The 71,703-nt window shown below is 49.3% G+C and overlaps 1 pseudogene; it reads right to left on the bottom strand.

The window, feature by feature from the left end:
* Nucleotides 1-21,291: 21,291 nt before the first annotated feature.
* On the bottom strand, nt 21,292-67,870 carry LOC112448542 (ras-related C3 botulinum toxin substrate 1-like; annotated as a pseudogene).
* Between the last annotated feature and the right edge of the window lie 3,833 nt (nt 67,871-71,703).

Below are 71,703 nucleotides of genomic sequence, written 5' to 3'. Positions count from 1 at the left end.
TGGCATATCCTTAGGATCGATGGTGCAGACCCGCTGTAAAGCGTCAAAAGACGCAGAAGGATATGCCACGCAAACCAAGTTCCTTTCTTCCCCAGGTCCTCTCATCAACTCCCCTCCGCACAGGCCTCCACCTCAACTAGTTTCTCTAAAGCCTTCCGGATACTATTATGTGTGCATTTGCCAACACAGTTGTGCACACTACCTACGCGTGTGCACGTGTGTGTGCGCATGCGCATATCCTTCTCCTCTCTTTTCACCCACACGGTAGCGAATCTTGGAGCCTTTGGTTATCAGAACACAGAAGCCACACCCTTTTTTAGCAGTTTCAAAGAACAGTAGTTCTTTTGTGTCCTTCTGTGTGTCGGTCGCGTATGGTTGGGAGGGTGCCTGTTTCATGTGGTATGGCTCAGGGTCCCCTGTGCTGGTTGGGTGTAGAATTCTGTTGTGTGGACACCACCGTTTTTTTAATACCCCCCCTCCATTGATCATTTGGGCTTCCCAGATGGTACTAGGAGTAAAGAATCACCTGCCAATGCAAGAGACATAAGAGATGTGGGTTTGATCCCCAGGTCAAGAAGATCCCCTGGAGAAGAAAATGGCAACTCACACCAGTATTATTCCTTTTTACTTTTTTGGCCACACCACTTAGCATGTGGGATCTTAGTTTCCCAACCAGGGATTGAACCCAAGCCCCCTGCAATGGAAGCAGAGAGCCACTGGACCACCAGGGCAGTCCCATTCAGCTGACTGTCAACGTTTTCCTTTTATAAATAATGCCAGGATGAATGCAGAGTCCACACTTCACGCATTTATCTGAGGGATGCTGGCTTGGAGCTGGGTTTGCTGGGTCAAGGGGAGGAGCATGTGCAGCTGTGATGGGTTGCCACCTGCCCTCCCCCAAGGCGGCCCTGCCTCCTTTCCTGCCCACACATCCCCCCACTGCCTCCCCCACACCCTCCCTTTCCATCCGCGCGCAGAGCTGCCGCACTTTGATCTTTCCCATCTGACGGTTGAAAGAGGGTCTCTCCTTGAAGTTTTCATTTGCATTTCTCTTATGAGGAAGACGAACTTTTCATGTGTTTAAGAGCCATCTACATATTTTTTCAAAAACTGTCTTCCTATCCTGGGCCCGTTTCTAGAACTGGGGCATTAGTGTTTTCTCCTTGCTGGGTGGGAACTCCTGGCCCTTTAAAGACATTAGTCATATCTTTGCAATAGGAGCTGCAGTTTTGTTTCTCCATTGATTGCTTGTCTTTATGCCTGGGGTCACCCCGTGCTTATCCTCTGTGGCCTCCTTTAAAGTTGAAAGGTCTTTGGGAGGAGGAATGAGCTTAGTTCCTAATCCCCAGTGTGGCTGTGGGCCGGGGGCTTCCCTGGGATCATGTTCTCATCTATAAAATGGGTGGGAGCATCAGTGGTCTCTGAAATCCCTCCCAGTCCCACTGGTCTGAGATCGAGGTCTAAGCTCTGAACGAGCAGACCCGCGGCGAAGGGGCTCTGAGCACCAAGAGGGTGGTGGGAATGGGCTGGAGCAGGACAGGGCTGGAAAGAGGAAGCGGGTGGACAAGATGGGTAGCCGACCTCAGTGCTGCCTCGGGCGGGCTCGTGACACCCCCTCCCCCCAGTGCATAGGGAGCAAGGGGCCTGGAGTGCCAGCCAAAGTCCAAAGGGGCCTGGAAACTCAGGGCTGTAACCATGGAGGCCTCTGCCAGCCCTGGGCTTGAGAGTCCTGCTAGGAGGGCACAGGTGAGCTGCTGGCCCTGGAAGGTGGCCTGGGAAACCCTACTCCGGCCTGGCTGGGATCCAGAGATCCAGGCCCCAGCATCATCCTGTGAAAAGAAGGCTGAGGCCCAGCCACTCGAGGGAGAAGCTGGGGGCCCCCTCCCGTGGGCAGCCACAGCATGTGAACCCGGGGTCCCCGTTGCATCGTCCTGTTCCACACCTGGGTCGAGGCCTTGAAGCGATAGGATGCGTTCCTACCCACAGAGCCCTTGCTCGTGTCCAGCTCCATGTGTACACTTGACCCTCACCCGTCGCAACCCCAGCTCACTCTCCCGCAGGTCCCTGGGGGCTCCGCTGTGCTGCCTCCAGACACATGAAGAAGCCAGGGCCCGTCTACACAGACACACCCAGGGAAGCGGGGCGAGAGGGGCAGCAGCCACTGCTCAACAGAGAATGCCCGTCTGAGCTCTGTTCCCCCGCCCCCCGACTACCACCACCACCATGGAGGCTGAGCACAGGGGCCGGGCCTTCCTTCCCAGGCTGGTCCCCGACCTGTCCTTGAATAAATCCTGAGAACAGCACTGTCTTCCACAACACTGCACCCAGCCCAGGACCTGGCCCCGGCTACTGCTCTGTTACCTTTGTCACGTGAACCAGAAAAGTTTCCGGGCCCAGGAATCATAGAGAGGGGGCACAGCACAGCACGCAGGGGCAGGACTCTGTCTGGGGCCTGGAGGAGGCCCCTTGGATAATCTCCTCCTCCGGCCTGGGCTGCCTAAGAAAGGATCCCACTCTGAAATTACTCACTGTGATTCAGTGCCTTTTTTTTTTAACGAATTAGTTTATTTATTTGGCTGCGCCAGTTTCAGTTGCAGTATGTGGGATTTATATATATATATATATAAATGTATGTATGGACTTCCCTAATAGCTCACTTGGTAAAGAATCCACCTGCAATGCAGGAGACCCCAGTTCAATTCCTGGGTCGAGAGGATCCGCTGGAAAAGGGATAGGCTACCCACTCCAGTGGTCTCGGGCTTCCCTCGTGGGTCAGCTGGTAAAGAAACCGCCTGAAATGCGCGAGACCTGGGTTTGATCCCTGGGTTGGAAAGATCCCCTGGAGAAGGGAAAGGCCACCCACTCCCATATATAATTTATTTACTTATTTATGGCTGCCCTGAGTCTTTGTTGCTGTGCTTGGGCTTTCTCTAGCTGGCCGCGAGTGGGGGCCATTCTTTGTTACAGTTCCAGGGCATCTCGTTGTGGTGCCTTCTCTTATTTCAGAACACAGGCTCAATGGCACGCAGGCTTCAGTAATTGTGGTGCACAGGCTTAACTGTTCCACAGTTCGTGGGAACATCCCAGACCAGGTAGCAAACCTATGTCCCTGCCTTGGCACCAGGGAAGTCCATGTGGGATCTTTAAGTTGTAGCGTATGACATCTAGTCCCCTAGCCAGGGATCGAACCGTGGTCGCCTGCATTAGGAGCACAGAATCTTAGTCACTGGACCGCCAGGGAAGTCCCTGACGCATGCCTTTTTGGTAACAGGTAATGGGGGTGTATAGGTTGTTCCCTCTGTGAGGGGATCAGAGGGACTAGAGAGGGAAGGACTGCTCAGCAAGGAAGTTGAACTTGACTGCTTTGCCATAGGACCGCTTTGCCATAGGACACATCTGAAGGGCCAGTAGGGAATGAGATCATGTTAGCCAGAGCCCTTCCCCAGAGCAAAAGCCTCCCTGCTTCAAGCTCACCTCGAATTCCTCCCTGAGCAGGAGCATTTACATTTCATGCCCCAGAGAGGAGGCCAGGCTTGGTAGAGGGCAAGGAGTGGATGGGAGTAGGTGGAAGCAGGCAGAGGGACAGTCTTAGCAGCTGAAGAGCTCCCAGGGCATCTCCCTCCCCAGCCCCCTAGCCTCTGGGCCTGAGCAGGTGCTCCATTTATGCAAAGCCAGCAGCTCATTGCCTCTGTCTGCCAGATTCCTCCGCAGGGCCAAAGCCCTCATCTGCTTTAGTGCTCTGCAGATTGCTCATGGACGGGAAGAGGCTAGGGGGTCAGAGCTGGCCTTGTCGCAGCAGGGGACAGGGGATGAGGGAGAAGGCAAGGGACCATTCCCACATCTGGTCCTGGCTTCTCAGAGTCCACCACGGCTGGCAGGCCATTCTGGTAGCTTTCCTTCATTTCGTGGCTGCTGGGGAAGGAAGACTAGAAGCAGATAACGGTCACGGGCGAAGCAGCAGCCAGAGGCAGACAGCAGAAGGCACTGGCCTGGAAATCCGGCCTGTGGAGCCAAACAGCACTGTGGGGAGTCCCAGCTCCACTCTTTCCAGGCCGAACAGCCTTGGGCACATGACTTACCCTATGTGGCTTAGTCTCTTCATGTGAAATGGAGATAACATAACAGTTTCCATTCCATAGATGAGCGAATACCTGTGAAACTCTCAACATGAGCTATTTGTATGAGTCTTGGCCTTCTCTGATACCTTCTGCCATCCCATGGATCTAGTGCCCACCTATGGCAGGGCCTAGGCAAGGCATTTCCCCTCCCTGCCTCACAGAATCCTCCTCCCCACTGCATGAGATAGGATTATTATGTTTCCCAGATCAGAATGACTGGCTGAATCATTTGTTCAAAGTCACACAGCACAGAAAAGGCAGAGGTGAGCAGACCCATCTGGAAGGATTAGGCCTTCTCCATGAAGCTGTTGTTCTCCTGCCCCTAAACTCCCCGTGTGACTGTGGACGAGTCACTGGGTCTCAATTTGTTGATCTGTGAAATGGCCTCGCTGCCATCTCACGCTTCAGTCTGGTTGGTGTGGGCACTCACTTCCGGCTGCCTCGTCTGTGTCCCCCGGGGTGCATGGACATGTCCCTCCAGGGGAGGAGAAGGAAGGAGAGTAGGTTTAGACCCTGGTTCTCCCCCATTTGGTTGTGGGTCCATGAGTAAATCCATTCCTCAATAATTCAAAAAATATCTGAGTAATGTTGACTTAGAGCAGAGTGGAGTGGGGGCCAGGAAAACGAATAGGAAACAGTTCTGCTCTCATGGTTTAGCAGATCCCTTAGCTTCCCTGGGCCTCAGTTGTCAATCTGCACAATGGGCCCACTGCCTCTGGTCTTCCAGGTGGGTGTTCTGGCCTCAGGGTCCTAGGTTTGATGGCTGCAGATCAAGTGGGAGCGGGAGGGGGTCTTCGGTCTGGACAGTCCAATTTTGAGGGGGAGCAGTCTCACAGGGTGGCCCTGCAGGCTGCTTCCCTCATCCATCCCATAGAAGTGTGTCCCATGTTCCCATTTCTCAGAATAGCCTTTTTTGTGTGAAAACTGACCCATTTTCCTTCCTTGGAAATGTGAGCAGTAGACGAGTTTGTTGAGAAAGAGGCAGATGGTGGGCTAGGCTGCATCATCTCTTGCAACTCATGAATATCCAACTCGAGTGGATGTCTGACCTCTTCTCAGGAAGCTGGTTCTGTGAAAGGCTGGCCCTGGTCCCCTCTCTTCCCAGAAGAGGAGACCCCTCTGTCCCACGGACCCAGTGTGTTACCCACAGACCAGCGGGCTTCTCTGAGATCACTTTGGCCCCAAGCCCTTCAGGTCTTCATCTCTCCCATCTTCTCCAGCCCAGGTAGCCTCTCGTAAATTTCTTGGACTAATTTGAACTGACAGAGGAGTTGAGTTGATTCGTCTTGAATCTAATTGAAGTGAATTGACTTTGATGCCAGATTACAGGCTTCATCAAAACCCGTAGAAATTTGGTTTTTCTAAATGCTGGTCCAGGGGCTTCCCTGGTGGAGCAGTGGCTAGGACTCTGTGCTCCCAATGCAGGGGGCCAGGGTTTGATCCCTGGTCATGGAACTAGATCCACATACTAGAGCTAAGAGTTTGCATGCTCCAGCTAAAGATCCCGCATGCCACGACTAAGACCCAGTGCACCCACATAAATAAATAAATTTAAAAAAAATAAATAAATCCATAGATACAAAAGGCTCCAGTTTTGGCCCCTTCTTTCCATCTCCTTCTTGAGAGGAAGTGAAGGGGCAGCAGGGAGGTGGGGGACAGGAGTGGGGTTCAGTGCTGGCTTTCTTTGGGAAATACAACCTTCCAGCAATACCCTCCCACATACTCTCAATTTGAGCTGAAAGATGCCTGAAAGGCTCATGCTCAGAAGCTAAATAGAAGCCATGTGCAGGTCCTTCCTTTGTTCTGATTGTAGGTGGCACCCATGAGTACTGGCAGCACCCAATGGCTAAGCTCTGGCTCAGGAAAAATTGGGACCTGTAGAAGGACATTTGGGTGTGATGGGCAAGGAGATTTCCGGCATGCTGTGAGTGAATGACGAGTGTGTGGGCTGAGAGGCTGCCGTGACACCAGGTGAAAATTTTTGATGTCCACTTCCTTGACTTCGCAGAACCCAGCAGCGGTGACCACTTCCTCTTGGTAAACCACTGAGTGCTGGGGTCTGTGTTTCCTTCTCGTTGTCCTTTGCAGGCCAGGCCTCCTCCTGAGTGGTAAATGCCCACCCCTACTTCACCTGAGTGCATTCCATCCACTTCAGCCTTGTGGAGGAGGGACAGGCTCCTCATCAACTGCTTCTGAGACAATAGCTCAGTGACCACCCAGACCAGACAACTCAGAGGGGGCTCTTGGCAGATTTCACAGTCACACCAAGACTGGAACCCAGAGAGCCACTCCTCTGGGTACCTCGCAGCCCCCCTCAAGGTTAAAATTTCCTCTAGTGAATCCCCTGGGTAACTTCTTCTCCAGCCCTCCCCATCAACAACATCTTGCTGTTGTAACCAGCAACAGCATCCACCAAGACACCCAAGCCACAGAAAGCCAGACATCTCCTTCTTTGTGCTCCAGAGCCAAACCACCTCCAAACCAGTCATTTTACCATATAGAAATCTCTTGGATCCCCCTACTCATCTCCACCTTGGCAACCTGAGACATCCCTTGTTTGGAAAAATACATGCATGGGTGCATGTCTGTGTGCCCAGTCATGTTCAACTTTTTGTAACCCCATGCACTGTAGCCCACCAGGCTCCTCTGTCCATGGAATTCTCCAGGAAAGAACACTGGAATGCATTGCTGTTTCCTTCTCTGGGGGATCTTCTTGACCCAGGGATTGAACACACAACTCCTACTTTGGCAGGTGAATTCTTTACCACTGTGCCACCTGGCACATACCCATCTTCCTAGTACCTGGTTAAATTCACCCGAGTCTTGGTTCATGTTACATTCCAAGAAACAATCATGAGACCATCACCAGGAGGATGGCTGGCAGGGGATATTGTGCATTGAAACATTTTTCTACCCCATATTGAAAATTGACTCAATTCCCCACAGCCTTGTGGTCCCTGCTAGACAAGAAGCTGAGTGATAAAAGCATATGCTCTGGTCATATTTCCAGAGGCAGAAACTTTCCCACTCACAGTGGGGGTGAGGTCTAAGAAATCTCCAAATGCTGTCAGCCCTGCTGAGAATCACATCTCGCTTCACCAGAAAGCTCCCAGGAAATGAACCGGAAAACTTGCTGAGCACGAACCGGGAGGCTGGGCTTCGGCTCGGGGCAGGGGAGGCTATACATTGTGATCCGAGTTAAGTAAGGCCTTGGAGGTTCCCTGGAGGAGCAGGGGAGGCGTGGACACACCACCACCTTAATGATGCCAACATCTCATGTACAGAAGGGACTTTCAGAGGCTGAGCTTATGACGGGAAGTCAGGCTGGGACTGGCTTAGAAGTCAGACACCTTTGAGGCCTCTGAGAGCTTAGGCAAGGTTTGGGGCCCAGGTGTGACACCAAAGATGAGAATTGGGACAGTCCCTGCCATGAGGGTAGAGAAAACATCAAGCCCCACATCCTGGCCATCAGTTTATGAGTGCTGAGGAACATTCCAGAGCATCAGCAAAATCTTCAAACAGCAGTGCCAGTAAGGAGCTTAGAATTCATCTAGTCCAATCCTCCATTTGATAAGCAGAGAAACTGAGTCTAGAAACGGCAATGGACTTGCTCGAGACAACTAAAAACTTAGTGTTGTAATTAGAGGCAGAAACCCAGTCTCCTAGATTTTTCTGCCACATCAGACTACTTTCAAATTTGGATGGCTCAGAACTGTCACCCTGCCTGCCTGTCATTTCTGCACACTGACGGCTACCTGGGAAGGCCAAGGAGAAGCTGGTAGAGAGTTGGAACTGGCCTCTCCTGAGCTGGACACGCATTGAATGAATGCAGGAAGAGGGCACACCCTGAACTAACATTTACTGAGCACACATCACATGCCAGATACTGTGCTGTCTGTGCAGGACCTCATTGTGCTGGATTAAAAATAGCTACACTTTTTTGCTTATTCTTCCATCAAAAGGTGAAATGTAATCCTTACATCTAGGCTGGTCTTAGTGACTTACTTGACCAAATAACAGATCTCTAGAATGCAGTGGAAGTGACATGTCAGGACTTCTGCATCTAAGCCATGAGATGCCTTGCAGCTTCTGCAGGGGTTTCTTGGTTTCAGGGTACACCCTCTCAGCACCCCATTTTGTGAGAAGCCCAAGCACTTGGAGGGGGGAGCTACATGTGACCATTTGGGAGGACAGCTCCAGCCAAGCTCTCAGCCAAGAACCACATCAAATGGCAGCCGTGGGAGTGAACTCAGTCTTCCTTAAGAGGCACAACCCCAGGGTAGCAAGAGTGAAGGAAACATGGAAATGAGGCAGGGAAGGGGGAAAAGCAATACAAGGTGGGGTGGCCCAGTGTGCCCAGCCACATGGTGTATCTTCGGCACGTGGAATTGCTGAGCCTGGGAACAAGCCATTGCAGGGGAGATGGATGGGAGGGATCTATCTTCTGGCTCCTGTCTCTCGAAGTCTACGGAGTCGCTTTAGTCATGTCCAACTCTTTGCGACCCTGTGGACTAGTAACCTGCCAGACTCCTATGTCCACATGATTCTCCAGGCAAGAATACTGGAGTGGGTTGCCATGCCCTCCTCCAGGGGATCTTTCTGACCCAGAGATCGAATCCACATCTCATGTCTCTCGCATTGGAAAACAGGTTCTTTACCACTAGCGCCACCTGGGAAGCCCCAGGAAATTAATACTCCCCTGAAAATTTGGGCTGCATTGGAACTTTCCAAACAGTTTCTGGGAAAGCCAGGTTCCTGCACCCCATGGCTCAGCACTGCATCTGAGCACAGAGTGATGGGAAGACCCCTGTGGGTCCACTCAGTGGGCACCAGAGCCACCGTAGCTCCGACCGCAGTGAACATGATGGAGTCCATGCCAAAGCCAGGCCCTCCCCATAGAGGAGGCTGAGGCAGCAGGTGGGCTGAAGAGTGAGAGGCTGGGATTTTCCACTGAGCAAGTGCCAAGGCCGGGAGGAACAGCAAGACTAAGCGGCTCTGAGAAGAACAGAAAGTAATGTATATGCTTGTGCATGCTCAGTTGCTCAGTCGTGTCCAACATTTTGTGACCCCGTGAACTGTAGCCCACGTCTCTTTCATCTCCTGTATTGACAGGCTGATTCTTTACCACTATGCCACCTGGGAAGCAGAGCTGATGTGAAAACAGGTCACCCCTCAATACCTGGGGAGGCATCATCGCTGGAGAACGAAAAGGCTGCAGGAGTTAAGACCCTACAGAAACACTAGGGCTGGGGCCAGCAGCCTCCCACATCGGGTGCAGCTCATGACTGTCTCCCTCCCTCAGGTCCTGTGCATCCTGTCTCTCTCAGTTCACGTTCTCCAGAAGCAGCCCCTGAGAAGAGGATTCATGGGAAGGTAATTGATTAGGTAATTGATTTCTCCCTCACAGGAGAAATCAGTCAAGGATTGGGGGAAGCCGGACGGGGTGGAGAGCAAGCCAAGCTTGGAGTGGGACGTGACTTTGGCAGAGCCCCACAGAGGGTAACCTTAGCCTGATCCTGCAGGGAACTCTGCCGTGTGAGTCGCTCCTGAAAGTCATTTCAATTCAGACAAGAGAGCTCAGCTTCCATACGTCCCTACCATCCATTATCAGTCAAGAGCCACCAGTGGGGGGCTTAAATTCCCAGGCACTTCTGGCTCTCTGCTAACCTCTGAAAAAAGAGCTGCTGGCAGATGAAAGCAAAGGCTTGCCAGAGGTGGAAAAAGGAATGAGAGGGATCCCAGTGAAGCCTCAGCAGCCTGCTGTTCTATAGCATGTCCACAGCACCCTGCAATGAGGAAAAGGAAGCTTTGGCCTGTTTTCATAGACTGCAAGCTCTGCTCCTGAAAGCTGAGTTCTCAGAACTGCAGGGTTGTTTCTGAAGTGCAGTGTGGGGCTGTATGTGACACACTTCTGTCTAGGATATTGAAAACCCACCTGGCATTGGCAGGCAATAAAAATATGTAATGGGACCAAACCCTGCAGATTTGATGACATGATGATGGTGGTGGTGAGACGTGCTGGTGTCTCATTTGCTCTAAGTCCCAAGCTCCTTAGATGCTTTCCTGACTTTGGATCTCCAGAATCAGCAGCTTGGGCTGTAATGGAGGAATTGGATCTGTGAGTAGAAAGTCAGGCTTCCCCTGGGCTCCGTAGAACACTGAACCATGCCACAGCTATTCAGGACTATATAAGTGGTGATGTTTTCCTCTTCCTTGCCTTGAAAGCTTTGTCTAATCAATCAGTAAATATTGATGGTAATTACATCAGTCATGGTAACAGCAGACACCGACATGGAACTTACTATGTGTCATCTTAGGTCATTTTCCTACATTATTAACTCACTTAATCCTCACAGCTACCCCAGGAGGTAGAGATTGCCGTGGTCCTCATTTTACAGAGAAGGAAACTGAGGCACACTACAGTACATGAACTTGCCCAGTTACACAGCCAGGCAGTGGAAGGCCCAGGGTGGGATGCCAGGCAGCCTGGTCCTAGAGTCTAGGCTTATAAAACATCCTTTCCCACCTCTCTTGGCCTCAGAGCCCTTCACAAGGTTGGTGTGGCAGACTATGCTTTTCCAAGATCAGTTCAGTTCAGTCACTCAGTTGTGTCCGACTCTTTGCGACCCCATGAATTGCAGCACGCCAGGCCTCCCTGTCCATCACCAACTCCCGGAGTTCACTCAAACTCACGTCCATCAAGTTGGTGATGCCATCCAGCTATGTCATCCTCTGTTGTCCCCTTCTCCTCCTGCCCTCAATCCCTCCCAGCATCAGAGTCTTTTCTAGTGAATCAACTCTTTGCATGAGGTGGCCAAAGTATTGGAGTTTCAGTGTTAGCATCAGTCCTTCCAAAGAACACCCAGGACTGATGTCCTTTAGAATGGACTGGTTGGATCTCCAAAGCCAAATCTCCTGACCTACATGTTCTGCTTATAATAGGACTTGGATATTCCTTCCAGAAAGCAGTGGAGTCTATGTTCCCTCTCCTTTGAAACTGGGCAGGCTTTTGTGATTTGTTCGACTCATAGAATAACAGCAGAAGTGACTTTGTAACTTCTGAAAGTCTAGTTAAGACTCTATACTCCAATGCAGGGGACATGGGTTCAATCTTTGTTTGGGGAACTAAGATCCTATATGCTGCATGACAAGGCCAAAAAAACAAACCAAAAACAAAAAATCTGGATCTGCCCAACTCTTAAGCTCATGATGGCTAAGACTCCATGCTCTCAATTTCAGGGCTCCAGGTTTGGACAGAGGAACTTGGCAGGCTACAGTCTGTGGAGTTGCAAAGAGTCAGACATGACTGAGTGACTAAGCACAGCATAGCACGGCAAGGAACTAGAGCCCACATGCCACAGCTAAAAATCCCACATGCTGCAACGGGGACCCCAGGCAGCCAAAAAAAATAAATATTTAAAAAATTAAAAGAACATACTCTCCTAGAAGATATTCTCCCCGGTGGATGTCACAATCAGAGCCAAGTATCTGAAAGATTACTCTGGCACCATAAGCAAGATGGATTGGGGATGGCAGAGTGGGAAGAGAAGGCCAATTAGGAGATGGTAGCAATTGTCTTGATGACAAGTCATGAGGATCTTTCTTCACTAGGGTGAGATCACAGTCTTGAGAAGCCCAGGGACAAGAGATAAAAATTCTCTGTATGCATCTCTAAAAGAAGAAAAAAGTTGCAGGGGTAACATTCTTCAAGCCTTGGAATCTGAATCTAGGTCTCATGATGGGGCTTGTCCTTCTTCCTCAGGGTTTCCTTCCAGAAGGAAGAGCCAGAAAATATAATCTCAGATCCTCCTTGACCTTTTAAAATTGCAGCATGAAAAAAGAGGAACACACATGTAGACACCCCCAAGTCACCATCTACTGGGTTTTCCGAAGAACAAATTCAGTAGAAGAAATGACCCTGAGACTGGTTTTGACATATGGTACTTGACTCTAAAAGTCTGAGGTTCTCATACCCACTCACCAACTTCGTGGCCTTGGATGAGCCACTTCCCCGTCTTGAAAATCACACCCAGTGCTGTCGTTCTGTGCCTGTCTCAGTCCATCTCAAACTCACTGAGGGAGATTGTGGTCCTGAGGATTGTGAAGATTTGATTGTATGTGCGTGCATGCCAAGTCCCTCCAGTCATGTCCGACTCTTTGCAACTCTATGGACTGTACCCACCAGGCTCCTCTGTCCATGGGATTCTCCAGGCAAGAATACTGGAGTGGGTTGCCATGCCCTCCTCCAGTGGATCTTCCCGACCCAGGGATCGAACCCATGTCTCTTATCTCTCCTGCATTGGCAGGTGGGTTCTTTACCACTAGCACCACCTGGGAAGCCCCAGATTTGATTGTATAATTGGACACAATCCTGCACTCTTTCCTGCATCCACTTTCTTTATAATGTGACTGTGTATCTCCTCCCTTCAAGAAGGGGATACAGCCTCAACCCCTACCTTGAATTTGAGCTGGCCTTGTGACTATCTTTGGCCAATAGGATGTGATGGAAGTGACAATGTGTCAGTTTCAAGTACAACCTTCAGTAGGCTTATGCGCTCCTGTGCTTTCTCTTAGAACCAGGCACCTGCCACGTGAACTAGCCCGAGCTAGGTTGCTGGAGGGTGAGAGAGCTGAGGCATACCACCCTAGACCAGCTTATAACCAAGTGGCCCCACACATGCGAGGGTGTCCAGCCGGTATCAGCAGAGCTACCCAGCTGACCACAGGTGAGATGAGATGAGTGCCTGTGAACCTGGATAGTTGTGGATGATAATGAATGATTGCTTTAAGCCATCAGGTTTTGTTTGGAGTGCTTGGTTAGATAGCAGTGGTTAATTGATGGCAATGCCAAAAGGACTTTGGCAGCTCAAAATGGTCATTACCAGAGAGCCTCTCAAAAGCTCCATGGATTCAGATTTGGCATCTCCACTTCATGTGGCAGGACACTAAGAGGGGATGTGGTTTCTCTTATGCCCATAACCATTAAGCCATAAATTTGGAATTTGGAGCCAGCCTACAGAATATATAGCCTATGTTCTTTCTACCACACTTCACTGAATGCTGAGGATTCTTAGGCAAATGTCTGGCTTCTAGCCCTTGGCTGACTCCATGCACCATCCTGCCCCGTTATCATGTCAGTGAGTAGAAGGGAGACATCAAGGCCATGCCCATTGGCCAAGCCTCCTGAACCACAGACAATGAGGAGAAGCTCACCCGCAGTGCCCAGTTCTTCTTCCTTGCCCTCCGCCTCACCGTGGGTGGAAGGCATGCTTGGAAATGCCATCTCAGGAAACTGTGTGGTCCTCAGGACACTGGGGACGGTGACCTATTCTACAAACAAATCTGAGAAGCCACAGTAACCCTGAGGAGCAGAGATGATGACCAGAGATGATCAGTGTAGGGGAAGTTCTCCCACCCAAGACCCGTACCCAAGGGACGGGCTCTGTTCTGAGAGTCCTGACACCTGACCCTGGGCTCACCCTACCACCAGCTGGCTGAGTCTCTGACCAAGGCCATCTTCTTCTCTGAGCCTGTTTCTTCATCTGTATGGGAGTCCCCACCACCTTTAGGATTCTGCATAGCATGATCTTTGGGGCCCAAGCCACTGCCAGGTTTTGAGGCTCCCTGTATATAAAGAAATGTCAAAAATGCCAAAACAGAGTTACAAAAATCAGGGTGCGCTTTAATTCTTACAATGAACAAACTAATCCTTTGAACCTCTCACCCCACCCAACCCACTACATTTCTACTAATCATCCATGACAACAGTAAGACTCTTAAGTGGAGGTCATTTGTAAGTGGATCCTGAACTTGAAGGTGAGAGTCACCTTCTGCTGTGGCTCAGTGAGTATCAGGAGCAGGAGGAAAGAGGCTTGACTCTCAGGCCTCAGTGATGCGAACCTCTGTTTGGCCACCTTTTAAGACAGGGGCCCAGCTGGGCCCAAGGCCAAGGCTTCTGTGGTCTTGGATCACTGAGATGGAGCAGTGGCCAGCTCCTGTAGACACAGTGAAATGCCTACTTTGCATCTGAACTGGAAGAGAGTATCACTGCAGAACAGATACAATAAAACAGATCATGGAAAATTTAATGGCCCGTGGTCGGCAATCACTGAATTATTTATGCCATCTCTGCCTCTTCCGAATCCTCAATTGCTCTGCCCCCAGCAATGCATCCCTGGCCGTTTGCAGACTGCAGGGTAACGGGGCCTGGAAAGAAAATGGGGCCCAGTAGCCAAGAGGCTGGAGGTTTCTGGGTAACCTTGGGCCAAAATTGCTTCCCATCTCTTGGCTTCATTTTCTCATCTGCCAAATTAGGGGGTTCTTTTCCATGAGCTAATAACAACTTAAATTTATGCCACTCTTTTTGTTCATAGATGACTTTCATGTCCCTTCATCCTGTCCCACCCCCTGGGAGGCAGGCAGGACGGATATTACTATCATTCCCTTTTTCCAAAAAATAATCTGAAGTTCAAAATTATGAAAAGCCTTGGCCAAAGTCAAAAGGACAAAAAGTGGTGGAGAGATTTCCCAATTCAACCCGTGTGTAGACAGTGCATAGACTTTAAATTCTCTCCTTACCAAAGTCCAACTGGAAAAAAAGTCAGAAAAGATACTCAGAGAAAGAGTAAATTCATATTAGACAATAAGAAAGGATGCTATTAGTGAACCAAAATATGGAAGAATTTCTGAAAGGTTGCAGGAATCAGTTCAGTTCAGTTTAGTCGCTCAGTCATGTCCAACTCTTTGTGATCCCATGCACTACAGCATGCCAGGCTTCCCTGTGCATCACCAACTCCCAGAGCTTGCTCAAACTCGTCCATCGAGTCAGTAATGCCATCCAACCATCTCATCCTCTGTCATCCCCTTTCCTCCTGCCTTCAATCTCTCCCAGCATCAGGGACTTTTCTTCACATCATGTGGCCAAAGTACTGGAGTTTCAGCTTCAGCATCAGTCCTTCCAATGAATATTCAGGACTGATTTCCTTTAGGATTGACTGGTTGGAGCTCCTTGCAGTTCAAGGGACTCTCAAGAGTCTTCTCCAACACCACAGTTCAAAAGGAATATGGGATCCAATAGATTGAGAACCAGAGCAAGGAACATGTCACTCCTTGCAGGCCTAAGAGGGACTTGTCACTGAAGCTGGAGCCTCAGAGAAACAGCTACAAAAACAAGGATGCTTTGGGGCAAATGAAACTGCTGGATTCCTAGCTGGGCCAATCATTCTAGGCCCTTCTTAAAAGCACAGAACCACTGGTCTTGGCATTCAACCCCAGGAAAAAGTCAAGAACACTGTCAAAATGGGGGGTTCTGCAGGGATTTCTGTAGTCTTGCCCTTCCTGACCTCCTCCACAGACTCAGGGGGTAAAATCGAAGGAGAGAGAGTCCAGGGTGGGGGAAAAACCGTGGTCTGTTCTAACAGTGTGTCTCTATATCTGTATTAGCATATCCATGACTGATACATGGGATCATGATGTCGGTACCGTGTCGGGGTTGCATTGGTTTAGACAGCGCTTTTCCCCGCATACTGTGATATGTGCCACTAAGTGATGGCAGCTGAATGCAACGCAAGCTGAACCCCGGAGCGCAGAGCACAGGGCGTGCAACCACACTCCTGCTCATGGTCACAGCATTGTCTTGGGAGGGTTTATTACATGGTGCTCTGTGTTCTCTGTGTATTTTGCTCTCATTTTCATAACTCAGAAACCTACAACCAGACTTTGCTGGTTGTCCAGTGGTTAAGATTCTGTGCTTCCAAGTCAGAGGCTGTGGGTTTGATCCCTGGTTAGGGTAAGATCCCAAATGCCATAAGGGCCAGCCAAAACCAAAAAGAAAGCCTGCAATCTACCTTATATCTCCTTCTATCATGATACTCTTGCTTTAAAAAAAAAAAAGTTAAGCCTTATATTTACTGTAATTTTTTTTTGTTAGCAATTTATCATGTACTTTTTTTAAACCCCAGCATTTCAACAACTTGGGTTGCTATTACTTTTGTGAATGGTCTGATGATAATGTGGCTTGACTTTTGAGTAACTTATCCCTACCCCTGTTTTTCCCATTAGTCCTCTTCTTTTTGATGTGCAATTTGAAGAATTTAAGGATTTTTGGCATCTCATAAATCAAAATCTCTGTAACTGAGGCGTTCCACATTCAGAGGAAAGTCATCTTACTTCAGCAATGGTGGCAGGTCAGGAGCCTGCGTTTCTGCTCCCTGTCAGCAAACCTCACCCAGACAGTTCCAGGACCCCAGACCCATGTAGGACAGAGACCTACCCCAGAAGATCTACATAAACATAGACCCACACAGAGGAAAGTCCCATCTGAGCCAGTAATTATCACTGTAGCTTGTCATTCACACACACCGATGGATGCCTGAGAATGACTAAGTTCTGAGGAAAACAACCACAGAAAAGAGAAGGATCAATGAGAACAGAGCAACTGAGAAGGAAAAACAGAGATGACACAGCCAACAGAAAACAAATGCTAATTCATTGACGGTTACATGCATAAAACAAAAGCAACTTGCCATGGTGGGGGTGGCGTAGGGGGAAACAGGAGCAAACAAAATTTAAAAGTTCTTAGAATTAGAAACACACTGGCTGAAATGAAGAACTTAATATGAGGGCTGAAGAGTAGAAAGACCAAATCAAACAATAAAGTCTAGGAACTGTATCAGAATATAGATTAAAATGTCAAAGTGGTTTTTAAGATGAGGAAAGACAAAAGGAGATGGAGGCTAGATCCCAGAGAGCCAATACTCAATAGGAATTTTAGACGAGAACTGAAGTCATAAAAGGGAGGAAATGTGAGTCATTCAGTCATGTCCAACTCTGTGACTATAGCCTGCCAGGCTCCTCTGTCCAAGGAATTGTCCAGGCAAGAATACTGGAGTGGGTTACCATTCCCTTCCCCAGGGGATCTTCTCAACCCAGGAACTGAACCTGGGTCTCCTGCATTGCAGAAAGATTCTTGATCAGCTGTTCAGTTCAGTTCAGTTCAGTCACTCAGTTGTGTCCGACTCTTTGCGACCCCATGAATCGCAGCACGCCAGGCCTCCCTGTCCATCACCAACTCCCGGAGTTCACTCAAACTCCTGTCCATCGAGTCAGTGATGCCATCCAGCCATGTCATCCTCTGTTGTCCCCTTCTCCTCTTGCCCCCAATCCATCCCAGCATCAGAGTCTTTTCCAATGAGTCAACTCTTCGCATGAGGTGGCCAAAGTACTGGAGTTTCAGCTTTAGCATCATTCCTTCCAAAGAACACCCAGGACTGATGTCCTTTAGAATGGACTGGTTGGATCTCCTTGCAGTCCAAGAGCCAAGGATTAATCAAGTAATAAAAGGAAATTCTCCTTGGCTGTTGAAAGACAAAATTTTTTTTTTGGTTAAAAGTTGTCATTCCATTATCAAGATTCTTTTGTTTATCTTGAGGGAAACCAAATCAAATCTTGTAAAGACAAAATGAATGTATTGTCTGATATGACTCCTGTCACCCCTGCCTCCAGAGTTTCATGATTTGACATTCATTCATTCTCTTTCTCCCTTTCTCTCTTTCACTCTCATCTTCCCCTCTGACTCCCTGGGTTGGGTTCATGCCCAGGCAGGATCTTTAGTTGTTGTGGCCAAGAAGTCCTCCAGAAGCTCAAGTCTTACTTCTTCCTTCCACCAAACCCAGGTAAAAAAAGCATAATCCTCTTTCTCAGCATCTAAATCATCTCTAAAAAGTACTCTGATTGCCCTGACCTGGATCACATGTCCATACCTCAACCAATCTCCTGGCTGGAGAAAAAGAACCCTCAGACTGGATCCTCTTCATTAACAGAAGTCAGGTGAAGAGAGTGAGACAGTGGTAGTTCCCAAGGGAAAGGGAAGCAGGCCAACTGGAGAAGCAGGAGCCTTCTACTATTCTCACCAAGTACAGAGCCGGTGCAGGGAAAAAAGATACACAGTTTGCAACAAATTGGGAAAGTTTCTGAAGCCCAATGATCAAGAAGAAATCGTAAACCTTCTTAAGGGAAAAAACCGAAAATATCTAAAAATAAATAGCAATCAAACTGCATTAGATTTTTTCTTACACAAAATAACTTTCTAGAAGGCAACTGAACAGTAACTACAGAAATCAGAAAGGAAACTGAGTTGGAATCTCTTATTTAAGTGCAAGGTCACAGTGAAGACATTTCAAAATATTCAAGGACTCAAATTTACTAGCTTTGTAACTCCACCTATGTTATACACATTTTCTTTTTTTAACATGAAAATCAGTTCAGTTCAGTCGCTCAGTCGTGTCCGAGTCTTTGCGACCCCATGAATCACAGCACGCCAGGCCTCCCTGTCCATCACCAACTCCCAGAGTTCACTCAGACTCACGTCCATCGAGTCAGTGATGCCATCCAGCCATCTCATCCTCTGTCATCCCCTTCTCCTCTTGCTCCCAATTCCTCCCAGCATCAGAGTCTTTTCCAATGAGTCAACTCTTCGCATCAGGTGGCCAAAGTACTGGAGTTTCAGCTTTAGCATCATTCCTTCCAAAGAAATCCCAGGACTGATCTTTAGAATGGACTGGTTGGATCTCCTTGCAGTCCAAGGGACTCTCAAGAGTCTTCTCCAACACCACAGTTCAAAAGCATCCATTCTTTGGTGCTCAGCTTTCTTCACCGTCCAACTCTCACATCCACACATGACCACAGGAAAAACCATAGCCTTGACTAGACGGACCTTTGTTGGCAAAGTAATGTCTCTGCTTTTGAATATGCTATCTAGGTTGGTCATAACTTTCCTTCCAAGGAGTAAGCATCTTTTAATTTCATGGCTGCAGTCACCATCTGCAGTGATTTTGGAGCCCAGAAAAACAAAGTCTGACACTGTTTCCACTGTTTCCCCATCTATTTCCCATGAAGTGATGGCACCAGATGCCATGATCTTAGTTTTCTGAATGTTGAGCTTTAAGCCAACTTTTTCACTCTCCACTTTCACCTTCATCAAGAGGCTTTTTAGTTCCTCTTCACTTTCTGCCACAAGGGTGGTGTCATCTGCCTATCTGAGGTTATTGATATTTCTCCTGGCAATCTTGATTCCAGCTTATGCTTCTTCTAGCCCAGCGTTTCTCATGATGTACTCTGCATATAAGTTAAATAAGCAGGGTGACAATATACAGCCTTGACGTACTCCTTTTCCTATTTGGAACCAGTCTGTTGTTCCATGTCCAGTTCTAACTGTTGCTTCCTGACCTGCATACAGATTTCTCAAGAGGCAGGTCAGGTGGTCTGGTATTCCCATCTCTTGAAGAATTTTCCACAGTTTATTGTGATCCACACAGTCAAAGGCTTTGGCATAGTCAATAAAGCAGAAATATATGTTTTTCTGGAACTCTCTTGCTTTTTCGATGACCCAGCGGATGTTGGCAATTTGATCTCTGGTTCTTCTGCCTTTTCTAAAACCAGCTTGAACATCTGGAAGTTCACAGTTCACGTATTGCTGAAGCCTGGCTTGGAGAATTTTGAGCATGTGAGATGAGTGCAATTGTGCAGTAGTTTGAGCATTCTTGGAATACACTTTTACTAATCTGCAAAAAATTTTTTTCTAAGGCATATCCATAAAGATTTTATAATATAAGGAAGCATATTGCTCATTAAGAAGGGGTTCTACAAGAAAAGCACTTATTAAGTTAGCAACTCTGAGAAGGACCAGGTCAGAGATGAATTAAATGCCCAACTTCAGAAGGGATGGGAAAGTTTAAAAAAAGAAAAGCTTAAGAAAACACTTACTGTTAATATGGACATTTCTTCATCATCTAGTGTATTTGACAGAAATTAACCTTTTCAAAGTTTTACCCATGATACTTTCAATAATTTAATTAGTATAAATTTATCTCCATATTTTGTCAAAATAGTGTTTTCACCTTTTAATAATAACAAGTGTTCCACACACTCCACTCCAGTGCCCTCAACCAGAGGATACTTTGCCAGAGGGGACATGTAAAAATTCTTTTCAAAATCTCATCAAAGCTAATACACTGATTTTTTTCCAAGCAAGGCTTTATTGGGGCCCCTGCTGCAGCGAGTGGAGAAGGCGATGGCACCCCACTCCAGTACTCTTGCCTGGAGAATCCCATGGACGAAGGAGCCTGGTAGGCTGCAGTCCATGGGGTCGCTAGGAGTTGGACACAACTGAGCGACTTCACTTTAACTTTTCACTTTCATGCATTGGAGAAGGAAATGGCAACCCACTTGGGTGTTCTTGCCTGGAGAATCCCAGGGACGGGGGACCCTGGTGGGCTGCCATCTCTGGGGTCTCACAGAGTCAGACACGACTGAAGCAACTTAGCAGCAGCAGCAAGAAAGAGCTAGAATAAGTAACAGTTTCCTTTGCTGGCACACCTCTTCGAGGAGAGACAAACTTGTTCCTTACATAGGGTGAGGGTTGTCCAGGGGTCAGTTTGGAGGCGTGCCTTAGGTGGTTTGCCCACACTTTCGGTGGTATTGTGGTGTGGATAGTGGGGGAGCAGGGGGAGGGGGTGGCGCCTGCCCTTTTCCCTGCTTTTGCTCCCAGCTCTTCGAAAGTGGCCGTTAGGTTTTTGGTATCTTTGTATCTTTTGTCCAGAATTGGCCCCAAAAGTACATGCATACAGTTATTTTTAGCCCCTATAGTTTCTTTGTATTTTGTTGCGGAAGGAAAGGTGTGTCGAGGTGCAGTCATTGCAGCACTGCAGTGAAAGGTCCCAGGTCCCAGCCTGTCTCACTCCCTGCTGAGAGAATCTACACTTACGCTTAAGAAGTAAGGAGCTGAAAGTCTCTCCTACAACTTCTTCCTACTGGACAGGAGTCATTTGACCCTAGCCTACCCTAGAGGTGTAGAAGTCCCTCCTTGACTGTTCCAAGGACCTGTAGGAACCTGGGCCACTTTCTGCAGGAATGGACAAAATCTCACTATGAAATCAGAAAGCTTGATCCAAAGAGCTGAGATGTTACACTCGTGCATTATGACATGCAGTGCAATATTAGGTCATGAACATGAGTTAATACATTTATGATGCATTAAATGGCAATGTTTCATGAAGGAGGCTGAACTGCTCTTCATATCTTAAACTAAGTTAGCAAGTGTCTGCCTTTCCTAACCTTGGAAGCTGCAGTCCTCTTAAGGACAAAGGTTCAGTGCTCAGTGTTCTTAGCCCCAAAATGCAACTTAGTCCACAAGATATTTTGGCAACTTTTAATCTGAGCAAGAATAAGCGCTTTTGAAAAATAAGGCTTTAAGATAGTTTGCCATTTTAGGGCTGAACTTTAATAGAATGTGAAAGCTTGAACCCTTACACTTTAAACAAGCAAAACCTAAAAGTTACTGATTGGTTCAAGATGGTTTTATGGAAAAACTAATCTGTAACAAAAATTTGACATTCAATGTGAAGGCTCCATGGTTTGAGCGAAGTTTATAAAGGTTCCCAGGGGCTGGGACAGAGCAGGAGAGGGTCTGGACATTTACAGCAGGCATTTTCTCTTCCTCTTCTTAATAGGAGGTGGGCAGAGGATGTCTCAGATAACTTCATCAAACAATGTCTTGTTGTTGTTCAGTAGCCAAGCCGTGTCTGACTTTTTGTGACCCCATGGACTTTAGCACGCCAGGCTTCCCTGACCATACAGATGGCTAATAAACACATGAAAAGATGCTCAATATCACTATTAGAAAAATGCAAATCAAAACTACAACGTGGTATCGCCTCACACCTGTCAGAATGGCCAGCATCAGAAAATCTATAAACAATAAATGCCAGAAAAGGAAACCCTCTTGTTCTGTTGGTGGGAATGCAAATTGATACAGCTACTATGGAGAGCAGTATGCTGCTGCTGCTGCTAAGTCGCTTCAGTCATGTCCAACTCTGTGCGACCCCATAGATGGCAGCCCACCAGGCTCCCTGTCCCTGGGATTCTCCAGACAAGAACACTGGAGTGGGTTGCTATTTCCTTCTCCAATGCATGAAAGTGAAAAGTCAAAGTGAAGTCGCTCAGTCGTGTCTGACTCTTAGCGACTCCACAGACTGCAGCCTACCTCTGTCAGATGGCAGCCCACCAGGCTCCTCCATCCATGGGATTTTCCAAGCAAGAGTACTGGAGTGGGGTGCCATTGCCTTCTCTGGGAGAACAGTATAGAGATTCCTTAAAAAATTAGGACTAAAACTACCATATGACCCAGGAATCCCATTATTGGGCATATACTCTGAGAAAAACCATAACTGAAAAGACACATGTCCCCCACTGTTCATCACAGCACTATTTACAATAGCTAGGGCATGGAAGCAACCCAGATGTCTGTTGACAGATGAATGGATAAATAAGTTGTGGTACATATACACCATGGAATATTACTCAGCCATAAAAAAGGAATGCATTTGATTCAATTCTAATGAGGTGGAAGAACCTAGAGCCTATTATGCAAAATGAAGTAAGTCAGAAAGAGAAACACAAATGGCATATATTAACACATACGTATGGAATACAGAAAGATGTTGAGGACTGATGAACCTATCTGCAGGGCAGCAGTGGAGATGCAGACAGAGAGAACCGACTTGTGGACACAGGGCAGGGGGAGGAGAGAGTGGGACAAATTGAGAGAGCAGTGTTGAAATATAAACATTACCATATGTAAAACAGATAGCCAGTGAAATTTGCTGTATGATGCAGGGAGCTCAAATTCGGTGCTCTGTGACAACCTAGAGGGGTAAGATGGGATGGGAAGTGGGAGGGAGGTTCAAGAGGGAGGGAACATATGTATACCTTGGCTGAGTCATGTTGATGTATGGCAGAAATCAAAACAATATTGTAAAGCAATCATCCTCCAATTAAAATAAGTTAATTAAATTTTAAACACTATTATAAAGTAACAAGCAAAAACATTGTCTCGAGTGCTGAGCACTCCAGGTATTACACAGCCTGGATCTCTTTTGTGGTAGCTAAACCCTTCAGGTAGGTGACAGTAATCAGCTTGTTCTCCTCTGTTTCTCAGTCATTGGCTTTATCATTCCTAAGATCAAGTTTAGCCCCCATCAGGATGATAGCAGTGTAGGGACAATGATATCACACTTCAAGGTAACACTTCACACGAACATTTTCCAGTGATGCGGATGTCACAAGAAAAAAGCAAATGGAGAGAATACCTGTTTGTAGATAGGACAGAGGATATAATCTGTCAAAATCTTCTTGACCAACTATATCCCATATGCCAAGATTCACTGATTTTCCATCTATCGTGACATTAGCAGAATGACAGTGGGGATATGGTCTTCAAGAAATTCATTGTTTGAATAACTGATCAGTAGGCAGGTTTTCCCTGTAGCTAGCTCTCCCACCACCATGCCTTTGATGGCCTGCCCCTGGCCTGCTCACTGAGCCCAGCGGCAGACACACTGAGGCAAGAAGCAGCGAGCTCACCGTGAGGCTGAGGGTGGTGGAGGACAGGGTGCCTGGGGCCACGGTCCACACCTCCTTGTCTTCCCTTCACCAACTGCAAGCTGGAGCCCAACAACGGCCACCACCCGAAGCTGGGGAAAACTGCAGAGAAACAGGAAGTGGCCTCTCCACTCACATCTATCTTCCCCACCCCCATACGGTGCTGCTGCTCCCAGGCTCTGGAGTGGGACTCCACATTTTCTGAAAAAGTTCCTTGAGGATGTACCCCAGAAAAATGAAAACAGAATCCAAGAAAGAAGACAACAGACTCCAAAAGTCATAGAACTAATCCAGGAGAACAACGAACAGAAATACCAGTAGGACAGCTGCGAAGCTCACCTAATGAGCAATTAGCTCCAATCAGAACGAGACATCAGAAGAGTCTGTGAAGAACAACCTCAAAGAAAACAGTGCTAGTCAATCCTATGTGGAATACGCTAGCATGCTAAGCACCATCATGGAATTAAGGCATGCAGCACTTCTGAGCAACAAGGATAAGAAAGGTAATTAGTGACTCTGGGAAAGGCAATGAGCTGACATGAAAGTCACACCCCAGATAAAATGTGATCTAAACTGTGGCATGATTCTGAGCCATTAAAGACGTGTAGGAAATGCTGCTTTCTCATTCCACAGAGCCAGGCTGCCATTGGTCAGGTGGTGTGGGAAGAAGCTGGTAACTGTTGAGTGCTTGGGGCTCACACATCATCTGTGCGGTTTTGTATCAGGAGTAAGTGATAATTATTTCCTCCTGATGTGTTTGTTCTTTTTGAAAGTGATTGAATATGTCAATAATTTATCTTGACAAGTTATCCTAACAGTAGGCCTACTTTTTTTAAAAATTATTTTTAATTTAAAAATATATGCATAGGTAGATGAGTTTAGTCTGTTTGTTTAGAAATCAGTTGTACCTTTTGATTTTTACCAGAGAAATGTTTATTTTCTTCCTAAACTAGCAGTCATTAAGAAACTAGAAATCATATCATTAAAATAAAACATTACAGCTTAAACTTCTCGATTTAACTTAAAGTTAAGAAATGTGTAAGGATTAGTGTCTCTTATTTTGAAGAAAAATCTACTTGAAGTTCCATAGTGCTTTTGAACTTTAGTTTCTTCTTCTAATATTGTCCAGTGAAAGTAAATTTTGTGTTTTCCTCAATGTTAATCATTATCTTTGGGTAATGAGATTTTAGGATACTGGCAGATTTGGGTTTTCTTTCTTTTTTTTTTTTTTTCTGAATTTCCACATCTTCTACCATAAACTTGTAAGATTTTTATAGGAAAAAGGAAAAATGGGAAGTTGAGCTATATACATTTTGATGTAAAAATATGTCTAGTACATTTTTATAAACCCAAAAAACCAATTGATGAGCATGACATAGTGTGTGTGTGTGTGTGTGAAATCTGGAAAGATAATTGTCACTAGGGTGTAAAGACATTAGCAGGATGAGGGGCAGGGAGTCTATCATATTTATTTGTTTCTGTTCTGAGCTATATATCTTTTTTACAGTGCGCCCATAGTCATTTAACAATTAAAGACATTTCTAAAAAGCAGTGGTGGAGGGAGGTCAACCCCTGAGCTTCCAAGTATACAAGCATGCTTACTCCCCTCCAGCTCTGGTGAGCAGCCACACAGGGAAGAACAATCTCTCTTTCTTCCTCCATGCAAAAGAACCCTCCCGAAGGAGAGGCCGTCCCACAGCAAGCAGAGAAACACATCCAGACTTGACCCGCATAACTGCTGCCCAGCAGGCTCTGGGGGAAGGGGCCGATGGGAGGAAGACCTGATGCAGGTAGACGGCGCACCCAGTGCTTGCCGGAGAGTGGAGCGAGCCTAGGAATGTGGTCCATGTGTGGAGTGGAGTCCAGAGGGAGATGCCCACTGCTCAGGCAGGCAGTCAGCGTTGAGGTATCTGTCAGAAGACAGCGGGCTCTCTCCTTCTCAGTCCACACACCCCCTGGCCCTTCCCATCTACTCCGAGGGGTGGTGGTCATACTTACATCTCTTTTCTCACCATGGGGCATATGGAACTGACCAAGGATCAAACCCCTGCCAGCTGCCTGGGAAGCAGGGAGTCTTAGCCACTGTCCCACCAGGGAAGTCCCTTACCTACATCTCTACTCTCAGTGCCTGTCTCTGTCTGGGGCTTCAGGCCTAGATATCAAATTATCTTCTGAACAGCCCGACTTGAAAGCCCCAGGGGCTTCTCAGACTCAACCTGCCCCAAACTAAGCACCAAACCTCCAGCCTCATGCCCTGTGCTTAATCACTCAGTCGTGTCTGATTCTTTATGACCCCATGGACTGTAGCCTGCCAGGCTCCCCTGTCCATGGGATTCTCCAGGCAAGAATACTGGAGTGGGTGGCCATTCTCTTCTCCAGGGGATCTTCCTGACCCAGCAAACAAACCCAGGTCTCCTGCATTACCTACCTGCTTTCCCTCTGGGACTTGGTCAGTTCCACTTCAGCCCACCCCACCACACAGTCCGGAAACAGGCCATCACCCTTCACTTTTCTCTCTACCTGCCTCCCATGCCCAATCAATCACCAAATCCCACCCACTTCTAATTCTCTCTCCTCTTGGCACAAAACCCCACTTCTCTCCTTCCCCCTGCAACAGCAGCAGCCCCTGTCTCCATCAGCATCAAGCGGCACTGCCACCCTGGCAAATGGTACCCCCTCCCCAACCACAGTCCCACTGCTGGCTTCCTCCCTCCCATTCCTTCTTCTCAGAGTGACCTTCTAAAACATACAAACCTGCTCCTGATATTCCTCTACTGCTTCCCTGCTAGCTCAGGTGGTAAAGAAGCTGCCTGCCATGCAGGAGACCCAGGTTCCATTCCTGGGTTGGGAAGATCCCCTGGAGAAGGAAATGGCAACCCACTCCAGTATTCTTGCTTGGAGAATCCCATGGACAGAGGAGCCTGGCAGGCTACAGTCCATGGGTCTCAAGAGTTGGACAAGACTGAGCAACTAAACCACCACCACCACAGCCTCTTTGGAGGCACCCACTGCTCTTCACTCCCAATCCTCTCCTTTACTCAAAAGCAATGTCCTGCACAACTGGCCCCAGCCAGCTACTCTAGCCTCATCTCTTACCTCCTTCCCTCACAGAAGATCAGCCAGGTGAATGTGCTTCATTCCTTAGAACCTTCCGCACGCTCACGCACCTCTGGCCATTGGATTGTATCATACCTGCTCTTCTCTCTGTCTGGGACAATCTACCTATTCCTCTCTTCTCTTCACTATTTACCTGCCAGATCCCAGTTCAGGTGCCTTGGGAAGTTTGACTAGATCAGATATCCCTCCTATGAGCCCCTAGTAGCCTGTACATTCTCCCATGGAGCACAGATCCCAAGGTATGGCGATTGGCTTCTGAATAAATCCATGTCCCCTGCTAGAATGTTACTGGGGGCTGTGAATGGATAGGTGAATACATGGATGGATGAGAGAGTGGATGGATGAATGGACAGATGGGATGACAGAAGGATGGATAGATGGTAGATGAATGGGTGGGGTTAGTCGAATGGAAGAGGTTAGATGGGTAGGTGACTGCAAGAGTAAATAAATGACTAAATGAATACATGCATGCACAGGACTCCTGCAGAGTTTGGTGAGCCTGAGGTAAAAGGCAGGTAATTAGAGAAGCCCAGGAACAAAGGCATGGATCTAATTATTGGATTTACCCAAACATTGTCCAGTTCAGAACCTAGGACGGCGGCTGCTGAACCATCAACCTGCCCTAATCACATACAGATCCTAGGGACAAGGGACTAGGGTATAGGGGCACGTGCCACGTTTACACGTGGAGGCCAAATTGGATCAGAAAACATGGAGTCAAACCCTGATCCCCCATTTCTTACTGAGTTCCCTGAGTTGGGTTACAATCCCCTCTGAACTGCAGTTTCTTTTCTGGAAAAAGAGTGGTAATTAATCCTCCCTGTCTGAGGCCGACTCCCCGGAAGCATAGTGGGAACTAAGGAATAATGTGCAAGTGATTTATCAAGAAACAACTCCAGGGAAGACCCCAGGGAGTAGGGGATCAGGATGTGGAGGCAGGGAGGCAGGCAGGGTGGAGAGTTCCTGCAAAGTTCCATAGAGGATATGCAAGCTGAGGGGACTGGGCCACAATCCAACACCTGGTCCCCAGGGTTTAGGAGCTCTCTGGACTGGGCCAAGATGACTTCAGTGGCTCACAAGTAGGCGCCCAAAGATAGTCACAGGTGCTGCTGACAAGGGACCTGAAGTTCATCAACAATATCCATTGCATCACTTTACCTTGCTCCCAAAGGGAAAAATGAGATTTTGTAAAGCTTTATCACTGTACCTGGTACATAGCAAGCAACAAAGTATAGTTATTATTATACCAAAACTCCTAAATTTGCCAAGTGTTTAGTAAGTGGCATGTCCTTGACGGGGCTTCCCAGGTGGCGCTAGTGGTAAAGAACCTGCCTGCCCCTGCAGAGACATAAGAGATGCAGGTTTGATTCCGCAGATCCCCTGGAGGAAAGCATGCAATCCACTCCAGTACTCTTGCCTGGAGAACTCTCATGGATAGAGGAGCCTGGCAGGCCACAGCCCTTAGGGTCGCACAGAGTCGGACGTGACTGAAGCGACTTAACACACACACACACACACACACACACACACACACACAAACACGTCCTTGACTAGTACTGGGCTGGGTTGAGGAAGAGGGACCAGTGTCTAGAAGTCCTCAGAGCAGCCCTGCTAGGAAAAACAATCTCTTTTTACTTGATGCAGCAAAAGGCCCAGAATTGTCAGAAGCCACTGCCAGCCAAAAAAAAAAAAAAAACACTGTATATGCAATTAATTAGGCCTCTGCTTCAGTGCTCTGCTCTCTCTGTTTGCCTTCACCAGCTTAGCATCCAATTTTTTAGCTGAGAAGGCGGGGCAGCAGGTTTCTGAGATATTTTTTGCTAATGGGCTGAAATATTACACCCATAATTATAGCCTGGCTGCATATTTTTTTCCTTTGCTCATTTTGTTCAGCGTCGCAAACATTGTATCTGATTACAGCCATTCATGTCTTCTTTATGAAATAGGGTCTATCATGCTCCGCAGAAGGGATCAGTGGCTCTGGGGAAATTATCTAGGCTAACAACCCTTTCTGAGTTCCTGTGGGCTGATGCTGTTGGATGCTACCTCCTCAGATGGGGCAAGGTGGGAGGTAGAGACGTGGGGACCAGAAGGAAAGAGATAGCCCATGCCTGAAACCCTCCATAGCCAGGGTTCCAACCTGCTCCCTCCACCCCCACACAGGTTCGTTGTCCCTGCTCTTGCTGGCACAAACCATGCCCACTCCCACTTCTGGAGCTCTGCCCATCCTTCCACCTTCCCTCACCCCTTTAAGGGTGTCCTCTTCTATCTTGTCTACTTAAACCAGTAATGCACCAAGTATAAGCCATAGATCAAGCCGCACAAGTCTTCCCCAGTAGCTTGATCGAAATGCAGATTCTCAGCACCACCACCTGAAGGCACTGGGCCTCTGTGGGAGGGGACCGAGAGATCGGAGGGATTTGGATGTTTTCTCCAAAGCGTGAGACCCACCGAGCTAGAGCAACCTTACAGCAAGGGTGTGGAGTTTTATCAGTGGGTTCCTGTTTCTCTCTCTCTCTGTCATTGGACAGGTTATTTAATCTCTCTAGGCTCCAATTTTTCATCTACAAAATGAGGATAATATAACTGATACATAGAAGACATGAAAATAATCCTCTTAGATTGAGCCATCGAAATTTCACGTTTTGTGGGCCAACAGGTCTTGCATAGCAGCAGTTTCATATGGCTCAACCCCATAGTTGCTTATTTTTTTAATTGTACAGAGCTCAGCTCACATCACACCTTCCCCTGGAACCCTCTGAGATTAGCCACATCACAAAGTGTGCTCCTTCCCTGGAAGGAGGCCAGCTTTTCCTTCTGTGCTTGTCAATTCCTTACGGGATATCTCTGACCCTTCTCTAGGGTTCCACATCCATATGCCAGTCTCTCCATGCAAATGGTACCTCCTTGGGAGCAGAGGGTCTCCTGGCCTCACATCCTTCACAGCAGAGGTCAGTATAGACCTTTGGCTTTGAAAAGAATTCCTTACTTTGTGACTAAGACTGGAATTATTTTTTTTTAAGGAGGAGAGGATACCAGGGGAAAATGAGATGGTTAAGACCCCAGGCAAGGCCATGGAAGATGTCAGGAGAAGACAAATTCAAAGTTAACAGAAGACAAGGAATGGGCAGGACCTAGAGAGCTGCATCTTGGGCCTGGAAGGAAGGATCGGCAGAACCTCAGGCGTGAGAGAAGCTGTGGGTCCTTTAGAGCAGCGCTGCTCACACTGGTCCCTGGAAGAGCCACACAGGGCACCATCTGGACTGGCACACCTCTCCAGGCTACTAAGTCAGAATCTCAGGGTGGGCCCCTCCGGGTGATTCTGATGATCACTAAAACTTTGAATCATTCGTCTTCCATCACCACCAGCCAGGGCTCGAGTCCCTTCTACAGGGTAGAGTAGTCGTAGGGGAGTGGTGGGGACCACCCTGAACACTTTGAACAGCAGGGAGCCTTGGCCTTCTCTTCGAAAAGAGAGGATGTCAGGGTGGAAAGTGATTTGTCAGGATGAAGGGCACTTTCCCTGGCTAGAGGCTTTGTGGTCAGGTTAGCCCTGATCAGAAGAAGGCTAATATTCTACCCAAAGAATTAGGTATTTAAAAATATCTCTGAGTACAAACTAAATAAATGATTGAACTCCTTCATTACCAGTGGAATCAATTAGCTTGGGGAAAGCCTCAGTATTGCCTGTGGGTGGAACATGGAGGTAAGGGATATCTGTCAACACTAGGGCCGGGACTAAACACTGTCTGCTTAGCTCTTATTTGCCTCATGTTCCCAGTCCCTAAAATTGACCTACATATTTATAACTATGATTCTGGGCCCAGCACTGTCCTAGGTATTGGCTGTAAAATGTTGAACAGAAAAGAAACATTTTCGGCCCTCATAGAGCTTACTTTCTAGGGGAGAAGGCAGACCGCAAGCAGTAAACAAGATTCTGATATAATTTAATGTCATGATACACGCAGTGATTAAACAGAAAATAACAGTCACTGGAAAGGACCTTTTGAACAAAGCTTGCGCTAACAGCCCTCTAAAACCATACGTGCTCCAGCACCATTGAGCTGCTGTGTTATGTCCCATAGCACTTGTCATTTTCTAGAGTAGACCCAATTGACTTCATTACATTCATTGTCTGTCTCCTCCCATGAAGGCCAGGGGATTGGGGCAGAGAGATGCTGATGATGGGATCTGTTTTAGTCACTGATGTGTCCCAAGCTTCCTGAAGAGTGTGGTTCCCAACCAGGGCTGATCTCCAGAGTACACTTGACGATGTCGGCAGGCATTTATTTTTATTTCTCTTATACCCCTGCCCTGTAGCTTATTTATTTTATTTCATTTACATATTTATTTTTTGGGCCATGCCACGCAGCATATAAGATCTTAGTTCCCTGCATGTGTATGTGCTAAATCACTCAGTCATGTCCAACTCTTTGTGACCCTAAGGACTGTAGCCCACCGGCTCCTCTGACCATGGGATTCTCCATGCAAGGACACTGGAGTTCATTGCCATGCCCTCCAGGGGATCTTTCCAACCCACAGATCGAACCCATATCTTTTATGTCTCCTGCATTGGCAGGCAGGTTCTTTACTGCTAGCGCCACTTGGGAAACCCTAGTTCCCTGACCAGTGATCAAACCTGTGCACCCTAAAGTGGAAGCACAGAGTCTTAACCCCTGGCCCACTGGGGAAGTCCTCTGTAGTCATTTTTAGTTGTCACGGTTGGGAAGGGGTGCTTCTGGCAGCCAGTGAATATAGGCCTGGGATGCTGCTCAGCATCTCACAATGCACAGGACAGCCCCTCCCACTCCACAGCACAGAACAACCCAGTCCAAAGCACAAGGAGTACTGAAGTTGAGAAACCCTGTAGCAGACAGTCAATGCATGTTTGCGGAGTGGGAGGATCAGCAGGAAGAGGAGGCCTGATGCGGCGGGGGCGGGGGCGGTGTTTCACAGAGGGTGCTCATGGGAAGCCTCTCTGAGCTGGGAACACTTGGTTGGAGAACTGAATGATGTTCTGGGGCCAGCCATGTGAGGCTCCAGGGAAAGCACTTTGCAGGCAGAGGAGCCAGCCAGAGTGAAGGCCTCGCATCAGAAACAAGGTCAGGATTTTCAAGATGCTGCGAGAAGAACGATGTGTCTGGGAACAGGGAGGTGAGGTAATGATGCATGAGGTGAGAGAGGAGAGGGCAGCCAGGGAGAGTGTCCACTGCAGACCACAGAAGCAGCTGCATGTTACTGTAAGTGAAGGACGAAGCCATGTGGTGGAGTAAGGGACTAATGGAAACGGATTTTAAAAGAACATTCTGGGACTTCCCTGGTGGTCCAGTGGTTAAGAATCCACCTGCCAATGCAGAGGACACAAATTCCATTCCTGGTCTGGGAAGATCCCACACGCCGCAGAGCAGCTAAGCCCAGAAGCCACCACTGCTGAGCTTGTGCTCTGCATCAAGAGAAGTCACTGCAAGAAGCACTCACACTGCAGCTAGAGAGTAGCCCCCGCTTGCTGGAACTAGAGAAAGCCCACATGCAGCAACAAAGACCCAGTGTGGCCAAAAAATAAACTAAGTAAATAAATACGAATTTTTAAAAAGAGCATTCTCTGGCCCCCACACAGGGGTAGAGTAGAAGCAGAAAGACCAATTAACAAATATCCGTAGTGGTTCAAGCCAGAGATGTGGGGTTTGAAGTAGGCAACGGCAGAAAAGGAGTGAGGATAGGGTGGTCTGAGAGTATATTTGGAAGATTGAGCCCCAGAACCCTTTAGTTTGGAGATGGAGGAAAGAAGGGGAGAGGGGAAAATGGATGATCCAAGGTGCACAGTTAGGGTCAATTCAGACTAAATTCCAGATGTCTTGGTTTGCAGTCTGATGTTCTTTACACTTCATCACGTGATTTTTGTGGACCAGCCAACATTCTCCTTTAATCCTCCAGACATATATATTGAGAACATTTGGTGTAAAACCTGTAAGGGGTATGGAAAAAAACGTGGTCCCACCTCCAGGAACTTACATGCTAGGAAGGAGACAGACACACACATACCAGAACAAAAGATGGGCTATAAATGTTGTAACTGAATTAAAACAATAGTCAGTAGAAGCACAAGGAAGTAAGAGATGGAATACTGCTGGGGAACTGGGAGGTAACTTGGCTGGGAAGGATGGGTGGAATTTAAGGATATCTAATGGTCTAAAACTGCTGAGCCAGGAATCACCTCACGCTGGAGATGTAGAAGTCTCAGATTCCCGATGACCCTGGCAGCATCTGCCTGGGTTATGTGACAGCGAGACAAATATTTATGCCTTCCACATCTCTCACAGGATGGCAGAAGAGTTCCAGGGGACAAAAGACCAAATACAGTTCAACTCATAAGTAGGAACTCAGTAGATGGTGGCAAATTACAATAGTAAATAGATTGACATCTGTGATGTCCACTGAATTGAAGATGTGTACTTTTTATTTTAGTTGTATTAGGATAATAATGGTGAACTAGGAATGATGATATTGGTAATGATGCTGCTGAAGATGTTGGTCATATTGTTGGCAGTATCAGTAATCCTTTGTAAGGTTAGTGATGGCTCAGACGATTCTGCTTTTATGATATTGATGTGGACTGGGTTGATGCCAGGGACCATAACATTGCTGGTGACCATAGTGATGTTAACAGTGACATCTGTATTAGAAACAACTCCAAAAACAATGTTGGTGATACGGATACATGTCATTTATGACATCAGTATGGACTACATTGACGATAGTGACAACAACCATATTGCTAATAATTAATGGTAGCATTTATTTTAAAACAAAATTAGCAATAACGAGATGGGCGAGATTGATTCTGATACTGGTGATGTTAACATTAGCAACAATGTTGATTCTGGTGATGATACTGGGAACAATTCAAAAGATGATGCTGGGTGATTCAGTGATGCTGATGTAGAGGATAATGGTTGTGCTGACACTGATGAGAATACTTGTGATGACAATGCTGATGATACGTAGCGTGGGGGCTGAAAGCTTATTTTGCAGCCAAAGAGACCCTAGTTCAAATCCAAAGTCTGGCATTTACTACCGTGTGCCGCTTGGAGCCTCAGTTGCCTCCTCTATTCAATAAGAATAATTTTAAGGGTGCCTATTTTCTAGGATTGCTGTCAGGATGAAATCACATCCTGCATGTGACGCCTAGCATAGAGAAAACAGGCAGTGAAATGAGTGTGATGATGATGGTGATGGGGTGAGATGTTCCTGGAGATAATGGCATTGATGATTCTCATGATGGTGCAATTAAAGAGTATTTATTGGTGATATTATTTCAGTGATTGTGATAAGGCTATTGATGGCGAAGAGACTGATCATTTTTGATGACAATTATGATCGATGGGAACGGCATGGTGGAGTGCTCAAAGCACCCACTTAAACAGCAAAGGTTCAGTTTCCCACTCTGCCTATGACAGTCTGTGTAACCTTGGCTGCATTTCATCAGGTTAAGGCTGGAAGGCCACTCGGAGCCCACCTAATCCACCTCCTTGTCTGACAAATGAGGCAATTCAGGCCCAGAGAGATGAGATGCCCTCCGCTCTCCCGTTTGAAGAGTGTGGCAAAGCCAGAGTGGGAAGCCAAGGCTCCTGGCATCCAGTTCAGTCTTTTTCCCTCTACAGTATACTCAATCTCTTTGGAAGGGACCTTTGATTCCTTAACTGTGTGTGTGTGCATGCACACACGTGTGTGTTCATTCACATGCATGTGTTTTCCTGGTTCATTTTCCCAAAAGCACAAAACAGCAGGGCAACCAGCCCCATTTTCAAAGAGTTATTTTGTGAGAATCAGGCTCCAGGTGTCCCTCTGTAATCTTTTTCCTCTCCTCCAATAAGCAGAGGATTGGCTGTGGCTGGACAAGGAGCTGAAATGGGTAATATTTGCCTAGTTTTTAATGTCTGGTGTCTATAGCTTGTGCTTCCATCATCCCATTATATTGATGACAGGCAGGCCCAAGCCACAGAGAAGAAACAAATTACCTAATAAATCAAGGCCCCAGGATCTAAAGTGGACAGTGTTATTAGCGGAGGGAAGAGAAAGATGCTAAATGATAGGTATGGGTGCCTGTGAAAACGGTCCAAGCAGAGAATCATCTGTCTATTTCTCCATCAATAATTACACACAACTGATATGCATCTCAGACAGAACATGATATGTTATTATTAACTAAACAGTGGGAGGGAGATGGTAGCAAGAAGGGAAAGGGGGCAGCATGCTGAATGAAGAAGCCAAGGCAGCTTTCATGATATTGGACTTTGGCAAAGGCAGGAGGGGATAGGATGACCTCAGAAACTGTGATCCAATGAGGCTGAGACCCTAATTCCAGACAGAGGTGGGAAGCCAAACAATTTGGCAAAGAGGATGAGGGGAGGAGTGAACTAGTGGATATTGAGTCTCTATTGCACCCCAGCCCCTGTGGCTTAGTTCTGCTCATCCATTACTCCTTAATCTTAGCAATGGCTGGTTAAGAACACAGCCATGTCGTATGTGTTCAAAAGCCCAGTATTGTGAGGTCCTGGGTAGTTACTTAACCCCTCCAGATCTCTGCATCCCTCTCTGTAGAGTGGTATGGTCATAGGAGAACCCATCTCACAAAGCTGTTGTGAGCATTAAATGAGTTAGTGCTCACAAAACACTTAGGACAGGGCCTGATGCTGAGCAAACCCAGTATTGTAAGCGTGTGTTAAATGGATGCTCATCCCTCTTTGTCAAAGGGAAAGCCTGAGGTTCAGAGGGGAAGTAACATGTCCAAAATTAGATGGAACAAAAGTAAAAGTAGCACTCCAATCCATATCCAGTCAACTCTGAAATCCATACTCTTTCCCCTGCCTATGAGTGGACAAACTTTGTAAAGGCCCAGATAGAAAATATTTTATGGTTTTGTGGGCCAGTCTTTCCTCAACTACCCAAATCTGCTGTTGTAGCCCCAGGTAATCTAGAAAGGAATGGGTGCGATGGTGTCCAATAAAACTTTATTTATAAAAACAGGCAACAGGTGGGTTTGCTGACCCCTGCCCGATCCTGTTCTAACAACTTACCTAAATGGTCTCCCTCTCCAAGGAGACAACTGTAAATACTCCAACTCTGTACTATAAAGGGGTAGGCGTTTTTCTCACCCTACTCATCCCACAAGCCTCTGCAGGTGCAGATCACAAAAAGCTGTGCCACCCCACACTGCCCCACCCTCTATGGTTGGCTCCTATGAATGTCCTGTGGGTTGAGGGGGTGCCCCCAGCCAGCGAGGCGGAGCTCTTCTGCCTGAAGATTGTGCTTTCAAAGAGCAGTGCCTGGAGCCAGGAAGCAGCCCTTTTCCAAGCCTCTGTGGGCTTCGCCTAGAAGCCCCATGATAATCCTTTGTGGGCTGTTAATAAGCAAGTTGAACCCCATAATCACCCACCGCTTAGCTTCCTGGCTTTAATTTCCATAGAGGCTGGAGAAACAGTGGCTGAGGGTTTTGCTTCCAGACAAAAGCAGCAGACGTTTACCCTGCAGACATCTCGAAGCGGGGCTGGCACTGCCCCACGTGGTCCGCCCTACGGCTGCTGCGCACACAGGCCTAAGGGGCCTGGCTGAGTGAAGGCTGCACGCACTGCCCTGGAAACCCATCAGCATGCTCAGAGCCCCCGGAAACAAAAGCAGTTCTGCAGGTGCTTCCAGAGCCTTCTCAGGCAGGCATCATCTCAGCAAAAGGCTGGGGGCTGCCCCAGCTCCTCTCCTCCCAGAGCCACTCCTGACCTTTCTGACATTCCTGTTTGGGGACAACATACAGACCCCTGTGACCTCATTCTTTTCCCCGCCCTGTGGACCCCCCCAGTCCAAGGAGTGTGGGGCTTCATTATTTGAGGCAATGCTCACTAGGCAGATAATTTCTATTTCAGCAGGACCAACCTGCCTTTAGCTCAGTTAGGAAGTCTCCTTCGGGCAATCGCCCCTGCCATATGGAACGCCTCTCTAAGGGATGATACTTGCCTATTCTTTTCAGCCCTTTTACAAAAACAAAACAAACAAACAAACCAAAAAAGCCAGTAGCTTGCTAGTTCTGAGTTGCAGCCAGGTCCCTGAGCCTGTCTGAACCTCTATCCCTTGTCTGGAGTGCGGTTGGACCCAGCTCTGCCACAACCTGCGTGGCCTCCTGTGAGTCACCCTGCTCTCTGAGCATCAGTCTTCTCCTTAAAGTGGGCTGACAATCCCTGCCCTACCTACCTTTATACCTATGGTTCTGGAAGGATGAAAGAGAGATTGCAGGTAAGACAGCACTCTAAAAATGTTTCACCGTGTTCATGAAATCGTGGCTTCATAGTATGAGTGTAGACTGTGGGATCAGCTAGGAATAGGTTCAAATCCCAGGGCTCCCTCACCCCAGCTGGAAACTTTAGACTAGGCACGTGGCCTACCTGAGCCTCAGGTACCTCTCCTTGAACTTAGGGTGGGCGCACCGGCCAATCAGTTTCAATCAGTTCCTTCAAGGCAGGATGCCCCTCACAGGTGACAGTCCTGTTGCTACATACATCATGGCCAAGTGCAGGCTCTGAGATACTGAGAGGGTGCTGAGCCTGGCAAAAGACATTGTGTTCCTCTGCAATGACTCAGCAGCAGGGTCCATCTGACCCTGCAGAGGGGAATTCAGTCATGGCACAGACATCGGTAGCAAGCAAATGGCCTGTCAGAACCCAGAGCAAGGAGCTCTGGTCAGGATCAGTAAACTGCATTACTGAGCCGTCACTCTCTGGTCTTCAATACTCATTTAGTCCTTCATCCAACAACATGATCTGAGCATCCATTGATGGGGGCAGGCCTTTGACTGAAATCAAGGGCATCAGCCCATTCTCTACCTTTGGGGAAGCAGTTAGGTGAGTATAACAAATATCTAAGTAATATCATAAAAAAGTATGCTCTGGGGCAGAGGGGGATTGGGAGCAGAAGGGATAGAGGGAGGGATTAGGTACTGGGGGTGGGGAGAGGGCACTGGACCAATGACCCTTGATCTCAGTGGCCCTGGCCAGTATCACTCCCACTCCCTGGGCACCCATCAGTAAAGCACCATTGCTTGTGGAAGCCCCGCCTCCTCCCCTAGGGAGTTGCGATCATCTACTGAAATAGAACAGAGGTAGTTAACATGGCAGCCTGATGTAAAGGGAGGCATTACAAGTGAGAGAAGCACCAAGCAAATCTGAGAAGCAGACCTCTGTCTGGCCATCTGGTCATCCACAGCCCTTGTGCCAACCTTAGCCTCTCAATGACCCAGCACCACCGAGCAGGTCCCAAGCTCTGAACCTGTCTTTCTCCACCCACCACAGTGTTCGGATACCACCAACAGAGAATTTCAGCAAACAAATTTCAAACAAATTCAAGAATTGCCTAAAGGAGAGTTAGTTGTCCCAGTCTAAATGCTTGGGGAAAGTGGGGTCCCCTGAGAGTGAAGGATTTGTCTGAGCTCATTCATCTAGTCAGCATGGGAGAGGAGATTAGAAATGGGGTTTCCTCTTCCCAGCACACGCTACTTTCAGGGTCCCCTTCTGCCCAAGTCACCGTCTCCTGCCTCTGCCTGCAATGAATTGAATTGTATGTAATTGATAAATTATGCAAAAGGGCGCCTGGCAGTTTTCTGAAACGTTGGGTAGCTTCAAGGCAGCCCCTGGGGACACAGCCTAATTTTATGGAAACCTCACACTCTGTCTGGCCTGTTTTGTGTAAGTCAGATTGATATAACAAGACTCGAGGGAGTTGACTTGATTTCTAATTTTATTCTCTAGGTGAGCTGAATGAGATAGAACTGTAATGAGTGTGTTGTCTGGGGCGGGCAGTGTAACGGGAGTGAAGAAAAATGTCTTTTCATCTGCCTAATGGATGGTTACTGCAGCTGGACTTCGCTACTTCAGAATCCAGGATTCTCCCGCTTTGGGCAGAGGGGCCGTGTAGGGGTCATGTAGGGGGAGCAGGCAATGGAAAGGGAGACTCTACATCCCTTCAGCAGATAAACCCAGAGCTTTGCAGGAAGGAGGGAATCTGGACCAATGATACTATCTTCTTGCTGAGGACACCCTGTGAGAGGCTATGGCAACTTTTTAATGAGATTTTTTTTTTTACTTGTTTATTTTTGGTTGCTCTGGGTCTTTGTTGCTCGCACAGACTTCCTCTAGTTGCTGTGAGCTGGGGCTACTCTTCGTTACGGTGGGCAGGCCTCTCACCGCAGTGGCTTCTCTCGTTGCAGAGCACAGGCTCCAGGCCTGGGGCTTCAGTAGTTGCGGCGCACGGGCTTCAGTTGTTCCACATGTGGCATCTTCCCAGACCAGGGATCAAACCCATGTCCCTCGCGCTGGCTTGTCCACTGCACCACCAGGGAAGTCCAGTTTTTATTTTTGAGGTCCAAATCGAAACGCATCTATATCCTCTCCCTCAATTCTCCTTGGCTAAGCTGATAGACCGGAACGTTCACGGGGACTTTCCTGAGGGTTAAAGCCCAACGGAGGGGTGAATGCTTGCCATAAACTGCCTGCCTCCCACCACACAGGGCCAGGATCCCGTTCTTTCCCCAGAACCAGCGGGGTTCACTTCAGCCCATGAGGGAACACTGAAGCAGAAGTAAGAGAGTTATTGTGTTGAGAAACTACTGTGTGCTGGATACTTTAATATTCACAACAGCTCCGAGAGAGAGATGTGATTAACCCTACTTTACAGGTGAGGAAACCGAGGCCCCACAGGCTGCAGTCACTTCCGCAAGGTCACAGAGCTACTCAGTGACAGAATCTAGGATTCTAACCCAGGTCCCTCTGACACCAAAGCCCATGCAGGCAGGGGGGCTACTGCCTGCACAGATCAATACACAGCCTCCTCCTGGTGCCTAGACAGCTCTGACATTAGCCATGCCCCTTCTGAGCCAGGTGTGGCTTCTTCTTAATATGATACTAATTGCAGATTCAAAGAACTGCTCCCTCCTTCCTGTCTCCCTTCTCCTCCCAGCACAGGCACACACACACACACCATGCTGACATATCCACCCAGTGAGAACCAGACAAGTGCAGGGTGTCCTACCCCAGGAGTCAGGAGACCCGAGCTGGCACCCGGGGCCACCACTAATCCTTCACATGCCCTCCAAGCACTATTGCACCCTCTCTGAGCCTGTTTCTTCACCTGCTAAATGGGGCAACCCCATCCCAGCTACACTCTGGGGTTTGTCTGACAGCCATGAGATAGTGGGCATGGGGTCTTAAAAAAAAATAAAGGGACTTCCCTTGTGGTCCAGCGGCTAAGACTCTGCACTCCCAATGCAGAGAGCTCAGGTTCGATTCCTGGTCAGAGAACTCAATCCCACATGATGCAACTAAGATTTCCCATGCTCCATAAAGATCCTGCACGCCACATGAATATTAAAGATTCCACATGCCTCAACTAAGACCCAGCACAGCCAAATAAATTAAATAAATAAAAGCCATGGGGTCAAAACAACCTAACCTACCTCCTAAAAGAACAAACAAAATTTAAAGGCAGCAGAAGGAAGGAAATAATGAAGTTAAAAGTCACGGAGTCTAATTGCAAAGCAAGAACAGTAATGATGACTCGCACGTCTCTATTGTGCGCCTGGCCCGGCTGCACCGCATGCCTCTCAAGTATGACTTGTCACTGTTGCCTGTGTCCAGGGTCACTCAGCACTTTTAAGGCCTGGTGCTTTTTTCTGTATCCATACCACTCAGTGTTCATTTGGAGAGTTAAGGAGGCCAATCAATAACATCCCTCACCCCCTCCCAGGTCTAAAGTTCATAAAACAGGGTTCAGGAGGCAGGTGATGAAAAATAAAATGTCCAAAATAACAAAGCTGGCTGTGGCTTAGAGCGGTGGCTGCAATGTTTCCTAATAATTCCTTCTGAATGAACCCCTACAAAACTTCAGCCCCTGTGCCCCCTGCAGAGACAGCTCCAGCACGTTTAAGATCAGATCACAGGCCCCTCCCTGCAGGAGGCTGGGCTGGAGGCCAGGGCCGGAAGGGGCCGGCTGGGGAAGAACATTTCCCTTCCAAACTCTCCAGCTCCCCAATCCGGCACGTGCTCCCTCTCCAGGGAAACAATGGCCAGACAACACTGGTCCTAGAAAGACCAACCATCCCAATTTGCCCAGGACTGTCAGTTTCAGCACTAAAAGTCCCACATCCCAGCAAGCCAGAGCAATCATCACCCCAGATGGAGCCCTAACATTCCATGAACAAGCTCTCACCAAGGTTCCAGCCCAGAGGTTCCAGCCCTCTGAGGCTGGTCTAGGTTGGCTGCTGGGACAGGCCACGTCCTCCCAGTGTGGGCCATCACGGCTTCTGACCCATCCCTGGAAACCCACGCAATGTAGGGCATGCTCAGGTCCCAGCTTCCAGGCCTTCCCTGGGCATAACCCAGGAGGCTGCTGTCCAGCACAGCTCCCAGGCATCACTGGTCTGGCCAGGCTGCTCTGCCTGCTGTGCCCTTCAGCCTTACATCATTCTTGCCCAGGCATCTTCCTGCCAGCCTGGTGGCAATAATCCTCATCCCCTCCTGCTTAGGCAGCATCTCTGGAGTGACACACCTCACCTCCTATGAGCCTCCTGATGCAGGGCTCAGTGTTCCCTTGAACCAGAGAGCAAAGGGAGGCTTGAAATATCACCTTCCATGTCATAATCAGCCAGGACAACCAGGCCCCAGACCCAGTCTTACTGCCTCAGTGACTCTTGTCCTTGTGACCCAAGAAGAAGGAATGGGAAGGGAGAAAGGTGACCCGGAGATAGATGGCTTTAGGAGGAATAATCAGTCTATGACTTAGTATCTAAGCAAAGCCATGAGCAGGCCGTGCAGCCTCTCTGAACCTCACTTTTCCCATCTGTGAGATGGAGCAGTGTTCCCCCTATGGAGGTATCCAGGAGTACTGGAGATGTTAGTCTGGGTCCATGACAATGACAATGACCCTGGGTCCTTCCCAGTTGCCCTGCCTCTGGTGCCCTCAGGCTCTTGACAGTGACTCTGGGTCCCTTCTGGTTGCCCTACCTCTGGTCTGCTCAGGCTCTCCTAGCTCATTCAGGCTCTCCTAACACACATGCCCTAACAGACCACACCGTGGGCCCTTCAGCCCTGGATCACAGCTGGGTTGAGAGCCAGGTTCCAGGTGTGTGAGATCACTGGTTGTGTGAATTTTACATTACACGCTGCATTAAGACATCTGAGAGCGCTGGAGGACTAAAGCCACACCCCCTCTAGGAAGGGAGAGGGGGTAAACCAGGAGAGTGGCCCCTGTGACATCAGCTACCCGGGAGTCCTGAGGTAGGTCTGGGAGGAGCTGCCGGCATTTAGGAGCTGCTACCTGATCGCATTGGAATTGAGGCTGATTTATTAGCTGTTTTCCCCTCTATCAGCAGCCCAGGGCCAGGCTCTGGGGGGGTTTGAGGGAGGAGGGGCCTAGAGAAGGGGCCATCAGCCCAAATCATTCAGCCACAAGTCAAGAGGCACAGATTACACACTCACTAGCCCCAGTGGACAGGGTGGGGGATATAAGACCCAGGGAACAGACTTCTCTGGTGGTCCAGTGGTTAAGAATCTGTCTGCCATTGCAGGGGACACAGATTTGATCCTTGGTCCAGGAAGATTCCGCATGCTGCGGGGCCACTAAGCCCATGTACCACAACTACTGAGTCCATGCTCTAGAGCCTGGGACCCTCAACTACTGATCCTGCGCTCTGGAGCCCACACACAGCAATTACTGAAGCCCGCGTGCTCTAGAGCCTGTGCCCTGCAACGAGAAGCCACTGCAATGAGAAGCTTGTGCACCGCAGCTGGAGAGTAGCCCTCGCTCTCCATAGCTAGGGAAAGCCCATGTGCAGCAATGAAGACCCAGTGTAGTTAAAAATAAAGAAATAAAAGACCCAGGGGGTGTGATCTCTGTTCTCAGGGGGCAGCCTGGGAATGATGGAAGAACTTCTGGGCTGGAGGTTTTCTATGGGAGGCCCCACAACCTCTAAAAGGGTGTTGAAAAGATTGTAATCTTTAGAGAAACTTTGGCTGTTGTTCACACAATGTCAACCTAATAGCCATCTGCAAGGTGGGGACTTTAACTGAGGTGGGGAGTGGTGGGGGGGGGTGGTGTTTGCCCAGGGACCCTCAACCCCATCTGAAAGGGAAGGAGAAAGGAGAAATGCTGGAGCAGACATGGGCCAACGTGGTAGGGCTTAGCTGTTTGCTATGTTCTCAGTAATATCTTTTTCCGTAGATTGTATATTATAAAATAAAAGCTGCTTCAACCCCTTCACAGAAACCAAGACAGGTTTGGGATAGGGACTTGGATCACACAGGGATAAGCTGGCACTCAACCCAGACCTCCCAGACCTCAAGCCCACCCTCTCAGCACACCCCATTGCCACCATGTCTCTGTCCTAATGATGGGGACGATCACACATCCTACAGATTCCGAGCCATCACACCCAATGGCCATTACAGTGGTACCCACACTAGGAGCTACTGAACAAATGGTGTTGGAATCACACTTCTGAAGGCTGAGCCACCCCCTACCCCCTGAGTCAGCAAGAAGGCAGACTTGAGCAAATATTAGAGAAGGGGCTTCAGGGAGACAGCCATCCGGAGCAGCAGATGCCTCACAGCTGGGAAGCTGGGTTGGGCAGAGCCTGGTCTCAGGCGAGAATCCTGCTCCACACGCATCAGCGCCTACTGCACCTTCCCTCCGAGAGGCCTTCAGATACCCTTCCTCCGCGGCCCTTCCCACCTCTTGTCTTACGCTCATTTTCATACTTGGCTCTTTACCTCTAGAATCATCTGTTATCTCCAGAGCCAGAGAGCATCCATCATCCTCTCAAGGGGAGGCCCCGGGTCCACCCCTCCCCCTCCCCCTGGTCCTGTGCCCTCCCCTCCTCTGACATCCCTGCGAATCCACGCTGGCTTTGCAGATGTGGGATCTTCCAAATTTGGCTTCTTAGGACAGTGTGCGATCAGAGTCCAGCTGTAGCACTGTCCCTGCGCTTTCTGACCCTCCTGTCTTCCTCTAGGCATTGGCTGAGCCTGCCACGTGATGCCCTCTGAGCTCACATTCACCGCAGTTGGAGGGAGCAGAGGCCTGAATGCCTGCAGATGGTCCTGCAGAATGAGTCCTCAACCCCAGGCCCCACCTCACCAGCTCCCAGGGACTCTGAGGTGACTCCACCCACGTGTACCCTCCTGTCTCAGCTTTCTGACCTTCGGAGGTCAAGTTCAGGCCCCACTGCCCCCCTCTCCTAATCCCACCCGCTTCCAAGGCTGCACGTGCAGGGTGGAGAGTGTCCAGGCATTGGAGTCCGGCTGGGACAGGCCTGGGGGTCGGACGGGAGAGGAAACCCACACGAGTCCGGGGAAAATCCAAAGCCCACTTGAGGCAAGGCATCTACTGTTAAGAGTGCTCTAAGTGAGCTTCAAGGAGGGAGCGTGTCCACTGCTCATCCGGCCCATCTGAGAGCAGGAGGGCTCCCGGCGGGGTGAGGCAGGGATCTCTGAGCGGTTTGGTGCTTTTCCTAGGAGCGTCTGGCTCAGGCAGAGCCCAGGAAGATGTCAAGAACCACCCACCATATGTGCTTTCTGTGGGACTGGTCCCACGTCTTCATTAATGATGTGATAATCCAAGAGAGATGTAAAGAAGGCCTTCTCATAAACCAAACTCCCAACCCTCGGTGAGATCCCAAGGTCAGCTCACTTGTGACTGGGGAGTCCTTTAGGCTCCAGCCACCTCTTCCTTTTCCCTGCCACACAGCATGCGTGGGACAGTGAGTCACCCCGCCTGCAACAGGGACCCCAGTTCCCTGATGCTGGGCTGAGAGTGTGCCCAGAGTTCTGCTCCAGACCCAGCCCGCTGCCAAGCACAACCTCACCCAGTCACCCTTAGTTTCTTCCTCAGAAAAATACAAGGATAGGACTTCCTTGGTGGTCTGGTGGTTAAGAATCCACCTGCCAAGGCAGGGTCACAGGTTCAGTTCCTGGTCCGGGAAGATTCCACAGGCTGCGGGGCAACTAAACCCGAGCAAGGCAACCAGAGAAAGTCCACGAGCAGCAATGAAGACCCAGCACAGCCAAAAACAATAAATAAATGCATAATAACTTTAAAAAATAAAAGGTGACTTCTAAAGATTCTTCCAGCTCAGAGTGTGGAATACTGGACTTGCCCAGCCCTGAAAATGATGCCTCCGTCGTCTCACCCTCAGCCATGCCTAAAGGTCCTGCCTTTATTTTGAAATTTGATACCTTGTTTATTATAGATTTGTTTGCTTCCATTTTGATTTTTTTTCAATTAATAGTCTTCGCTCTTACAACACTTCTAGATTTATAGAAAAACTGAGAGGAAAGTATAGAATTCCCACATACTCTCCTCTCCCTCTGTGGTTTCTCCAGTTCAGTTTGGTTCAGTTCAATGGCTCAGTCATATCCGACTCTTTGTGACCCCATGGACTGCAGCATGCCAGGCCTCCCTGTACATCACCAACTCCTGGAGTTTACTCATACTCATGTCCATTGAGTCAGTGATGCCATCCAACCATCTCATCCTCTGTCTGACCTTCTCTTCCCATCTTCAGTCTTTCCTGGCATCGGTGTCTTTTCCACTGAGTCAGTCCATTGCATCAGGTGGCCAAAGTATTGGAGTTTCAGCTTCAGCATCAGTCCTTCCGATGAATATTCAGGACTGATTTCCTTTAGGATGGACTGATTAGATCTCCTTGCTGTCCAAGGCACTCTCAAGAGTCTTCTCCAACACCACAATTCAAAAGCATCAAGTCTTCAGCTCTCAGCTTTCTTTATAGTCCAATTCTCACATCCATACATGACTACTGGAAAAACCATAGCTTTGACAAGACGGATCTTTGCTGGCAAAGTCATGTCTCTGCTTTTTAATATACTGTCTAGGTTGATCATAACTTTTCTTCCAAGGAGCAAGTGTCTTTTAATTTCATGGCTATAGTCACCATCTGCAGTGATTTTGGAGCCCCCCAAAATAAAGTTTCTCACTGTTTCCATTGTTTTCCCATATATTTGCCATGAAGTGATGAGACTAGTTGCCATGATCTTAGTTTTTTGAATGTTGAGTTTTAAGCCTACTTTTTCACTCTCCTCTTTCACTTTCATCAAGAGGCTCTTTAGTTCTTATTCATTTTCTGCCCTAAGGGTGGTGTCATCTGCAATCTGAGGTTATTGATATTTCTCCTGGCAATCTTGATTCCAGTTTGTGCTTCATTCAGCCCAGCATTTCTCATGATGTAGTCTGCATATAAGTTAAATAAGCAGAGTGATAATATACAACCTTGGTGTACTCCTTTCCTGATTTGGAACCAGTCTCTTGTTCCATGTCCAGTTCCCCAATTACTTACATTAATGTGGTGTGTATGTTATAATTCATGAATCAGTATTGAAACGTTAGCATTAAAGTCCCTAGTTTACCATGTGGTTTACTCTTGATGTTTTTACATTCTGCGGATTTTGACTAATGAATAATGACATGGATTCCACCATTTAGCATCATATACAGCAGTTTCACTGCCCTAAAAATCCTGTGTTCCACCCGTTCACCCCTTCATTCTCCCACACACACACCCCACCCCCATCCTGGCAAAACTGATTTTTTTACTGCCTCCATAGTTTTACCTTTTCTAGAAGTCATATATTTGAATCATATAATACATAGCCTTTTCAGGCTCACTTTTTCACTTGGTGTTATGCATTTAAGGTACTTCCATGTCGTTTCTTGGCTTGAGAGCCACTGCTTTTTAGCCCTGAATACTCTGGCCGCCTGATGTGAAGAGCTGACTCATTGAAAAAGCCCCTGATGCTGGGAAAGACTGAGGGCAGGAGGAGAAGGGGGCGACAGAGGATGAAGTGATTGGATGGCATCACCGACCAACTCAATGGACATGACTTTGAGCAAACTCTGGGAGACAGTGAAGGATAGGGGAGCCTGGCATGCTCCATGGGGTCTTAAAGAGTCAGACATGACTTAGCAACTAAACAACAGCAACGATATTCCATTGCCTGGATGTACCACAGTTTCTTTATCTATTCACCTAATAATGGGCACTGCGGTTGCCTCCAATCTCTGTCTTCATTTGAAATTTCAGTATTCTTTTTATTAAAGATTTTTTTGCATTAATTTTGCTTTTTTTAAAAAAATATATTACATTAAAGTTTTATTTATCTGGATACTGAGTTTGGGGTGCCCTTTCCGTGTTGCACTGAGGTGAGTGCCTAACTCCTCTCGCCCAGGTACCAGCCCTGCTCTTACCTATTCGGCTTGAGACCCAGGAGCTGGAGAAACTAGATGAGAGCTAAGGGGAGAGCAGATGCCAGATGCAGTCCCAGCAAGGCTTGCACTACAGGCTTACAGTCGTCCTGGAAAATATTGGCCCATTCCCTTTCTTCTCTATTTCCTGGAGCCCCTCCACAATCCTCACTGCCTCTGGCCTCTGCTCCCTGCCCTCTCTGCTCTAGTCCCTCCTGGATATCCAGGCCAAGCCACATTCTCCAACAGCTGCCCTCATCACCTGTCTCTCCCTGAGATGCCCCGCCCCCTTGGTGTCTTCTGCACATGGTCCAGACTGCTCGGCACCCACCTGCATCCCCATCCCAGTGGGTTTTCCCAGGACCTTTCCACAGCTGCCTGCTTTACTTGCCTCCCCTTCCTGACCCTCAGGCTTTTGTTCATGCCAAGTTCCCACCGTGGGGGTGTTCCCTTCAAGACACGGAGAGGTGTTAAGGAAGGCTCAATCTTTTTCAAACCCAGAGCTCATTCTTTAAATAAAACAATTCTCAGACACCTTATGTGTAAAACAAAGCCAGCAGACCCACTCTGCCTGGAGCAAGCGGACATGCTCTTTATCCCTGAAGTATACTACCCCTGAAAAGTGAGGGAAGCTGGAAAACGTGGGTGTGATGGAAAGACCTGGACTTTGGTATCGAAACTCCTGGGCTTGAGCACCAATTCCCCACGCTGCGGTGCTCTCACGCAGTGTGGACCTTCCTGCCTCGGAATCCGACTTCTGCACGTCTGCCTTCCCCATCACACTCAGGGCCTGGTTGGATTGCCCTTCCTTCATCCAACGATCTGCTCCAGCACTTACGGAACATCTGCTAGTTCCTCTACTACTTACTGGGCACCTGCTATGTGCCAGGTATTTTTCCAGGCACCAGGGATGCAGCTGTGGAGTCAAATGAACAAACTCTTGCCCTCACAGAGCTGACAGCTCAATGAAGCAAGAGAGATGCAAAACCAAGTAGATAAGTAAACTAGAGAATAGTTAGAAGAGTAGTGCTCTGTAGACAAATAAAGCGGGCAAAGAGTAACTGAAATACGAAGGTCAGGGAAGTGCCACCTGGGGAGAGATGACATTAGGACCAGGACTTGAAGGAGTCATGGGCACCTGTGGGGACAGGAGTTCCAGGCGCAAGGAGAGCAAGGGCCAAGAAGTGTGTCAGGGTCATGCAGGGACCGTCAAGGAGGCCACTGTGGCTGGGGCCATGTGAGCAGGGGGGCAGCAGGAGAAGTAGACAGTGCAGCCACCAGGTAGGGCCTGGGAGGAACAGCACATCCTCGGCCTTGCTGAGGAATGATACGAAGGTTTCGGGCAGAGAACTAATGAGCTATGACTAGGTCTTTTCAGTGGATGTCTGTGCTAGAAATTCTCCAGCAACCACTTAGACCCTTCCACCTTGCTTTGAGTCCTACTAGGCTGGTAATTAATGTAAGGACAGATCCAGACCTTGTGGGGCCTCAAGCTTAAACAATTGGGGAGTCTTGCTCAAGAAAAATGACACAAAGTTATAAACATATAACCTGGGAAGGGACTTGGGCCAGTGAGAGACTAGGGGCCCAAGCTTCCTTAGCATCGTCCTAAGCTTGCTTTTAACTGCATCACGGGTTCTCCTTTGCCCTCTGGCTCCCAGTAGAGTTCAATCAATAGCAACTGCAACAGGAGATCAGAGGGGAGAAGGAGAGAAAAGCCAGGGTGAGTTACTTCCATGTGGTGGCCCTGTCCTTCCCCTGAGAATGCAGCTCCTACCACAGACCACGCCCCCTCGATAATCCCAGCTCTGTTGGGTCCCAGTTGCTCCAGGAGTTTGCCCATCCCTTGTTGGTTTCTTTGCAGTTGGCACCTTCAGCCAACTGTCCTTCTGGGTGCACCAGGACCCAATAGCAGCCTCACTCTGACTCAACTCTGACTCTCTGCTAAGAATGGAAGGCTAAAGGGAGGGCTGGGAGCTGCTGCAAGAACTCAGACTGGAGAGACAATGACTTGCCTCAGGTGGTGGCAACAGAGAAAGAGGACTCAAAGATGACACAAACACCTCCGGTCTGCGAGCCTTCCAGTGCACCTTGCAGCCTCACGCTGCATACAAAGCCTCGGGTATCCAGCAAACCCCATAAACAGTACCCCTACTATTTCTTTTAACTCTCTAGCTTGACTTTTCTAAGTCTTAGATCCCTTGTGGGTAATATGGGAATAAGTCACACCTCTCTTGAAGGTATTCTGGAAGCACCCAACCTGTAGTAGAGGCTCAGATGATGTTTTCTTTTATGGCCCATTTGTTGAGTCTCCATTTTCTCTGAAAGCTTCCCTGATCAATCCAGCCACATGGAGTAAGCGATTGCCTTCAAACCTTCCGTTGTTCCCACAATCAAAATCAGCCACCTCCGACCTGAAGTTTTTGCCATTTTCTGTGATGGTGGTGTTTGGTCACTTCAGCTCCGTTTTAGACTTCTGCAAACGAGGAGCCCTGTCATCTCTTGAACTCCCCTCGGAGCCTAAGCACAATGACATCAACCTCAGCAACAGCCCTTCCTGAGCACACATCATGTACTAGGAACTGTCATAAGCATGTTAAGTGCTAAGCATATTATCTTGTTTAATCCTGGCAGGCAGCCCACACATTACAGAAAACAGAGGTGCATAGTAGTTAGGGAACCTGCCCAATATCACAGGTTGTGAGCAGTGGATCAAAGATTCAAACCCAGACCCATCAGACTCCACAGTTGGCCCTATTAATCGCTGCACTATGCTGCCTCTTATCTATATAAGCACTCAAGAAATATTTACTTATTGATTAATCGGTAGCCTCTGAACATTAATGCTTCCAAGACTGTCTCTTTGTATGTCAGTCTGTTTTTCCCAAATGCCAGCTCTACTGAAAAATATATTGATCATTCCCTGTAATAATTTGTCATCTGGTGGTGGTGACTTACAAACTGCCAATTGGCCAGAAGGAGGATGAAAACTGGGCTGTTGAAATATCTTTTTTTTTTAAAGGAGTGGGAGTTCTTAAATGTCCCCCCTCCGCCCCCCGCATCTTATAGCACATGTATCTTCTCCTGCTGCTGGGCATGCGTGGGAAGGGGCCATCCTGCCTGATTATGGGAGATGTTCTGGGGCCTTGGGACCCTGAATCTGGCTGCTGGGCTCTTTCCCTCCCCTCCCCCAACCCCAGAGCCAGCTGGCTGACGGGCGGTGACAGTATCTCAGGATAACTGCCTGTCAAGTGGTTCTCATGTTGTGACAGTAGGCAATTATGATTTATTTCACAGGGAGTCAACAATAAACTTAGGCGAAGGAGGGGAGGAAATCAGAAAAATTAGGATAACAAACACACTTGAAGGAATTTGGTTGATAGGTTTTTTAACTAGAAGATAGAAAAGGGAATGTTTTGTAGGGAGAAATATACACATAAACGTAGAATCCCTAGATCAAACTATCTATTTCCTTCCATCTCTGACAGGCAAGAAATTCCTGTTCTTCTGAAACCTCACCTCCTCCAGGAAGCTCTCTAGATTTCTGGCCAAACAGGATGACTTGGTCTTCTGAACTCTTCCCCCACCCCCGCCCATCTACCCTTCTCTGGAGGCACATACCATTCCCACCTTACCTGGAAGTTCCTGGTGAGCTCAAGCATTTGCTCTGCTGGGTTGTAACGTCTTTCGGAGATGAGGCAATGAATTGTTTATGTGCAATGGGTGCATGCCTACGGGGTGTTTTGCGCATAATACTCTTCAGTAAATTAAATGTGTGTGTGCGTGCACAGGTGGGCAAGGATTGATGTCCAGTGTCCCCAGAGTAAAGCAGCTAACAATAACCCTATCTTAGTGGTGGAATATTTTTGTCAGTTTGATTCCAGTGGAAGAAGAGGGAACAAATAAATCCCCAGAGGCCTCTCTCTGTTCAGTTTTGCACTGTTGATTCAGAAACCTCACCCAACAGGTGATTCCCTGTCGTGTCGACACCCCAACCTCCCCCTCATCTTTGTCTCCAACATCAATTGTAAACAATGTCAAATTTTGCATGAAAAATGCTTCTCTTGTACCTAGATGTTTGACCCAACTATAAATAGAACAGAGTTTTGTTTAAGACATCAGAATTAAAGAACCAAAGCTTTCTAGTGTCTCAGTAACCGAAGCATGAAAGCAAGTTGTGAGGAAAGAGCTGTTGAGGGCATAAGTTTGAGCCAAACAGGCCTAGTTTCGAATTCCAGTCTTGATCTTCCTGAAGTGTATGAATACCAACAAGCCACTCTGTTTCTTCCTATGTAAAATGGAGATAATAATGCCTGCCTCTGGGGATTGTCAGGTTTTAAAGAGATGTCGGTCATAAAGCTCTCAGCACAGTATTCCTAGTAGTACGCACTCAGTAAAGAGAAAGGATAAGGCTCGCTGGAGGCAGGAAGCTGAGGTTCTCATCTGATGAGTCCTCCTTGTCTCACTTCGGGTGACCACCCCCCTTCTCTAGTCCTCAGTCTCTATACTCAGCCAACAACTGACTGAGATGGTCCCTTGTCCCTTCCACTTTTACACATCTATGAGTCAGGCCTGGGGAACACACGGTATGGCAAACAAGAGCATCATCGGAGGCAGGCAGCAAACCCTGGTACCACCACTTCCGGCAGTGTGGCCTTGAGCAGATTATTTAACTGCTCCTAGCTCTATTCACTTCATCTGCAAACGAAAATACTTACATAAACTTTATAAATCCAAGGGCCCATGTGATCCAGTTTTATTTAGCACTCAAAAAGAATTTACAAAGAATTCCATTTGTACTGCTGCTGCTGCTAAGTCGCTTCAGTCGTGTCCGACTCTGTGCGACCCCAGAGACGGCAGCCCACCAGGCCCCGCCGTCCCTGGGATTCTCCAGGCAAGAACACTGGAGTGGGTTGCCATTTCCTCCTCCAACGCATGAAAGCGAAAACTGAAAGTGAAGTTGCTCAGTTGTGTCCGACTCTTAGCGACCCCATGGACTGCAGCCTACCAGGCTCCTCCGTCCATGGGATTTTCCAGGCAAGAGTACTGGAGTGGGTTGCCACTGCCTTCTCTCAAATAATTCAAAGTAATATTTTTAAAATCACCCCTCCTGTGGAAAACTCAGTCCTCTTGCCATCTTCCCAGTTGCTCTGGAGCATCTCACACATGCAGCCACGAGATAGTCCCACAAGCCTCAGCTACACAGGACTTCTTTCCTCCTCTTCCCCACCCTATCTTCCCTCCAAAAAGAATTCATCCTTTTTAGGAGAGGGTTGGAGGAAGAAAATTCAGAGTGCACAACAGACTTCTATTCACCAGGAACAAGGCGGGTCAGTGGGGGCTGTGAATATTTCCAAGGAAATAAATAAGCTTTGTCCTGTCACTTGTAAGTGGCTATGGGGAAACTGATATTAGATTATTTGTAGTAAGTAGTCAGTTGTGGCTCAGACAGTAAAGAATCTGCCTGCAATGCAGGAGACCTGTGTTCAATCCCTGGGTTGGGAAGATCCCCTGGAGAAGAAAATGGCAACCCACTCCAATATTCTTGCCTGGAAAATCCTATGGACAGAGGAGCCTGGCGGGCTACAGTCCACGGGGTTGCAAAGAGTCGGACACGACTGAGCGACTAACACTTTCACTTCACGCTTTCAGAGTCTGATATGTAGGAAGTGCTGAAAATGTGAGAGCCATTATTGTTGTTGTGTCTCCCTGGTGGCTCAGATGGTAAAGAATCTGCCTGCCATGCAGAAGACTTGGGTTCAAACCCTCGGTCAGGAAAATCCCCTAGAGAAAGGAATGGCTACCCACTCCAGTATTCTTGCCTGGAGAATTCCACGGATATAGGAACCTGGTGGGTTACAGTCCACAGAGTCGCAAAGAGTTCTACACAACTGAGCGACTAACACTTTTACTTTTTTCAAGCCTGCATTTTCACACAGAATTATCCCACTGTTGCCGCCACAAAGCCCTCTTTCCCATCTCCCTCTCCCATCTGACCATCTCCCTCACACCCATCCTGCCTTTGCCTGGTTCACCCACTGTTGCTCCCTCCTCAGTGCCACCCTGGCTCCTCCTGCAACATTTCCCATCTCCCAGGAAGTGTTTCTGGCCCCGGCACACCCCCTTGCCCATCTGCTGTCTCCCACTTGCCTTTCCCATCGCACAGAAGGCCCCCTCACCATCATTGCCATCATGCCATCCCATCGCAGAGTGCTTCCTCTAGTGGGACAAGGGCTACTGCTGTTTTACAAGCTCCATGGAGCATCTGGTCCCAGACAAGGAATATCGGAGAGAGAAATACCTACGTGTATCCAGGCATGGCTGAGGCTTAGAGAGGAATGCAAAAGAAGCTAAGAAGCTTTGAGTACAGCAAGGAAGGCAGAACATGCAGAAAGCCTTTGGGTTGTAGAGTAGGAACTGAAAAGCATGAGATTTTCATGCTGGAGCTTATTTGAGACAAAGAGTGAAGTCTGACATTGTGCCCTCCTTTGTCCATTTCCCCATCCCAATTCAGGACTGGAACTTCCCCTTTTACTTCCTGTTGAACCTCATTCTTAAAAACCTCAATTTCCCTGAATGAGGCATAAGTGACCAGGAATAGTGTGACATCCTCTCTTCCCTATTTCTAAGGGCATGGATATTCTAACCAGGATTAAAGTCCTATAAAATCAATAAAGCACCAGTAGGGAAGTATCAGGCATTATCCTCCAGACAAGAGAGGATGGAGAGAGGCCTGCTTAGACCTAAAACTCCCTCCATGTAGGAAAGTCAACCACTTCGCTCTGGTGAGTGATTGGAAGTAATGATTAGCAGAAGGAGACATTTTAAATCGTTTCTAGAAGGAAAAGATAACCTCACAAAGCACTTTTCCAGCTGGATCCACAGTCACTCTTGAGGTTCACATGGGGAATTAATGGAAAGTGTGAAGATAACATGGTGGTTTGGGGGACCTGGCCACCCACTATATATCATTAGCGAGAAAAGGCCATCAGACCCCAGATGAATCCATAGGAACAGCATCCACAATGAGTGAGAGCCCCGCCCAGCTCTGAGCTGCTCAAGGCCCACAGTGAATCACCATATTGAGGGAAAACAGGGAGTCTGACCACAAAGAAGGTCTGCCATTCTTACTTCAGGAGGATTCATGGAAGGAATCCAGGGAGTTTTCCCAGAAGACAAGATTGCTGGTCTTTGGGGAGGGAGGAGAGAGTTTTGTAAATGAGTTGACAAGAAAGTGAGGTTCAGATATCTGCAGAGCCCTCATACATGCTGATGTGTGGAACTCACAGGGACATGTGCTTTTGTGAAGACACAGATTTTTTACAGGAAGAATTCTGGGTCAGCCAGACCTGGCAAAAGAACAAGACGTCTTGCTGAACATCCACTTGGAGATTGTGGACTAGCCGAAGTGAGGGCTCTGTGGTTGCGGTAGTTGGATAGATGAATGGATGATGGATGGATGGACTGGGAGATGTATGTATGCATATATGGAGAGTTCAGCAAAGGTGTCGTGGGATGGATAAATACATCTAAATGGATGGATAGAGGGAAGGACATACAAATGGGTGTGTATATAAAGATATATGGGTGGTAGATGGATGGCTTCCGAGGTTCTACAATTACATGGTAATTTGGGCAAGGATTACCTAGTCTTCAGGATTTCACAGATCATTAAAATCTAGGGCATTGACATAAAGTTACCAGCTTCTCATTTTGTCGTTAAGAACATCAGTATAAATAACTACCACGTATTGGAACAGATGAAACAGATCAGAATGAAATAAAGAGCAGTCATTCCCAAGCAGGGATCATCAATAATCTCTCTCTTCCTCTGTCTCTTTGACGTTCATTTTATGTTAGTATTTTTAGATATTGTCCACATTTTTCTGATTTAATTGGTGCAGGTTTGAGAATGAGCGATAACGTGTGTTGTTTTCAATAACATCTCCTGAGCCACAGACTCTAATAACTAAAAGGGAATGACTTTACACCAAGGGTAAAACACTCATTGCCTTTGAGTCCAGGCAGGTACCATAGTTGAAGCCGGTGTGGTGTGGACTGGGGAAAGAAGGGACAGTGAAAACCTGAGAGTCCACACTCCCCGAGAGACAGCAGGGCAGCCTCAGCCCCAGCCGGCTGTCACCACACAAGGCAAACCCAAGGTGGCTGGCTAGATATTCTGACCTATATTGAGAGAAGTTAGATGTATGACTTTTTTGATGAACCTCATGATTGAAAAATATTTGCCAGGAATTCCCTGGTGGCCCAGTGGTTAAGAATTTGCCTGCCAATGCAGGGGACATGGGTTTCAATCCCTGGCCCAGGAACTAGGATCCCACATGCCACAGGACAGGAAGGCCTAGGCGAGTCACAGCTACTGAGCCTGTGTTCTACAGCCCAAGCTCACAAGAGAAGCCACGGCCATGAGAAGCCCACGCATCTCAACTAGAGGGTAGCCCCTACTCGCTGCAACTAGAGAAAGTCCACACACAGCAACAAAGACCCAGCACAACCGAATAAATAAATACAGGTATTTGCAACTAATTTTTTAAACTGGATTTGTCTCCAGGCTATCAGCCTTGGTCCAATCAATAAACACACACACACACACCTGTGGATCCAGTTTGGTCCATGGGTCATGGGTTTGCAATTTCTGCTCTAGATACCAGAGTTGGGATGGGCGGAGGTGGAAAAAGCACCAAAAGGGACCACTAGAGAGCTTCTCTGATTAAGATGAGGGTCGAGGAGGGGCACTGAGAAAAAAAGCCACTGAATTCCTCCTGGTGAATAATTTCTCCGCAGTCTATTTCCGAAAGAGCTGTAATTCGGGCTCTGAACAACCTATGATTTACATCCCAGCCGGTGTAAAAGATATTGTGCTGAGCCTTCCGAGTGTGCTCTGTGTGTTTGTATAAATCTCCCTACTCAAAATATCTCCCACAGTTGACTGACAGCCCGTGTAATTTAGCAGAAGGCTAAAAATTAAAATCTTCGAGCCTGCTGAGGGAGAGAAAGAATACAGTAACACTACCGCACCGCCCCCTCGCCCGGCCCGGGCTCGGCAGATGCCAGGGCTGTTCATTTTGGAGACGGAACAAAATATTTGTATTTAGATTTATTAAGTCATTATTCCACCATTTGTTCCAATGCGCTTTATTAAAACCAGATCTCATCTCTGTTTTGAAAGTATTACCTGATTTACATAAGCCGGTCCCAGCCCTAATTACCGCTTCCTTTCGTGTCTTTTCATTTCGAGGGAGCTTTGCTCTCCCCTCCTGTTTTTGTCGCCTGCCTTTATGGCCCATATGTCTGCCTTGAGATAGCAAGAATCTTCAACCTATAAATAGACGGTTCAGAACAGCCCCGCTGCCAGTTATCTGTCCACACATCAACATTACCATAATTGCAACAGTGAATGTGTAATCTCTCTAATCACACGTTCCAGTCGGAAAACTGGATTGGGTTTCATAAATTGTATAATTTGAGGCTTTCCTGAGCTAACCACTGGGTGGGTAGGCTGCTGTGGGTCATCCAGGGCTTGGCCGTGCCCCGCAGCCTGGCCTGGCCACCAGGGTGGCAGAGTGACATACACACCTGTGGATAATGGTAGTGCTACCCTGGCTCTGGAATGAGGATGTCTGGGGAATAGGAGAAGCGTAACTTTTTGAGGCCTATTGAGAGGCTGGCCCTTTGCACAGGCTCTTTTCTGATTTTCCTTCCATTAACCTTTTAGGGAAAATACCATAAACACTTGCTTCTTACAGATGACACCAAGGCTCTGAGAGGTTGAGTGAGTATCTGAGGGTCACACAGTAAACAGCTGAGACTCAGATGCATGTCTGAGATTCCATATGCCACTCTCGGTTAAGCAGCTTTCATTTACAACACAGCACAGCTGAAGGCTTCAGTGGATTCCATTTTTTGTTCCTCCAAAGTGCTTTCATTTCTGTCATTTTAGCTAATCCCCAGGACCAACCAAAGAGGTTTTTATAGATAACAGAACTGAGAGGTTAAGTACACTGTCCAGGGTCACACAGCTTGTGAAGTAGAACCGGGATTCCAGTCTAGGCTGGCTCCCACACTTTTGAGTGTTATTCCTAAAGCTTCCACAGCCCAAGTGCTGACTGGGGGTCTCTCTTTCCTCTTGCAGAGCCTTTGTTTTCTTTGCCGGCCTCTCAGAAGGATGCTGTAATTGGCTTGATGTCAGCAGACAGAGCCCTGGAGACAGGTGGAGAGAGAAGAGCAGCCGGCCTTCTGCCGGCACCCCAGAACCCCTGGGGACAACTCTCTCTCTCAAGCCTGGCGGGGGCCCAAGGAAACTGCCTCTGAAGCCCTCCACAGAGCTGCTGGGCCAAGGGCTTCTCTTGTTTTGTCTCAGGAGCTTCCTCTGGTCAATGTTATTCAAACTCAAGGTCTTTGGAGTAAGATGAGGAGGCTGATGACACCCTGATAGATGGACTGTTCCCCACAGACAGAGCGCCACTCAGGCTGTGCCTGGTAATTGCGCAGCTTTGCAAAATTTCAGATGTCTATTAGCGGCTTTAAATTGGGCGCTAATCAAATGATGGCCTTGTTACCGGGACGCTCCTTAGGGCCTCCCTCCCTCTTTCCCCCTGCCCTGTTTCTCTCAAAAGGAACTGTCTAATTCAACCCATTTAATTTTTCCAGATGAGGAAACTGACACTCAGAAAGGGGTAGAAACTCAAAGTGTAAGTACGTCCCTAGTTCTTTTTGTGATGGTTGTTGAGCTACGTGTGTGTGTGTGCCCTCACACACACACACATACACACACACACACACACACACACACACACACACACACACATCCCCCTACATTCCATCTCTCCATTTGTTAACTGGGTCTCCAAGCTCCTTTACCCCATTCTGAAGCACTTTAGCCAGCATTTTAGGCAAGAAGTTGGAGCCCAGAGTTTCCCTCCTCCCAGCCCTGTCCTTAGAGTGTCCCCAGGCCCCCAAGGAGTCAGAAAGCTTAGTTTTGGGGACTTCCCTGGTGGCGCAGTGGATGAGAATCTGCCTACCAACGCAGGGGACATGGGTTCAATCCCTGGTCGAGGAGGATTCCACATGCTGTGGAGCAACTAGGCCCACGGGCCACAACTATTGAGCCTGTGCTCTAAGGCCCGTGCTGCACAAGAGAAGCCGCTGAAAGGAGAAGCAGAGCACCGCAACGAAGAGTAGCCCCCACTCGCCGAAACTAGAAAATACCCCCTGGGAAGCGACGCACACCCAGTGCAACTAGAAAGAAAGAACTAATGAAAAAAAGTTTTTTAAAAAAGAAAACTTTGTTTTCAAGTGACTCTGTCATGGCCTCTGACCCGTGGGTGACCCACCATGAGCTTGCCCTCTATCTCTGGGCATCAGAGCCTGGCCCAGCAGGTGGAGATGAGGACTTTGTACTCCTTCACTTCCCCTGCACAAGGTCTCTGAGCACCAAAGACAGTCCCAGGAACAACTGGGATGAGTGAGCCGACCCCTGAGCTGGCCCCCGCCCAGGAAATGGGAGGGAGTGAATGGATCACTGCTCTCAGAGTATGGTCCGCAGACCGCAGCAGCAGCACCTGGGAGCCAGTTGGAAGGGCAGATGCCTGGGCTCCAGCCGGCCCTGGTGAATCAGAATCTCAGAGTGTGTGTGTGTGTGTGTGTGTGTGTGTGTGTTGGGGGCCTGTTTCAGCAGGTCCTTTCGTGTTTCAGTGCGAGTTTGAGAATGGTGGGTCCTGATCAGCTGATGCCTGGAGATCCTTCCCAGATGGAGAGTCCTAAGAGTCCATTCTCCCTGTGATTGTTCAGGCCCATCTCACACATTCACACCTTACCATCCTCAACAGGATGACTTTCTCCCACCACATGTCTTCTGTAGCGTCTTAAGAATAATGCTCCTCAAGTGCTCAACATGCTGCTTTCTGTTCTGTCATCTCCCCCACTGGATCCTGAGCTGCTGCCTCATCTTCAGGCTCCACATCTCCCTGGAATGCCTGGCGCACAGCAGGTGTGCAGAGCATGTGTGGGTGTGCGTTAATTGCACTGACCACTGGGTCCCCAAGAAACAGGCTCTGTGGCTGACACTGTTGTTGTTCTGGACTCTCAGGGAGACTCTGCCTCATTTTACAGCCAGCAAGGCTCTATTATCATTTTTCCTGGAGTCAGACACAACTGAAGTGAGTTAGCAGCAGCAGCAGCAGCTGGGGTTCTGAGGGCTGGCCCCACAAGAATCTCTCAGGTCACAGCAGGGAGCTCACCTTTCCTTCCCTGTTTCCCCTAGTGCCCACCTACGCCTGGCTGAGACCACCCAGTTGAGACATGTCAGGCTGGGACATATTAGTCATACCTGGGGGCAGCTTAGCTCAGCCTAGAAAGATGCCTGTGGTGACATCCTACACTGGTCCTGACCCAGATCTGGAGAGCTCATCGAGGGCTCATGAGCCAGTTCCCTAGGGGAGGGGAAGGGCTCCTCCCCTCTCTGAGAAGTGACCAAGCAGTTTGGGGAAGGGGGGCCTGCAGTGCCCTAGCAAGCCTGGTCTCCTCCAGGTCCCAAATAGGTTCACCTCCTCCAGGAAGTCCTCCTTGGTGCCCTGACCCAGGAGGCAGGAGAGGTGGGTTTTCTCACGTGCCCCCTCCCCACACCCCAGCAAGTTCCTATTCTTGGTGCCTCAGGACCTCAGAGTCATGTGGGATTGAGACTTACCTGCCTGGGGGTGAGCAAGTTGCCCCCGTGGTTGGCCAGTTCCACATCCTGAAAAAGAAAGTAATAAAGCTGGAATGCCACCCCAACCCCCACACCTCCTCCGCTTCCCTCTCCCCGTTCACCCAGGTGGTACTCACATCATCAGCTCCCTGTGCCTCTGGGGTCTCCCACATGCTCTTCCCTCTGTTGTGCCCCCTTCCCCCCACCCCCACCCCCCACCCACTGCCTGAAGCATTTCAAGCACATCAGCCAGAGCTAGGGGCTGGGATGGCAGGGGTGGGAAGTGGGTGAGGGGGCTGGGGGCAGGTGGTCCAGAGTGGGATGGAGTATGGAGGACACCTGTCCAGTGAAATGGTATGGGAAAATAAAAGATAACAAAAATCATGCCCTGCCATTAAGCTGCTGTGTGACTTTGTGTGAGCCCCTTGCCCAGTCTGGGCCCGTCAGATAAAAGAAGGCTTGGGTTTTCTATGGCTGCAGTAGTCTCCTCTCATCATAGGAAACAACTTGGAGGGTTGTGTGTACATGTGTGTGATTCCCCCAAGAACATGTGGGGCCCACCTAACCACATTTTGCTTCACGTTCTTTGCTTCCATCCCCAGAATGTGACCTGCTCAATGAACTACTTCGAGTCTTCTCCCAGTGCGTGCTGGGGGTTGGGTCCTCTGCTGAGTTCCATTTCCCACCAAGAGGCTCCTCCCCTGATTGGCCAATGCTTAACAAGGATTAGCCAAGTGTGCGAAGAGCTCAGGGGGATCGTCCTTCTTAGATGGCTTGGAGAGCCCCCGTGGGCAGAAGGTACATCCCTAGGGTGCAGGCTGGGAGGCGGAGATGGCAGAGAAAGCCCTGCTGGCTTCTCTGGCAGGTGCAGCCAGAGTGGTGTCTTGTTACCGAGTCTCTGAGCTAGCCAGTGCACCTCTGGAATGTGAACAAGATAAGTCAGGAGATTTCCTGTTGACACTTGTCCTGGAGAGAGGGTCCGGGCTTCTGGTCTCAAGTTGTACAACACTTGGGCAGGTTGGCTCCGCAGGAGTCCCTGGTGCTCACGGGGAGGGGGGGCCTTGTATCAGCAGAGCCAGGCCTCCCCCTGCCCCCCACCCAAGGTGCAGGCAGGATTCCTGGTGGTGGGCCCCGGGGGGTCGTGAGGTGACCCGGAGCCCCTGTTCCAACCCTCTGCAGGGGAGCCCTGGCCGTGGATGATGCAGACCCAGATCAGACTGCTGGTCCCGTCCTCAGGGAAAGGCCTAGAACAGGCAGCCCCTACATGAGGCCCTACTGTGTGCTGGGCAGTATGTGAAGTTTTCCCACACTCCCTTTTATCCCTACCATACGACTGAGAGGAAAAGGAAAATGAAATAACTTGCTCTGAATTACAACCATGCCCGTCTTTTGCCAAAGTCCGGGGCCCCAACCTCGGGTCCAACGTCCCATCCACAGGGGCGCGTGCCTGGCCCGAACTCCCTCAAGAGCTGACAGCCTCAAATATGACAAATATTTGACAAGTATGCCTCAGCTCAGTGATTCAAGAGGCGGCCAAGTCTAGATCAGGGGGTCTGACGAGCCCAGTTAACTCCGGGCATCCTGCGGCCCTGGCAGGGAACATGCTCCCGCTTACAGCTCCTCCGTGGTGGTGGTGGTGGTGGCCAGCTGGCCGGGTGACTCAACAGCCTGATTCCCACAATCTGGGAGGGTGAGCGCCCTCCCCCAGAGTCAGCTTGGCTTTGTTGGCATGTCTGGGGGTACCTCAGCAGCCAGCAGCCCGCCCCCCAAACCCATCAGCACAGCCCTGGGGCTCGGGCCAGCCTCCCCACAGCTCAATCACGGTGCTTGCCCTCTTTCTCAGCCTGCTGCCCTCTCCCCTGAGATCAGAGGCCACTTCTAAATTCCTCTGGCCACCTCAAGCCTCCCCTTGGCCAGGCTGTGGTGATTTCCTTGGCTCCAGCCCCAGAGCCCCCATCCTGCCCCCAAGAAGAGTTCATCTCCCAGAGTAAACAGCTTGCTTGCCAGGCTCCGGGCCCCCACCCCCAATGGTTTAGAGCAAGTCCTGTGTAAAGAGAGGGCTCAGGCCCAGCGGGCGCATGGAAGCCAGAGAGGGAAGTGGATCTTGGCTGGACTTTCAAACGGGATGTGTGGGAGGGCGAGATACGGTTAGCCAGTGCAGGTAGGGTGCAAGACCATCTGCTCCGTCCAAGAGAAACACAGCGCCACGCTGCAGCTCTCACCCTAGGAGGCGGCCAGCCGGAGAGAGCTGCACTGCGACCTTGAGGAAGGCTGTGACCCTGAGTGAAGCTGGCAGCTTTCACATCCTCTCCCCACATCTGTAAAATGGGCACAACTGCTCCTGCCGGCCAGGGTAATACAACACAACACACACAACTTTCTCTCTAAAGGGGCTGGCTGGCAGGAGGCCTGCTCCAAAATGCTCCAGACACGATTATTTCTTTCCATTCCGTGCACGAGTCCAACAGGCTTTGTGTAATCTTCTCATTTCACATTCGTCATTCTGGGAGCCTGTGGGAAGGGATGTACAAGGCACTTTGCAAACGGTGCCGAGATCTTTGTGCTGGGCGGGCGTTTGTGCTCCTGTCCTCCCAGCAACCCCCGGGGGAGTGGGCAGACCTCACCCATCCCCCAGACCTCCCACCTCAACACACATGCTTGATCCAGCGAGGAGCCAGAGGTCACAAACAGGAAGATCATTCCACAAATTAGTATGGCTACAGAAGCTAACTTTGTTGAGTCCTAAGTAAGTGCCAACCACTGGGGGTGGCACTTGGTAACACCGAGGTGCAGAAGTTCTGCCAGAAAGTCTCATGGGGCAGAGGTGGAGGAGGGTGCCTACATCCCAGACAAGTGTAAAACAGGCTGAAGAGAGGTGTGGCCACCTTGCCTAGAGGATTCTGTTTCAGTGAGAAATTAGTTCTGAGTGGAGCATCCTGGAGGAGGGCCCGAGGACTCTGAAGGATGAGCAGGAGTTTGCAGGGTAAAGTGAGAGAAAGGGCATGGAGGCCCCATGCCCTGGCCAACCAGGGGGCTAGGAGGCTCTTCCAGAACCTTCGGGCGTAGGGAGGAGCCTCGGTGCTCCTCACAGGTGACTCTGCAGGTATGGAGAGGCCTCTGGGGGACATCAAGACACACCCACCAAGGAGGGACATGTGTGAAACCTATGACCCAGCCTCAACCTTCCAGGAACTGGTTGGGTGAGACGAGGCTCACCCCTGGCATATTTCAAGAGCAGTGCTAACCAGCTGGGCTCCAGCTATGGGCGTGGCCTGAGAGATCAGATCTTCTTTCTCAGTGACTCTGCCGACCCCTGGACAAGCAGACCCTTGTACCAGGTGTGCACACTGATTCCGGAGACTCAGAGGCGTTCCCCTCCCCGCCATCAAGGAAGCCCCGCGATGATCCAACTCTTGTATTCTACAGGTAGGAAAACTTGGGGGGGAATGGACTCCCAGAGGTCCGCATGAGTCAGGGCAGAACTGGACTGAGACTGCTGGCTTCTACGGGTTCTCTCATGAGCACCTGGCTGCTGTCGCTTTCTCAATACATGTCCCTGTGCAGACGCAGTCTTCAGGGTTCATGATGGAAGGGAGCTTGCATTTTCCAGGAAAAACCTGCTCCCTCCTCAAGACTCCTTTCTTAGTAAAACCTTCTCACGCTGGTCCCCCATGAGCAGTCCTGCTGGTCAGCTGTATCTCCATAGCTCCATGGCAGGTCCCAGCATCCACCCAGGTTATACACAGGCATCCTCCCCCCCGCCCCCCAGCACTCTCCATGACCACCGCTGGCTGGATTTGACTCATTCCAATACAATCTTATCCCTTTATCAACAAGAGTCCACGCCCTCCTCACCCCGCTGCTAGGGCTATTACCACAGCTAATAAAATATTTCTAAAGCATATAAACAGGTGGCTTTTCTGCTTAAAATCTTGCAGAGCTACCCAGTGGCCTTGAAAATTAAGTTCATGCTGTCTATATGGTTTACAGGGACACTCGTGGCCAGTCCTATCTGCCCAGCATTGCCCCCACTTGCTTCATGCCCACTCCATCTCAGCAGTAGCTGGGCAAAGGCTCCTTGCTTCTAGATAATTCGTTTCCACCCATCTTTCTGTCCAGAGGGATGAGATGTGCGTGGGCCAGCTGAATACACTTTTACCTTAAGCTTGGCTTTTGTGTTTGGTTTTTAAATCCAGTTCCCTTTCGACAGAAACGTTCTCAAGTCCTCCTTTCTATTCTGGATTTTGGGAAACCCTCACACACAAGAGAATCATTTGTAAACATCCTTCCATGGTGGTTTCCTTCCATAGGCTCACACAACTTTTTTTATGTCGAGAGTTTTTCTGGGGCTTGAAATGAAAGTCATGAGAAAGGGTCATTATGAGCATCAATGTCTAGCAGTGTGCAGTGACCCATTGGCTGATGAATAAATAACGTAATCAAGAAGTTCAACCCATGGATTCATCAGGAACAAGGGCTGATATTCAAAGTCCCAGACAGTTCAGTTGGAAGAATAATAAACGCGCAGCTGAGATGGGAGTCTGGGACCCCCCCCTCCCCAGCCCCCGCCCAGGCTCTGCTTCATGGCAGACCTCACAAAAGCACAGCCCAAACGAGCCTCATTCCTGGGCTCTCATAACTGGACTTGCAGCTTTCTCGAACAACGCTCCCTGTGTTATGTCTGCAGTTTGTAGGATCTGATAAGAGACTGGATTCAAAGTTCAAAAGGGACCACACTTTGTAAATAGTTTCAAAGAGAAGCAGTCCTTATGCCTGGGAGGAGATACATGGTAGGAGATGAGACAGCCTTCAAGTTAGACAAGCTAAGGGGGAATCCCAGAGCCACTCTGTGGACCACGGCAAATTGCTGAATTTCTCCATCCCTGTCCTTATCTGCATGGTGGAGACCGTAATGAACTCACTTCCTTGGGTGGTAGTCAGTGATAATATGCAAATAAGCATATAGTCTGTGCTCAGTAAATAGTATTTGTGGAGGGGGTGATTGCCAATGAAACTGCTAAAGTGAGCAGAACAGCTTATCCATACTTGTTGAAGATAATTATTGGCAGAACGAGACCATCACTGTGACAACAAATGGTATAGACCAGGCACCTAGAACGGCAGTTCAGGACTCCCCTGGTGGCCCAGTGGGTAAGAATCCCCCCACCAGTGCAGGGGACACAGGTTCAATCCCTGGTCCAAGAAGATCCCATACGCCCAAGGGCAACCTTCATGCTGCAACTACCAGAGCCCTCGTGCCTATAGCCTGCGCTCTGCGACAAGAGAAGCCACTGCAATGAGAAGTCCGTGCATTGCAATGAAGAGGAGCGCCCACTCACTGGAACTAGCAGAAGCCCACACATGGCAACAAAGACCCTCATTTATTTATAGCCTAAATAAACAAAATAATAATTTAAAAAAAAGAAGAAGAAGAACTGCAGCTCAGAAAGGGAGACCTTGAGTCAAAGCCCACACAAGGACAAGTGGCAGATGCAAAGGGCTGATTATGGACCCCAAAGAGATCAAGTCCTAACCCCTAAAGTCTGTATAAAATTGACCTTATTTGAATGAAAAGGATAGGTGGAGGTATGATTAAGGACTTTGAGGTGGGGAGGTTACCATGGATTGTCCAGTGAATCTTCAATGCAATTCACAACTGTGTTTTTAAGGAACAGGCAGGACTTCCCTGGTGGTCCAGTGATTAAGAATTCACTTGCCAAAGCAGGGACACGGGTTCGATCCCTGATTCGGGAAGATCCCACATGCCATAAGGCAACCAAGCCAGTGCCCCACCGCTACTGAGTCTGAGCACCCTGAAGTCCATGCTCTGCAACAGGAGAAGCCACTGCAATGAGATGCCCATGCACGGCAACTAAAGAGCAGCCCCCAATCACTGCAACTAGAGAAAGTCCTCACATGGCAACAGAGACCAAGCGCAGCCAAAAATAAATTAAAACTTTTTAAAAAGAGAGATGGGGGAGACTTGATACACAAAAACAGAGGAGAAGGTGATATGAAGACAGAAGAGTGAGAATTGAAAGTGCTGGCATTGAAGACCAGAGTGATGGAGCCGTAAGCCAAGGGATGTTGGCAGCCACCCGAAGCTATAAGAAGCAAGGAACAGATTCTCCCCTGGAGCCTGCAGAGGGAGTGAGGCCCTGCTGACTCCTTCGTCTTGGCCCAGTGGTACTGATTAGGGATTTCTAGCCTCCAGAGCTAGAAGAGAAAAGCTTTCTGTTGTTTTAAGCCCCCAGGTTTGTGGTGATTTGCTACAGCAGCCCTAGGAAACTAATACACCCAGGGTCATAGATTCTAGCCTATTTTACTCACAGGAAACCTAGACTCAGAGAACAGTAGCAACTCACCCAAAGCCACACAGCATGTTAGCCTCAAGGCCAGGGCCAGACCGAGTTACCCAATCCCTGCCCCACTGTGCTTCCTCTTCCCTTGCCCAGCTTCCTCCCCCTAGGAGGCCTTAGACCCTTGCCCTGGACATCCTTGGTTGCCATAGTGATTTTATCTTTACTTACTGCTGCCCTTGGGTGAGACGAGCTAGTACCAAGTGCTGTCCCTGTGGTCACCAATGCCCCTGCCCAGATGTCCACTGTGTCACAGGTTGGGTTCTTTGGGAGAAGACTCAGAGTTTGGGATGCTGGATCTTTATTAAGGATCTACACCAGGGAAGGGATTGGGGAGGAAGTAGGATTGGGAAGGAGAATCGAATTGTAGTGCAGAACTGACAAAGCCTCCGCCAGCCCCGCAGGGAGTTGTCCAGCTAGAGCAGCCCAGACCCAACACTTCCATCTGGCTCAGTCACCAGGTGCCCGCTGCCCTGAGGAGGGCATGACCTCCACCTGGGTGGGTCTCTGCAGTGAAATCCATGGGGGGCCACCTGCTAACTGCCCTCCCTGCAGCTGGGCAGAAAAGCCTTCCCTAATGGAGGGCCGGCACGTGCAGACCACAGCCCAGCACTCCCAAGCATCCTACAAGCAAGGGCTGTATCCCAACAGGGCCTGGATGGCTTGCCAAACTGCAGCCCCACCCTCCCCAGTGGCCAAGACCCTCCCCACTCAAAATGGGATATGAGCACAGGTAGCCCAGATTCCACCGGGGAAGCTGTGAGAAATGTAGGCTGTTTTGGGCCCCACGGTCCATCTGAGAAGCATGCTCTATCCCAGGGGTAGGACGACTCCAGGCACCAAATCCAGTAAGCACCTGACTTCATAGGTCCTTTGCGCTAAAGGTGATTTTTGCCTCTTTTACGAAAAAGAACATGTAACAGAAACTGTATGACCCCCAAAGCCTATTCAGTTATGACGTGGCCTTTTGCAGAAAACTCTCCCCAACCTCTGCTCCAGAGGAACCACCAGCAGGGGAAGATGCGGGGTGCTGAGATCTCTCCCTGGAGCCCTCCTGGTGTTTGAGGCAGCCCTCTGCCCCTTCCTCCCACATCCTGACTTCTTTCCTTCTTTAGCCACCTCCTTCCCTTCTCTTCCTCCCACTTTCTTTGATTTCCTCCCCGCCCCTCCTGCCTCCTGGCTTTTCTGTTTCCAGGGTGTGTGTGTGTGTTTCTTTCTGTTGGAGCTTTCTTTCTGTTGGAGCGTGCATGTCTCAAGCTCTCTCTCACTCCTGTCTGAGACAGGCTTTGTGTCTGCACATCTCTGTCCGTCTCGCCCTGCGTCCCTCCCCACACTCCAACTAACGATCAAAAGCGTCTTCACCCTGCACCCAGGGTGGTGAGCACAGGCTGCTGTTTGGAGCAGTCGTGGGCACGGCAGGTAACCTCCTGTCTTCAGTCCTGCCACGTCTGCACCTGCTCCATGGGTGCTCACAGCTTCAGGCTTTCTCTTCTCAGCTCTGTCTGCACCATGGTCTCTCCTCGCCCCCAGATCTCCCTTCTCCACGAGGCCTTTAATCTTTGCAGCTTTTTTTTCCTTCAACATCCCCGATTCTCTTGTGAAATGCAAATTAATTAGCGTCTAATTACTCACCCGGCGCTGCATGTAGAGCCTTCTCTTGTTAGGCTCCTGTCGAACAGCTCTCTCATCCGCTGAGAACCGGGCCCATGAGGAGCAATTCCGGTTCAGGGAGGCAGACGGCAGTGAAGAGAAGGCCCTCCCCCCTGCCTCCACACTTTGTCAGCACCCACCTCATCAGTGGCTCCCAGAGACACAGCCAGGTCGGGCAGCTGCCCGCCACTCATCCTAATTGCCGGCATCATTCTGAAAATTGATGGTGCCGAGGTCAGTGAGAGGCCAGGAGTGAGACTGAGCCGCTGTCCTCAGGGAGGTGACCGTGGGGCTGAGAAGCCAAGCCCTCTTTGTGTAACAGGTGTTCCCTCGTGTGACCCTCCAGGCAGCAGGAGATGAAACAAGATCTAGTCTTGAAACTTGGACAGACTGAGTTCAAATGTGGGAGGTGAATGCCAGAGCGCCTGAGCCTATCCTAAGCCGTAGTATATAATCTCCAGTCCTGGAGAGGCGGCGGGGGCAGAAGGAAGAGAACAGGGCTCCACCAACCAATCCCTGGGAAACTTTAGGCCTGGATGCTCGAGCCTCACTTTCCTTATCTGGGAACTGATGAGAATGGGGCTAGCAAGGCGAAAAGAAGCCTCCGGCTGCAAAGTGCAGAGCATGGGCTGGGCGCAGTATAGGTGTTCCAATAAACGTCCATTGTATTTTTCTTTGCCTTTATGATCCCAAGGGGTAGATCTGTGCTGGATGGACCTGGAGTTGGATTTTTGTCCAGCACACAGCCCAGGTGGCTCAGTGGTAAGGAATCTACCTGCCAATGCAGAAGACGCAGGAGACATGGGTTCCATCCCTGGGTCAGGAAGATCCTCTGGAGGAGGAAATGGCAACCACTCTAGTATTCTTGCCTAGGAAACCCATGGACAGAGGCACCTGGTGGGCTACAATCTGTGGGGTTGCAAGAGTCAGTCACGACTGAGCAACTGAGCACGCACATACATGCAGCCCCCACCTTGGGTCCCTGGCCCACCCTCCCAGCCTCTCCCAGTACAGTCACCACAGTCACCCCCAGGAGCTTTGTCTATCCCAGCCAATCCTTACAGAAGTTGAAAGATCAGGCTTCCACCCACTAACTGGAAGAAAAAGATCACCCTCCACTGGCCTGAATTTGGGAAACTCAGCTCTGAGAGCTAGACTCCTGGAACCCATCATCCCAGGGCTCACCCACAGAGGCTCACCCTGACAGCCCGCAACCCACCTCACCATGTCCTGAAGATCCTCAGGCTTCATAGTCTGCATACATGGTCTGTCTGTCCCATTCCAGTCCCCTCTAGCCCCACTACCCTCACTTCAGCTGGCTTAGAGCAGCCTCACCTCTTCCCAGCTCTGATCACTTCCCTCCAGACTGAGCCCTGTTCCCCGCAAACCCCATTTCTGATGCTTATGGCTCACATGAGACCACCAAGTTCAGAATTCTCCACGTGTATTTCCTGATGGTCTGAGTAGGTGTGAGTGTGGTTCTGTTTCTCTAGCATACTGTCAGCACGTTAAAGGAGGGGGCAACTCCAGACCCCCGAGGACCATACCAGACCCCAAGAAGACTGAGTGCAGCACAGTGCTGGAACTACAGCTCACCCAGCCAGCATCTGGGGGCCTGAGCGGATGACCTGATGTACAGCCTCACCCAACTCACTGGCACCAGCTCGGCAGATGTGTTTGATGAAGATTGGAGAAGATAGGGGTCAGAGGGCACATGGGTGCCTCGGGCAGCCACCCTGTGCTGGGCACAGACGCTAGCCCTAAGGTCTTCCAAGTATGCACCATCATTTCGTGCTCACAACAGCCTTGTCTTGTTCTCCCCCATTTTACAGAGGGGATCTGAGCCTGGTGGAGCTTCAACAACCAACCCAAGCTTATACAGCTACATACATGGCGGGGCCCAGCTCGCACCAGGCCTATCTCTGTGTGGAGTTCAAGGCCTCTCTGGTTGGCCCAGTTGCTCAGAGCTCTCTGCCCTCTCCCTCTGGCCTGGGTTGGCAAATGCAAGCCAGTTGGCTCAACCCTTTGCTCTACTGTTGGCCTCTGGAGCCCCGATGGCCTTTGGTCCTTCTTTCCTGGCCAGGCCCTAGGGGCTAGAGCTGGAAATCTTCAGTCGTGGGGAGGTTCAGGCCACTCTGTATGTGGGACACTGGAGGGGACAGAGGCTGTGCCAACCACCAGGCCAGGGGCCCATGGAGCTCGTGACCCTGCCTGGGGTAACCAGGTCCACAGGTTCTCACCAACCAGGTACCAGTGGCTGCGGCTGCAACGGGCTTCTCTGTTCAGCAATGCTGCTGGTGCAATGCCTTCACTCTACCGATGGGGAAACTGAAAGCAAAGGAGGGAGGTAGCTTACCCAGGACCTCAACAGAGCAGGGCCTGGGACCAGGTGCCCTGATGCCACTCCAGGGCTCATTCTGCCGCTCCCAGCTCAGCTTCACAAATGTGCAGAGAGCCGCGCAGCCCCGGGACACAGCAGCTTGACTGCACACTGAAAATTCCAGTGAATTTTCCTGGAGGAAAGGCTGTGAGGTGGATCAGGCCCAGCTCAGCACACAGGTCTCCAGGTACATGGGCCAAAGCCAGGAAGGAAGATGGCTTTCCCCACTGAGCCGAGTGACAGGCCAAGGAGTAGAGACAGGGGCCTCAAAGGACAGAGAGGACCCCAGGGGCAGCCCGAATACTCTGTGATGGGGTGGGGACTACGAAGTCTTGGCTGCCCCTTGTCCCTGCACCCCGGGGGAATGTCCCTGGCACTCTGGTGGCCCTTGAGGCCAGCATTTCCCAAGATGGCTGTTGAAATCCTGTCCTGCACTGCCAGGATGGCACTGGGAGAAAGCACCTTTCCCAAACCTCACCTCACCCCACCTCACCTCACCTCACCTCGGGAGCTCAGTCTCCTCCCACTCTGTGAGCTGGACGGCCGGCGTGTGCGTCCACATGCATGCGGCACCTGGCCCTCCTCCTCTGCGTGGGTCTTCGCCACCCTCTGACGGAAAGATCTCCATGTCCACAGAACACGCGTCCACTACATTGCCCGGGCTCTGCCCTGACCCCTTCCCCTCCAGCAACCTCAGAGAACCCAGGCCAGTCCACCTACATCACACCCTCTCTCAGGAAGCCATGCGGGGTCTGGGCCGGGACGTTGACTCAGAATGAGACAGGTCCTGCTTTTGAGGAGGAGCCGGCAGTCAATGGAACAGAGAAAACATGGGTGTGACTCACTGCAATGCAGGCTGGAAAGCGGGTACTCCTGCGAAGTGCTAAGGGATGAGGAGATGGTTCTCCAAGTGAGACCCAGCTTGGCTCCCTGAGAGAGGTAGCACGTGCCCTAGAGACAGATGCATGGGGCTCGGCACTGTGTGATGCCTAATACATCGAGATGCATTAGGAAGATTTTAACTGTGCAAGGAATTTGACTGAAGGGCCTAGAGATGAGAGAAGCAAGAAGCAGGGATGAAGGACCTTGGGTGGCAGGGTAGGGAGCCGGAGAGGGGCAAGAAGCAGGGAAGTCATACGACTAGATTTGTGAAAATAAATCACTCCAGCCTCAGGGTCAAGAATTGAGGGACGGAGGCAGGGGTAGGGGAGGGTAAAGGGCAGCTGCTGAGACCAGCACAGAGGGGACTACAATGGCCCAGGGGAGAGAGCGAGCCCAGGCGATGCTGAGAAGGGTACAAGAGAGGAAGCGAACTCCAGAGACAGGTAGACAATGGAAGTGACAGAATTGGTGACTATGGCAAGGCTGGGGGCAGGAAGGGGCAAGATTACAAAAGGTAGGAGTGTGGGGCCCACCTTTCTTGCTGCGGTGTCTGGCTGGCTGGAAGTGTGTGATGCTGGAGGAGACAGCAGGGAGAGGAGTTTGGGGAGCTCAGGAAAGCGGTCGACCCTGGAGATGGTGGCTGAGAGTCATGAGGTGGGAGGGAAGCAGAGGAGAGGATGAGGGACCCAGACAGGTGCCAGTTGGGAGTGACAGCAGAAGGGACAGGGCCTGCATACGAGGACTCTCCCATCCCCACGCCCCACC

This window comes from Bos taurus, chromosome 10 (assembly GCF_002263795.3).
Source record: "Bos taurus isolate L1 Dominette 01449 registration number 42190680 breed Hereford chromosome 10, ARS-UCD2.0, whole genome shotgun sequence".
Taxonomy (NCBI): Eukaryota; Metazoa; Chordata; class Mammalia; order Artiodactyla; family Bovidae; genus Bos; species Bos taurus.
This window is presented reverse-complemented; position numbering and strand designations above follow the sequence as displayed.